Here is a 72,089-nt window from a genome sequence, read left to right as displayed (position 1 = left end):
GGCAATGTGTAAATTAACTACTTGGGAAGTTTAAAAATTTTTAATGGTCTTCAGGAAGCTATTAAAAATGGTGACACTCTTCAGTAAAAAGGTCTGGGGAAAGGGAGGCATTTTTGAAAGACAGTATTTGCACCCTGAAAATAGATCTTTCCAGAATTGGAGATCTGAATAAATATGTCCTAATTAATTTGCAGAGTTTGGTATACATTTCAGGAGGAGAGAACAGAATGGGGAAACAGGTGAACTACAACCCTTTTTTTGACTCGTGGGACCTCAGGCCACATATGTATGTGTGTGTGTGTGTGTGTGTGTGTGTGTGTGTGTGTGTGTGTGTATTGGGGGAGGAAGAAAAGGAACCATGTAAATTTTTTAAAAGAGATAGCTTCTTCTCTCACCCAAGAATATGTGGTTTGGAATTATTTTTAATTTTTTTCAGTGAGGATACAAAATGTTGCCTTCAACCTTTCCCTGGGAAAAATGATGATGGCTCACAAAGGGTTGCTGGAATCATGCACTAGCCTGAACATTGTCTGACTGACTTTTCTGATTTTCACCTTTGCTTTCTCAGAGCAAATAGCAACCCTAGCCTTGCCTGAAGTCTTGTGAGTTCAGGAATTCGAGAACTCCTGGGTCCCTCCATTGCAGTTGCCAGTAGCAAGAGGAGAGACTATTCAGTGGCAAAATGAAGAACTCAAATGTGGGGTTGGTTGGTAAAAACTCCTTGGAGTTGCCCTTGCAGTAAAAGGAAGGTGTCTCTCACAAGAAACCTCAAAGGTGGCTAAGTTGTGTTTTTGTCCCCTGCCTTCCCACTCCTTGACAGAAGGTTTCCATTGTGCTGTTCTAAGGAGAATTGAATGAGTGATGACAGCACAAGGGAAATCGATCCTGGCCCTAAGGACAATGGCATCTTAGCTATCACACCACAGGGATGGGAGGCTCTGCATAGGCTGCAGAAAACTATGTCTTTGTGCTATTCCTATTCATCATCAGGATGGCCACCATGAGCTACAAAGATTTAGCCTTACATTACATAAACTAGATTAGTAAAATCTAGAAATTTTTCCTTCCTAAGGGATTTGTGATCCCCATTCCCTCCATATTCATTCATATTAGTTCTATTTTTGGAAATCATTACATTTACTGTCTATTTCTTTCTTTATCCCTCCACCCCAAACTAAACTCCTAGTCTAGAGGAGTTTCTCACATCATTGAGATCAAGTTCATCCATAATGGCCCTAATAGCATTTAAGTAGAGAAAGATCCTCAGACAAACTTTTTGGACCATGTCCCCAAAGAATGGGATATGGTAGAAATATCATTTACTCAGGAAGGCATGGCTAATTTTCTCCTGAGAATAAAATAAAACAATCCACAAGAATTTGTTACTTTTGGGGACTAAGAATGAAACTTTAGCATAGATTTCTGGTTACCTAAAATTAATATACAGGTAGTGCTTCTCCATCTTGATGGACTCCTCACTATTATTCAAGGAGATAACCTGACTGGGTACATCAATAGAAGAAGCCTAAAGGAGCTATATTGAAATAGTAATCTTGGTCAAATAGCCTTTCCATTATATTGTGAAATAAATTTCTTTTGTGAAATGTTAAAAATGGGGTTTTCTAAGCCTGTGGAATTTTTAATGCAATAGACTAGATAGAGAGAAATCCTAATTAGGAGAAAGAATGCCTGCTCAAGGTACAGAATTGGAGCCAGAGTCTTTCATCTGAAACGCATTCTTTAGAAGAGATACAAGAGATTCCCAAAATTCTTTAGGACTAATTGTAAGGTAAAGACAGAAATTTTCAAAGCTAAATACATGTATTTCCTCTTTCATTTTCTTGGAATGCACACCCTAAAGCAGGATCATTGGACCAAAATGAAAGCACAATTTAGCCACTTTTCTTCAACACTTCCAAAGTGACATCTAAAATGGTTGGACCAATTCTCAGCTTAATCAATAATGCGTTAGGATGATGATTTTCCCACACCTCCTTCAATAGCAATAGTTTCTATATATCATATTTGCCAGTTAGAGGTTTTTGAATTTATTTTATAATTAGTTATTTGGAACATGTTTTTATATGGCAATTTACCGATCATGTTTTTTTTTTTTCTGAGAACTACACAACTAATCTCTTTTGGCTATTTTTCTATTGGCACTTGGATTAATATTTCTATCAGTTTACTAGATACTTTCTATACCACATTTTTTCTTAGGAATATTTTAAATAAACATTTTTGTTCTAGTAACTTCTCTTCTTATCCTATCTTCATTATTTTTTTCGTTCAAAAGTTTTAAATTTTTATAAACTAGAAACTTTTTTTTTCTTTTGTAATCTCCTCTATCCTTTGCTTGGTGAAGAATTCTTCTCTTATCCATGATTTAAAAGTTAGTCTCTCCCATTCCCTATAATTTTATAAAGATGTGACCTATTATATTAAGTTTAAGCATATATTTGAAGCTTATTGTAGCATGTAATGGAAGATTATCTATTTGACTTTGTATTTAAACAGATATAATCACCTCTTTCAAAACAGACTGGTAAAGCAGAACAGTTCAAGTTAAAGAAATCTTTATACAATGATTTAAGGATAATATTAATAGTTGCTATTTATAAAGCACTTTCAAATTTATGAAACACTTTCATATATCTCTCATTTAAACCCCAAACAACCTATTGGCTCAGTATTGCAGCTATTTTAACTTTCACAGATGGGGAAACTGAACCATGTGGAAATGACTTGTCCATAGTAACACAAATAATGACAAAAGAAATATTCAAATCTAAGCTGATGAGCAGCCCTGAAAAGAGTTTGAAAGTCCTCATATCAGAGGTGCTGGTCCTCCTAAGCATCCCTTGTGCCTATACAGGCTAAATATGAAATAATCAACAAAGGGAATAAGCTAGAATTAAGAGGAATTGGGTAAAGCTTCCTGTAGAAAGTGGCACTTTAGCTAGCAAGCCAGGGAAGCCAGACTTTCTAAATTGACAGAAGGGATTGTAGTATCTTTTCAACTAACATTTTAGTTACCAACTATAGTTAACAGCTAGCTAAGCAAGACCCTGCTAATGGGGAAAAGGAATTTCCCATGAGGCAAGTGGCAAGAGTCAGGAAGAAAGAATGGACCACTGGCAGATGTGATATAGGACTAATTTCTATGATTTCACAATATCCCAAATATTTGGTATAATTCTTTTTATTTCTGAGACAGACATCACAAAATTGTGGGCTCAAGAATGGAACATATAGTTAAAAATCCAAGCATCTGCCTGTCAATAATGTCATATTAAAATATATTTATGCAGTTTTAATGAAACCAAACTGCAAGGAGTATTAAGAACAAATCATGATTTTACACAAGAAAGACTTAAGGATTCTAACTGATCTCTTAGGATGAGAATAATAGTCTAAAGTTTTACTTTGCTAGATTCTCCAAAATTAATGATTATTACCCCCATCAAATGTATACCTACTTCCATTTTATCTCCCTTTTCAGATGTTGTCTTTCTCCATTAGAAAGAAAGGCCCTTGAAGACAGGAACTCTCTTTTTTTTCCACCTTGCTTTTGCATCCCCAAGGATTACAATAGTGCCTGGCAAATTAGTAAATGCTTAAATGGTTGTTGACTGGCAGACAAACCACGTCACAAAAATTTTAAGTATACAATGTTGTGTAAAAAGAATTCTAAATTCTGCCATGTTGGGTGTGGCAAACTTGTAGGAAGACAGGAATGGTAGGGTGGACAGGCAGGGATGGGTTGCAGTCTATGCCAGTGGAGGGATAATCACATGGAAAAAGTCATACATCAACTTAAAGGATTAGAAAGGGACAACCATTACAGCAAAATTTGTGATTTCCATGTTTAAGGAAGAGAGATATGTCATATACTTTTGTAAATATGGGAAGGCGGTACTAAAGACTAACTCCTAGGTCTTCACAATTTCGACTCTAGGCTGATGAGCAGCTCTGAAAAGGTTTGGCAGTCTCGTATCTGGAGAAGCTAGTCCTCCTAAGCACCCCAGGTGCCTTTACAAGCATACTGTGGAGTTACTATTGGATAGATAGGTGGCTCAATGGATAAAGAGTTAAGCTTAAAGTCAGAGAGACTTGAATTCAAATCTGACTTCAAACTCTAACTAGCTGTATGACCTTGGAAAAAACATTCAACCCTGTTTACTTCAGTTTCTTCATCCATAAAAATGAACTAGAGAAATAAATGTCAAACTACTCTGGCGTCTTTGCTAATAAAACCTCAAATAGGGTCACAAAGAGTCAGACGAGACTAAAAACGATTGAACAATAACTTGGGAAGGAACTAGAAAAGATGAGAGATAATGGATGGACCATGTAATTAATAGACTATATTCATCATCCTAAATCTCACAAATTTCTAAAATACAATAGAATGAATGAGTCAGTGGCTCAACTGTTCAGAGATAAATGGATGAGCAAGAGCTCATCAGTTTTTGGCACTTATTGCATGTATATGTGAATGACCAAGTGAGGTACTTTATCAACTTTCACAAAATTATAATCCTCTATTTTATGGACTTCATTGGAGCTTTATTCTATTGTCTCACATTCTCCTATTGGCAACCATTTAGCTATACAAGGTGTCCCCAAAGTCTTAGTATAGTCTTATTTTAATATCTTAAATCTATACTGGCTTTTGGAATACCTCGTATTTGTTTAAATAATACGTGATAATTGATATTTCTATGGCACATTAAAGTTTATAAAACCCTCTACAAATATCTTCTGATTTGATCCTCACAACAACAGTATTATTAATAGTAGTATTATGATTTCAGTTTTTCATATGAGGAAACTGAGATAGACACAGTTTGAGTGACATGTCCATGGTTGTATAGCTAATAAGTGCCTAAGGTCAGAGTCTGGACTTATAGCTATTCACTATAATATCTAGCTGCTTCAATATACATGATTAAATATAGTAAATATACCAATGTATGGGCGTGTGTGTGTATGTGTCATGTGTAAAACTAAATACAGAAAACAAACCTAGAAGCAACTGACTTTTTAATTTTATTATTATTTATTTATTTCATCATTTCTTTCTTTTTTTTATTATTGAAGCTTTTTATTTACAAAACATATGCATGGGTAATTTTCAACATTGATCCTTGTAAAACCTTCTGTTCCCACTTTTCCCCTCCTTCTCCCCACCCCTTCCCCTAGATGGCAGCTAGTCCAATACATGTTAAATATGTTAAAATAATTTTTAAATCCAATATAAGCATATATTTACATAGTTATCTTGCTGCACAAGAAAAATTGGATCAAGAAAGAAAAAAAACTGAGAAATAAAACAAAATGCAAACAAACAACAACAGAAATAGTGGAATGCTATGTTATGATCCACACTTAGCTCCCACAGTCCTCTCTATGGGTGTAGATGGCTCTCTTCATCACTGAACAATTGGAACTGGTTTGAATCATCTCATTGTTGAAGAGAGCCATGTCCATCAGAATTGATCATTGTATAATATTATTGTTGCCATGTACAATAATCTCCTGCTTCTGCTCATTTCACTCAGCATCAGTTCATGTAAGTCTCTCCTGGACTTTCTGAAATCATCCTGTTGGCCATTTCTTACAGAACAATAATATTCCATAATATTCATATACCACAACTTATTCAGCCATTCTCCAATTGTATATCCATTCAGTTTCCAGTTTCTAGACACTACAAAGAGGGCTGCCACAAACATTCTTGCACATGCAGGTCCCTTTCCCTTCTTTAAAATCTTGGATATAAGCCCTTTGGGTCAAAGGGTATGCACAGTTTCATAACGTTTAGAGCATAGTTCCAAATTGCTCTCCAGAATGGCTGGATCCATTCATAATTCCACCAACATTGTATCAGTGTCCCAGTCTTCTCACATCCCCTCCAACATTCACCTTTATCTTTTCCTGTCATCCTAGCCAAACTGAGAGGTATGTAGTGGTATCTCAGAATTGTCTTAATTTGCATTTTTCTGATCAATAGTGATTTGGAGCAAATTTTCATATGACTACAAATAGTTTCAATTTCTTCATCTTAAAATTGTTCATATCATTTGACCATTTATTAATTGTAGAATAACTTAAATTCTTATAAATTTGAGTCAGTTCTTTATATATTTTAGGAATGAGCCCTTTCTCATAATCTTTGAAGGTAAAAATGTTTTCCGAGTTTATTGCTTCCCTTCTAATCTTGTCGGCATTAGCTTTGTTTATACAAAAACTTTTTAACTTAATATAATCAAAATTATTTTGTGATCATTAATGATCTCTAGTTCTTCTTTGGTCACAAATTCCTTCCTCCTCCACAGAGCTGAGAGGTAAACTATCCTATGTTCTTCTAATTTTTTTTTTATAATATCATTATTTATGTCTAGATCATGAATGCATTTTGACCTTATCTTGGCATTGAGTGTTGGGTGTGGGTCAATGCCTAGTTTTGCCATACTAGTTTCCATTTTTCCCAGCAGTTTTTGTCAAATAGTGAATTCTTATCCCCAAAACTGAGGTCTTTGGGTTTGTCAAACACTAGATTACTATAGTCATTGACTATTTTGTTCTGTGAACCTAACCTATTCTAATGATCAACTAGTCTATTTCTTAGCCAATACCAAATGGCTTTGATGACCGTTGCTTTATAATATAGTTTTAGATCTGGTGCAGTTAGGGCACTTTCATTTGCTTTTTTTTTTTTTTTAATTAACATTCAGATTTTTTAAGAACTACACATAGAATCCAATAAATTGGAAACCATGTCCTGGAATGTTTGCATAAAAATACAGCAAACTTTCTCCTTCATTTCAAGACAAGGTCGAAGTTGTGATTAACTAGTTATATAGCATGGTCTGAAAAATAAATGGGGGGAATCAACCTGGATCTCAGAAAATGTTGACACCATAATTGCTTTCAAAACTTTCATTTTCAAATAGAATTTAAAATAGTCATCTTAGTCTATGACACTGGAAGGACCTGGACACTCATTATTTCCCCAAATAGTAAGTTTTAGTCATTCACACAGTCATCAGTCTATGGATATTACTTTCATCAAATCCCTTGGATGGGTGGGTGACTTCCTGTCTGTGTTTAGTTTGAACCTGTTCCAGAGAATGTGGCTTGTGGCCAAGCTCCTACTGGTGTTATCATCTTGCTTTATGTTTAACAATTGTGTTGATTTTGCAATTGGGCAGATGACTCCTGAATTTCTTAGGCAACCTTTAAGAAACTAACATATTCCCTGTCTATTTCTCTTTTCCCTCTTACAGCCAGTAAATTCCATCAGTAATCATCTCCAAGTTTGGCCATCTTACTGCCTTTAATAATGGGAATTATGCTTTGGACATTGGAATCCAAGCATCTAAAAAGGAAACTAAGAAGTGAAACCTAAGTAGAAAAAAAAATTTTGTATAAAAAGAAATTTTTATAAATTTGTAATTTTTTATAAAAATTTGTAAAATTTTTATACAAAAAGAAATTTGTATAAAAGAGAAGACATTTCTTTTTCCCCATCACTCTTTTTAATTTTTTTAGATTATACATGTATATCCACTTTTTACATATTGCCATATGAGTCACTTTGAGAGAGAAAAATCAGAACAAAAGGGGAAAACTATGAGGAAAAAAAAACAAGAAAAAAAGGTAAAAACAGAATGCTTTGATCTGCGTTCAGTCTCCTATTTTTCTCTTTTGGCTCAGATGGCATTTTCTATACAACGATTATTGGAATTGCCTGGAATCACTGAATTGCTAAGATGTAAGTCTTGTCATAGTGGTTTCTTACACAATCTTGCTATATCTGTATACAATGTTTTCCTGGTTCTGCTTGCTTCACTCAGCATCAGTTCATATAAGTCTCTCCAGGCTTTTCTGAAATCCTCCTGCTGGTTATTTCTTACAGAACAATAATATTCCATTGCATTAATATACTATAACTTATTCAGCCATTCCCTAACTTATGGGCATCCACTTAGTTTCCACTACAAAAAGGGCTGCCACAAACATTCTTGCACATACAGATCCCTTTCCCTCCTTTAAGCCCAGTATCAAAGGGTATGCACAGTGAAGGTAGCCCTTTGAGCATAGTTCCAAATCCCCGTCACCAATTGATCCATAGAATTCCTCTCTCCCCATCCTACCCCCAATTCCAAACTCCATCTTTGAACTAAAATATTGTTTGTTGTTAAAATCTAAGTGCCTGCCTGGGGTCATTTATCCCTTTATGTAAATCATGTCATATACTTTCCAACATGATAATTAATTTAGAATGATTTTGACGCAGGAGAAAATGAATGTCTAAAATCAAAATGCTGAATATATATTTTCTTTAAATCCAAATAGTTTCTTTAGGCTATTTTTTCCAGTTATTATAACTATGAATTCCTAGTAACTTCTAAAAGACTTCTTCTGAAGATAGAAATACATACATGGGATGTGCTGATCAATGTTTAACAACTGTCACTTTGATGGAAGAAACTATGCACAACATTTTTTTTAAAGTTTAAAGCCATATTATTATTTTCTCTATCATTTTATTATATCCAGACAAACAGCAAAACAATAAATCAAGCTCTGATTTTGTAGGATCTGCTGCTTTCCAAAGTATAAATGTCCTAGCTGATAATTTAACAATTGACTTTCATAAGCTGGTTTGAAATGGCTCCAATATACCACCATAAAAGAAATTACTCTCTTTGTGAAATGGAGGGTGACTATACAGAAACACATAACTGGAGTTCATTTACCCAAGCTCTATAGTTTTACTGATAAAGAAATTGAATCACAGAGAGATGAAATGATTTGCCTCAGATATCAGAATTTCACAGGAGGATATTATATTTAAATTAAGATTTTCTGACCCTAGTAAAACTGCCCCCCCCTTTATTATCTAATGCACAATCACCATAACTGTGGCCATTGCCTCTTAGGTTTTATACTTCCTCAAGACATACAAGGTCCTATGCACATACCTATGGAATGTCCTTCAGTTGAAAATTTATTTCTTATATAATCACTCTATGTGAGAGAGTCCCTGATTACAAAACACAGAAATAATGATAAGGTCCCAAGAAGAGAAAATGCTCATGAGTAAAATCATAAGTCAATCCCTGATTTGTAGTTTTTGTAGATTTTTTTGTGTACAAGTGTTCATAATGAAGATTTAATGATCTACTCACCAAGTCGATTGGAGCTGGTTCTAATATTCCTGACAAAAACAATGATGTTTTGAAACTTGAGGTGGAAAGAAAAATATCTTTTTATCAACCATTTACAAGTTTCATTAAATACCTGCTATGTACCAAGTAAAGAATTAAACAAATCTGTACTTGCTAGGAGCTTATATTCTAAATTTTTAAAGAAAAAAAAAAAGGGAAATCCATGCTGAAAAAAAAGATAGAAACATGGAAGTAGTTATTAAGCTCATCCCCAAAAAGATTACTTGGGTTTTGTTTTGGTTTTTTAGAATTTGCCATAGCATTCTTTTAAAAACTAAGTTCACTAGTGCTATAATTGGAATTCTATTCCATAAATTTTATTTATTTAAAACCAATCCCAGACTTTAGAACCTAAAGGAACAATAGAAATTACCTTGGGCATCCCCTTCACTATACAAGTAAGGAAACTAAGGCCCACAAAGATTTGTTTGTTTGTTTTTACTTAGCTAAATTTATACAAATATCTCTTTTGATGCCAAAGTCAGAGCTTTTGTTTCTCCACTGAAAACACACACACAAAATTCATGTAAATAAATCGTTTGGCAAATAGAATATATAGTAAACTATAGAAGTATAAAAGTAGAACTATATTAGTAGAATTTAGCCTAAGTAAGCATTATATAATTGAAACTATCTAAAAAATCTAAAAATCTTGATATATATCCAAAAAGTGGCTTCTGAAATGAATTCTTTCTAAAAGACCTTCCTAAAGGAAAAAAAATCACATGAGTTTATAGTGGATTTTTTAAAATTTCAAATAAAAAAGGACGGGTTGAGATGGAAGTTCAGAAGAAGTGAGTTCCCCACCCTGAGGAGAAAGCCAAGAACAGCCCTCTGACTCATTAAATCCAAAACATATTCACCTGCCAGTTCCCGGTGCCATAGTGAAGTCCCTCAGAGGAAGTTGGAGGGATAGTGTTTCAATGAAAAGTCACTTAGCAATTTACCTTCCCAAATTTTCCAGGCCTCAGGTAGTGTCAGAAAGTGGTGATTGTGGTAGCTGGCAAGTCCATGACAATAGTTTCATGACTCAGACATACAGGTCTTGTGATTTTATCACCAAGTCAAAGACTGAGCTATTGGGCTCCGGCTTTATCTTAGGAAAACCCAATCCTGGACTGAAGGAGGTATCCAGTGGAAAACAAATGGAGTACTATGGGCTAGGCACTGTGCTAAGTGCTTTACAAATATTCTCTTCCTTGATGCTCACAACAACCCTATAAAGTGGGTGCTATTATTAGCTCCAGGTGAGGAAACTGAGGCAGACAGAAGTTAACTGACTTTCCTCACATATCTAGTGTCTGAAACTGGATTTGAGCTCAAATATTCCTGACTTCAGGCCTAGCACCACAAATGAATAAAAAGGGGGCAAAAAGTTAAGGTTTGATAGAGATAGGATAAAATATGAGGGAAAATATTTTGTGAAGACTTTTTTTATTTTTGTGGAAATCTGAAAAATAAAAAAAAAATTACACCAAAATCATTTCCTAAAATTCTGCAAACAGAAGTTTTTTTTTCTATATAGAAGTGGGTACCCTATTAAGACAATTCTATTTCTGTATACTGAGAAGAAATAAATATACTTTTAAATATAAAAAATACGCATTTTTTCATCTTCCAAATCACTGATATTTTAATGACAGAAAAAAAGAATTCTGTGGCTTCTTTAATTATAGTCTTCTTTTTTACCCTCTCAAATAGTGAATATCTTGGAAGTTCAGGATTCTGTATTAGGGGTCTTCCCTATTATACTGTGAGCTTCTTGATAGCAGGGACTGGTTTTTGTTTTGTTATGTTTTTGATTTCTTTTTATCCTCAGCACTTAGTTCCTGGCTCACAGTGGACATTTAATTAGTACTAGCTATCAGCTAGCTGTAGATATTATAATGATAGTTACTGTCTTGATTTTCAGAGTTTTAAACATGCTCCTGAACTTTTGTCCCTCCCCATTAAAATTTTTTCAATGGATCCCTATTACCTTTAGAATAAAATAAAAAATCCTCAGACTGGCATTTAAAGACTTCTCCCAACCCCATCAGAACAATTCTTATCTATTTTTCCATTCTTATTTTGTATAATACCAACTCACAAACTTTTCAAACTCATCTGCTAGTTGTTTCTCCTACCTTAAAGTTTTTGCACAAAAATTCCCAACGGACTGGTAAAATTTATTCTTTAAAGCACAATCCAGTTGCCACTTTTTGAATATCTACCAAGATTTGGGGTTGCTTGTAAGTTAGGCTAAATACTACTAGTATAGTTCTACATTTATACTTCTATAGTTTACTTTTTGTTGAATGATTTATTTACATGATTTTTTTGTGTGTTTTCAGTGGGGAAATAAAAGCACTGATTTTTTTCAATTGTATCTAACTCTTTGTGACCTCATTTAGGGTTTTTTTTGCTAGAGATACAGGAGTAGTTTGACATTTCCTTCTCCAGTTCATTTTGCAGATGAGGAAACTGAGGCAAACAGGGTTAATTAAGTAAGTTGCCCAGGGTCACACAGCTAGGAAGTATCTGTGGCTGGATTTGAACTTGAGATAAGTTTTTTTGACTGTAGACCCAGCACTGATTCCATTGAGCTACCTTGCTGTCTCTACCACATCATCTAAAAGGTTTTTCCTGATTCGTTAGTTGTTAACTCCTCTCCCCTACTTGAAAATATTTACCTATTAATTAATTATATATATATATATATATATATATATATATATATATATATATATATATATATATATATATATATAAATGTGGGTGTGGGTGTGGGTGTGGGTGTGGGTGTGGGGTGTATATATATATGTATACACACACACACACACACACACACACACACACACACACACATATATATATAATATATATATATGGATATTTATGGGGAACATGTATATATACTGGGGACATGTAACATATGTGCATATATATATGTATCCATATATATTAAGTAAAAGATAACTTTCTAACCACATACAAAGGCATCCCTAGCAACTAGCCCAGTGCTTTGCACATTAAATGGATGTTCTTTGGGGAGGCTTTCTTATATAACCATAGCAACTCAATCAAGAGTATAAACTGAGAGTAAAAAGTCCTGAATCAATTTGAGAGTAATGCAAGGTTTTGAACATTGGATGAAACTATCATGGCAGGAAGCTGATGGCAGGAAATGATATATGATTGGTTGAACGATTTAGATCCATCCTTCTGTGTATAGCATAATGAGCCAATTTATAATTGTGCATTCCAGCAACATTAAGTAATAGAAAATGCAGTGGTGAAGAGGGAAAATTGCCCTTAGAAGATGAAGAAATATTAGATTTCTCTTCCTTGCTATTAATCTTATGAACTTCTAAAGCCAGAAGATCTAGGATGCTCATCTGCAATGTCCCCAAAGCAGCAATGGCAATATTAACATGGGAGCTGACATATACACTAAGGACTATTAGCACACTAAAGAAAAGCAGTTTCAGGATGCTAAAAAGGCACTGAGCCACAGAGCCCAGCAGGGAGCTGTCCATCAGAAGACCTTCAGGAGGACTTCACAAATAGTGGGGGGGGGGGGGGGGGACATCTAGTAATTAGGAATTATATTTTATTCTTTGGTTTCATCCACTCTTAAAATTTGAGTATTTGAGTATCTGTATAAATTTGAGTTTTCCCAGGGACTTTGTGTGTATGAGGGGAGAGTGTATTCCTAATTTAGGATACTGTTTTTATAACAGTTTTTTTAAATAATCCTTGCTATATAGCTGCTTAGTAAATATGTTTTTTCCTAAAAGTTCATTGAGTCTGGCTGATAATTATTGGGGAGCTCTCTCTAGTGGCGACTTATGAGCAACTGTATTAGAAATCTCCACAGGGTGGAGTATCCTGAGAGAATTTTGAGGGGATAAATAGTTAACTTCCTTCTGGAGAGCTAACCTACCAGTGAAAGTGGAGATTGGAATATAGTCCCAGAGGGACTGCTGTTTGGGAACTGAACTGAATTGAATGACTAAACTTCAAAGGATTGGGAGTGGAAAGAATATTGAGGACATAAGCAAAGATGTCAGATTAAAAGGATTGATACCCCCAACAAAGCTGAAGGAAGAGTAACAAAATAAATAAATGTAAGGAGAAACCATGGGGTTATTCTTTCTAAACACAAACAGATCAAAACAGGAAGATAGCCAGAAGAACCTTCCAAAAATCAAAGGCGGCTAGAGCCTGTGACTATACATGGAAGAGAAAAAGGAGTCATTGCTTCAAGTCCAAAGCAAGATCTCAGAGCACTCCAGCATAGACTACAGCTGTGAACCTGGGAAGGAAGTACAGACCAGTGGTGAGCCTATACTACAGTGTACCATAACCACAGAGCAGTGCAAGAAATACAGAAACCAGGTGCTGGATTCTAGAGCAGGATGTGTGGACTAGGATTAAGTCTACCCCTCAGTATTCCTGATCCCAAATCAGGATCATAGCTTCAGCCCATAGATTAATACTGGGGTCTACAGCTCAGTAATCATGATAAGGAGAATGGACAAAAAAGGATTACCCATTTCTGTTCCTCTGAACACAAAGCTTGACCGGGGGCGGGGGGGGGGGGGGGGAGGTGGAAGAAGCTATATGCTGGAACTACAAAAAGGAGAAAGCCTGCATTTCTATTGCCCAGACCTAAAGTAGGGTTAGCTACCTGCCAAGTTCAGACCAAAAAGGAAGTAATCAGGACAGCCCATAGATCATACCATTTAGGGTCCAAGAAAAACTTGCAGGTCCCCATCTAGACTGCCCCTGAGATGTCTGAAGAACAAAACACTCAATACCTAAGGGTTGAAGATCAATCAGGAGATTGGGTTCTCATTATACAATTGTGATATGAATATGAAAAACAACTTGCAGAGTCTGATTCCTAACTATTTCTTTATTTTTCAAATATAGTTGGTCCCAAAATCCAACAAAAGAAGTATTTCCTAGTCTATGGACTTCCCATCACAATTCATCCTGACAGCAGTGGAGAGTTTGAGAATAAGCTACTTAAGGAAGTAGGAGCTTTGGCAGATATGAAAAGATCTGTCCTAATATTTTACCATTCCCAAGGTGAGGTACAACCTGAGAATTTCAATCACACACTAATAAACATACTAAGAGCACTGAGATCTGAACAGAAATCTCAATGGAGTCAATCCGTGGCATTCCTAGCTCACACATTATAATACCACCAGTAATGATGCTTCAGGCTTAAATCATGCTTACTAATTTTGTCTAGCTTTGTCCTTATGCTTTGGAGTCTCAGAAGAGAGATAGAATGCAAATATATTCTGTATCCCTCTTGGTTGAGAGAGAGAGCCTAAGCAAAGCCTACCAACTAATTATGACTTCAACTCAGAGAGAAACAAAGGCTAATATGATTCCTGAGTTCATTAACAGAACCATCAAGAAGGGGACAAGATTTTGGCATTTAGGGACATGGAGGTTAGCAGTTTGATGATATTCTATACCAAGTTGTTAAGAGACTAAGCCATTTGGCTATGTATAGGAGAGCCCTAGTATGTGATGTTGTGGTGAAGATTACAATCCTACAGAGCCTCTTTTGAAGATTATAAATCTGTGGCTATATAAGGAGAGAGAACATAGATCCCCATAGGAAATCATCTTTACAATTTTTTTCTGACCAAAGCCAGGCGAGGATTTTGCAGAGATAAAGACAAAGGATTCACTCTTGTTCTTTTGACAATAAAAAAAAAAAAAAAAACTTCCCAATTTATAAAAAAAAAAAATTATTGCCTGTAAATTTTTTAGAAGTATTAAGATTTCTCTGATAATAAAAATGGAAAAGTAGGCCTGATGTCACAGAAATTTATTTTCTATTTTCTCACTATGGTCACAGCATAAAGAAATGTATGCCAAATTATCTTTTAACATTTTGTCCACATGAAAACTTAAAATGGATGAGCAGAATAAGACAATCAGTTAAACTCAGATATGAAAGATTTTTAGAATAATAAATTGGCCTTGCTTTGCCATAGCAATAAAATGATTTTAAAAAATCATCTTCCAAAAGCTGCTGCTATGAGTATTTATAACCATAAAATGTCCTGATCTAAAGTATTCATTTCTCTTTTGCTATTGTTGTCTATTACATTGGGTTTGATGAGCATTCCCACATTCTAAAATGTACTGAAATCAAAAGTCAGCATAAACATATTATATTTACAGATATAGTAAAATGTATGTTTTCCCTGTAAAGAAAAAAATCAAATAAAAAGAAAATACTGCTTTTAAAAAGAGCCTACTATGTACCAAGAATATAAAGAAAAACAAATTAGAATAATAATTTTCCCAGCTCTCAAGAAGCTCCCATTTTAATGGAGAAGACAACTTGCAACCATGTTCAAACAAGAGATAGAGTAAAATGGGAATAATTTCAGAAGGAAAATGTTAAGATCAATAGCTGGCAATTCCGGCTGGTACAAGAGAAATTTCCCCACTCTTCCCCACCTCAAATCAACTTTGCAATTCAATATAGGAAACCAATACAAGACGCAACTAAGATTCTTTGGAGAAGAAATTCATTATTAAAATGGCTCCCAGATAAATATCACAAAAGTTATTATTTAATAGCTACCTACTTTGACAATTTTTTCTTGATAAACAGTAAGTTTAATTGGTTTTATGCTGCTAAAGGACCTTGGGCAAGTCACTTAACCTTTTTTGTTTCAGTTTCCTCATCTGTAAAATGTGCTGGAAAAGGAAATGGAAAAGCACTCCAGTATCTTTGCCAAGAAAACCCATGAGAGACAGAAATAGAGAGGAGAGACTGCGATAGAAAGAGGGTGGAGAGAAAAAAAAAGAGGGAGGGAGGGAAATTGAGAGATACATTTTTGTACCTCTAGGTTTTATCTTGGTTACTGTATCTAATTAGAAGCACTGGAATGCAAACACTGGAAGCTTAACTCCAAAACTAATATTTAGTCTCATAATTCACTACTCACAGGTTTGTTATTGTTATTGTTGTTGAGGAGGAGGTGGAGGAGGAGGATAATAGTAATGACAGGTCCTTGATGGTTTCACAAAGCACTTTGCATACATTATCCCATTGGAGTCTCATAGCAAGCCCGTGATGTAGGTACTATTATTATCATCCTCAGTTCCATAAGAGGAAGTGGAAGATGACTCGGGTCCATGGAAACCCAACCAGGAGGCATCAGAACCAGGATGAGAATTTAGATGTCTCCACATTCAGTCCTCTTGCCACTACATGTGGATTGGTATAAATTTCACAGAATTATGCTAGCTTCTCCTAAGTAGAACAGCAATTTACTCATCTGCTTCCTTTTGCACCAGCTAGGTGACCAAGTGGATACCATTGGACATGGAGCCAGGAAGATCTGAATTCAAATCTGGTCTAATATCTAGCTTATTATCTGTATAACATTGGTCAAGTCATTCATTTCACCATTGTTACCTTCAGTTTCCTCATCCCAGAGTTGTTGAAAAATGCAAATGAGATAAAAATCTGTAATGTGCTTTCTCAACCTTAAAGTACAATGTAAATTCTAGCTATTATCATCATCATCATTATTATTTTATGTATTCATTCAGCACAAATCCCTCTTAAAATAACTACATAGCAAACGTAATTCTGTTTTTGTTTTGTGGCAAGAAGGTAAAGAGCCTCAGAATGAGAGGTGCTTTCAGGACAAAGATGTTCAAGCTTTGAGAAGATTTCTTTGTTCCAGGATACACAAGAAAGAGTGGTCCCTCATGAATAAAGTGGCCTTTTCTGCACCAGTTTTTGAACCCTTTGATCTCTCTTGGGTTGCCCAGTACTTGAAGTCCAGTGAGTTTGCAATCTGAAGGAAATTAACTTTCTTTTCCCTTTTTTTTTTTTTTTTTTTTTTTGGTGTTGGTACATTCAGCATGAGTCATCAGTTCCATTCCCCCTCCTACAGATGCTCTGAAATCCAGAGGAGGAAATATGGAAGCCAGCTACTTATATGACAAACAGAATTTGACATATCATAGTCTTAATATCTACCTCCTGCCTCCCTCTTCCACACTCAGACCACTCCTGGCCAATAAGAGGTAACATGTCCCTTTGTTGAAATCCAGCATTCCAATTGCACATGTTAGAAATTCCCCAAATATAATCTAATAATATTTTATCTCCAGAACTAGGAGTGTAATGGATTTTGTTCTGGTATTTGAAATGGACTAATGATACTGAATATTGAAATGAGAGTTTTTCCACATAACATAGCGGATAAAAAGCTGGTCTTACAGTCATCTCTAACATATATTGGTTATGTGACCCCAAGCAAGTCATTTCACATCATATAACCCTTTGAGACCATAAGTCATAAAGTAGCTAATGACCTGCCTTAATAGAGTTTCATGGCTAAGAGTTTCTTGAACCAATAAAATCTGTATTCTGGTCCAAAATATATAAAAAGCAATATATGTCTGCACTGCTCTGGTGCCTTACCGTGGTGGTATTTTTAAAATCGATTTCCAGGAAGTCCAAATTCTCATCTTGCAGTTTTTAACTTTTTCATTCTCCTGGAACTCTTTGTCAGTCTAATAAAGCCTATGAACCCCTTCTTGGGACAATGGTCGTTAATACATAAAATAAAATACGGGGCAGCTAGGTGGCGCAGTGGATAGAGCACCAGCCCTGAATTCAGGAGGACCTGAGTTCAAATCTGATCTCAGACACTTAACACTTCCTAGCTGTGTGACCCTGGGCAAGTCACTTAACCCCAGCCTCAAAAAAAAAAAAAATTTAAATAAAATACAAAAAATATAAAAATAGGATTAAAAAGAAAGCCAATTATATATTATAGAGATATTCTTTATTAAAAGTCTGAATCACTACTTTCACTCTCCTAAAAAAAGATACTTTGGCACCTACAGTAGGAGACATTTGAATTACCTACTTGTAGTAACAAAGTGGGGCAACAGAATTATGTATTATATATAATTCTTTATATAGATACAGATGTTGAAAGATTTGTTGGGGTTTTTTTTCCATCCAAATTCATGGGCCCCCTTGAAATCTATCACTCTTGTATTAGGTATTTCTGTTTCAGAATGTCAAGCTGAAGAAGTTTTGAGAATAGTCTTGGGGAATGGATAGTGATTTTTGCCTGAGGTCCAGGCTAGAGTATCTCAGTGCAGAGAAAGAAGCTCTTCAACAAAGAGTTGAGCACCAGCTAAGGTTTGTTTTTTTTTTTTTTTTAGCCAGTTATCTTAAGCAACCATTTATTATGAAACTACATAGAAGGGCAGTGATCTGTACTGATAAGGGAAGCATCAAACCAAAGAGCTTACAAATGCTTTGCAGTGTGGAAGGGGTCTTAGAAAGGCAAGAAGTAGAAAGAGAGAATTGTGTATTTGAACAGGACTGAGAAGGAAAGATTTCCTGCCCAACTTCTGAACCTTTTATTCTATTCCTTCTCTTCTTAAAAATTGGCAATTTAGTAAATATTACCTCATAGTATTGCCTCCAAGGTCTCCATTTTCATGCTGTATTTTGCATAAGAATAATGGAAAATAAACTGGGACTTTATCAAGCTCCCACAATTCTATCCCTCAAATAGCTTCTGAAATCTTGTCTCTTCCATGCTTTTGCCAATAAAAATGAGATGATAAATTCAGACTCCACCAGCTAGCTTAGGGGTTATCTGGTAAAATTTGTTCTTAAGATTTCTCCAACATGGCTAACAAAAGGTTATCCTGCCTCAACTTAAAGGTTTCCAATCAGTATGCATGTGATTGACTTAACATAGCTTATTTTCTATGAACTTGTGTGATCAGATGGAACCTTTTAAGACTTAAGTTAAACCTACCTCCCATTCTTTCTCTCTGTCTCAGACTCTGTCTCTATCCCTCCCTGTCTATCTCTCTCAGCATCTATATATCTTTTTTTCTCTATCTCTATCTCTCTCTCTGTTTCTTTCTGTGTCTCTCTGTGTCTCTGTCTCTGACTCTCCCTCTCTCTCTTCTTTTTCCCTCTCTCTTTTTTTCCCTCCTATTCCCATATACTGACACAGAAAAAGAGTTAACTTTGTCCCAGGTTTATTGATCTGTGACCCCTGTGAGCCCTCTATTAAAGAAGAATATTAAAATGGCCTTAGGTATTTAGCAAAGTACTCAAACGACTGTGGAGGATATATTGTCAGTCTGCTTTAACCAAAAGTGGATACCACTTTTTCCCTAAGATTTTTGAATATGTTTTTCCAAAAGAGATTAATTATTAGAATCCTCAGGCTCTGAGTAATGCATTTTACCAGATGCTGAACCATTACTGGTACAGTTTGTATCCAGAGATGTATTAGTAAATATTTAACAGCCAGGCTCTAAGGAAAAAAAAATATGAACTGCACACCTTTACATTAACTACGTATTATTTAATTATTAGGAAATTATTTATAATGAATCAATTTGTTGTTGGTTTATTTAATAATATATAATCAATAATTTATTTAATATGCATTATTGTTGATCATTTTCTTAATAGTAGACAATTAGTAAAACAATATATTAAAATCTGATTTGTAACATTTATCGATTTCTGAGATGCAAATGCTTACATTGAACATTTAACGATCAGCTTTTCTGGGCCTTTACAAACCAGCTGCTGCACACACCTGCTTTTATTAGCCTATGCTGACACTGCCCGTTTTAAATTAATTAAGTGCCTTCACAGAAAGCAGAAAGCAGAGAAACAGATTAACTTGGGCAGTGTGAGGTTTCTCAGTGGCCAGCAGAGGGAAGCAATGAGCTAAATGAATGGATGCTACAGATATTCCACCAGGTTAAAATCAATTAACACATTGAGTACATTTGACAATATATGATAACTCACACACCAGTAATCCCTCATCTCGCCATTGAAAGGAGGATGACAAATTTCCTTATTTTTTCTGTTTGGTCATTATAATTGCCATGTTCAGTTTAATATTATTCTTTTCTAATTTACATTGTTTTAGCCATTTCTATTGCTTTTCTGCAGTTATATTAGTTCATGTGATGTTTTCCATGTTTTTTCATATTTTTCTTTGCTTACAGATCAATAATATTCCATTAAATTTACATTGTTATTTTTCTATTGAATATTTCCCCCAATTACATGTAAATATGTACACATGGATATAATGTTTGTATATGTATGTGTATGTATTTTAAATTCGAGTTCCAAATTCTATCCTGCCTTTCCTGAGATGCTAAGCAATCTTATATAGGACATATATGTTGTGCTATAATTTGTTTAGCCAATCCACAAATGACAGATTCCCATTATGTTTCCAATTTCTTGTCAACTCAAAAAGTGATAATATGCAAAGAAAGCTAGGAGTGGCTCAATTGGCAAAGCACTGGACTTGAAGTAAGGAAGAATTAAACTCAGATCCCATCTTAGATACAGATGTATTTATTGTCTGTGTAGTCTCAGAAAAATCCCTTCATACCCTCCCAGTCTCAGTTTCCTCCTCTGTAAAATGGGTATATTAATAATAGCACATATTTATTAAGATTGCCATTTGGATCAACTGAAATAATATTTGCAAAGGACTTTCCAAACTTCAAAGCACTATATGAATATAACTGTTTTATTATTTTTGTTGATGATGATGATGGTGGTGGTGATGATGATGATGATAATGATAGGATACATACATAGGATTTTCTTTCCTGGAACTCTCTGGGATATATGTCTAACTGGAGGATGTAGAGAAAAAAAAAAAGACAAATAGACTCTTTTTAAAAATGTAGTTCCAATTTTTTTCCGTAATGGTTAAACCAATTGATAGCTTATGATACCTGTTTTTCTCTAGCCTTTTAAAATATTGACTATAATCTTTGTCAATTTGTTGACTATGAGATTAAAAACCTCAGAGTTTTAAGCTATCTTTGAATTAGAGGGAGGGTCAAGTATGAGAAATTCATCTTAAGTAAAACAAACTTTAAAGAACTCAAAAATATTTATAGTTGTTTTTTGATGTGGTAAAAAGTAAGGGTAGAGATATGAGGATAGAATGTTATTTATAACGTGACATGGAAGGAATATGGATTAGCTGGGCAACTGGAACTGGCTAAAGGTCCTGAATTCTCATCATTCAGCAGTTCATAATGGGAAGTAAAAAGCTGGTTGGGAATACATAATCACAGGAGTGCAAACTTGGTATGTCAGAAAGACGGTGCTATAGGGTGGCTATAATAAATCAGAAGAGCAAACTAGATAAGCAAGAATTAGAAATGTTCAAATACAATAACCTAGTATTAAACAAACCAAAGAGCATACTTTTTTCCTCCAAAAAATTCTGGGAAAATTGTAAAGCAGTTTTGCAAAGTATCAGCTTGATCTTTTATCTTTTAATATAAAGCACAAAAAGATGTTATATTCATATGGAACTTTTACAGAGTCAGCTCATATCAATATGAGAGCTGATTATTAAATTTTCAATATGAACCTTTATATCTCAGAAATAAAAAATGCTAAAAATTGAGGTTTGATATATTATTACTTTGTTGATTGATTAGACTTTAAAAAGTGTCAGAGAAAATGTTAATAATGCAAATGGAGTCTAAAATGTTTTGTTTTAACAACCTTTTTTTTTCCAGACAGCCAGTTGTTATTATATTATTAACTATTTACCTCTGGATCTATATATATATATATATATGAAAAAATATATATATATTTTATATATAAATATATAAAATATATATATATATGAAAAGTCACATTATAAAAAAAGAAAAGAATGAGAGTTTAAAAATTTAAGTGCCTCATATGTTCCAGACACTCTAATATATATATATATATATATATGTGTATATATATTTGACATTGTCTCACCTTATCCTTACAAACAACCCTGGAGATAGGCAATATTAATGATCCACTTTTTACATTTGAGGAAATTGAGGCAGATAGAGCTTAAATGACTTGCCCAAGTGAAATGAAAGGAATACTTTTTCACAGCTATGACTGAACAGAAAACCAAACAAGGCTTAGAAATGACAAAAGATGAATAAATAATTTTATTACACAAAATTTACTAGATTTTTTATTTATTTTCTATTTATAACTCTTCTTTGTCTCAGTACATGGCCTGTATGTATAAAGGAACTATGTAACTTTTAAATATATTTTTATCTTCATTTAGAAAATTCCATAAGCCTTTCAAAATTAACTTCAGCAACTCGTTCAAATTTTGTAGTTTTATTTTGTTTCTACTTATTTCTGCTAGATTTACACTGCTTAGAAATTGGAATATTAAAGTCTCCTACAATCATTATATTAATAATTTTTATTTCTCTTCAGTTTTGTTATCTTTTCCTTTAGAAATTAAAATACCAAAGAATTGGAAATTGAGTGGATGCCCATCAATTGGGAAATAAGTTATGGTATATGAATGAAATGGAATATTATTGCCCTATAAGAAATGACAAACAGGCTGATTTCAGAAATTCTTAGAAGGACTTACAGAAAAGCTTGAAAATGATCATTGAAGTGAGCAGAACCAAGAGAACATTATACACAGTAACAAAATAATCAATCAACTGTGATAGAATTTTCAACAATGATTCAAAGCAATTTCAATAGACTTGTGATGGAAAGAGTCATCCACATCCAGAGAGAGAACTGTGGATACTGGATGTCCATCAAAGCATAATATCTTAATCTTTGTTTTTGTTGTTTGCTTGTGTTTTTTCCTTTCTTTTGTTTTTACTTTTGATCTGATTTTTCTTGCACAGCATGATAAATATGGAAATGCATTTAGAAAGACTGCACATGTTTAACCTATATCAGATTAGTTGCTGACTAGGAGATGAGAGAGTGGGGAAGAAAGGAAAGAAAAAAAAGGGAAGAAAAAAAGATCTGAACACAAGGTTTTGCAAAGGTAAATGTTAAAAATTATCTTTGTATATATTTGGGGGAAAATAAAATACTATTTAAATGGTACTATTTTATTAAAAAGAAAGAAATTAAGATTCCATGCTTTTTAGTGAACATGTAACCTGTAATTATATTTTTCCATTGTCTATGATACCTTTAAATATAATGATGCTTTTCTTGTAAATTTTCATAATGTCTTAATAATATGATTATAACTCCTGCATTTTGAGGATCACCTGAAACACTATAAATGTCTTTCCAACTTCTTCCCATCCTGATTGTTCCTCTTTCAACACTCTCTAGCTTATCAATGTTCTTCCTAAACCATAGTGCCCAGAATTGACCAAGGCTTTTTCTGCTTCCTGTTACTATTTACCTGCCCTGTTCTAAGTTTCTCTAATTTATATGAATTGGTAATTTCTTATAAATGCTTTAAGGCAACAAAGTCTTTCCAGTTTGATATTTCTTTGGTAAGTGATTCAAGAAGTATAAAAAAGAGAGAATATTTGGAAGGGAGGGAATCAACATGTATGATTTTTAGCTTATTTCCCAAGAAACTTCAGTAAATTTCACCTTTAGAGAGATCAGGGCCTTTCTTGATTCAATGAGATATCACATCCATTTAAAAAGTTCATTCACTAGTATATTTTGTGATATAATCTTTTTACCTTTTTTCCATTTCAGTTTGCTATTTATTTGATAAATGAGTTTTCTTGCTATTCATTATTTGTGATATCTTTTGTATAATCAGCACTTGGTGGGAGAGAGTCAAACCTATGGACATAAACTTGAATACCTCATTTAAAAGATAGCTACCCAGAAAGTAGCTTTTTGCCATAAACCAATTGTGCTTCTAGACCAGCATTATTTAGGAAGACAGAGAGATAAAATTCTAATCTAATACTACTGTTAAGACTAGAAAACACAGTGGTCTGTCTCGTGACCTCTTCTTCTGCTCCCCTTAAGATAGTAATTGCCATTTCCCTATAGGCAAGATTCCACAGATATTTATCAATGTATCTTCTTTAGCAGCATTTAGACAACCCACATAAGTATATATAACATGCATGGGCAGCTCACATTTTATAAATATGGTTTTTGACGTTAAAAAGTTTCTTTACCTGTCTTTTAGAGAGTTCTTAACATGGGGAGTTTTGTGCTTTGTCAATGGTCTTTTCTGAATCTTTTGATAAAATTATATGGTTTGGAATATGTCTACTATTAAGATTTGACTATTCTGGTATTCATAGTATAAATTCAAATTTGTCATAGAGAATTTTTGGTATATTGTTATGGGCTTTTTTTTTTTTACCAGTATTGTATTTACAATTTTAACTCAATGATCATATTTTTTCTGTTCTTGCCTTGTTGGATTCAGAGATAGAACTACTTTTGTTTCATAAAAAGATTGTGGTAGAATTTTTTTCGATTTTTAACTCAATATACATTTTCATTTTCCTCCTGTTTTTAATGCTTTTCACTGATGCTTTATTTGCACATTCCCCAAATTTTTTCTCTTAAACATTTGTCTTTTAACTTTGTATTCATATTCCCCAGTAGCTTAAATTTAGTCTTATTTCCTTGTGCTATAACTATTTCCATTTCTATAATTTTTTTTCGTATATCTTCTTTCTCTCTTGCACAGGTCTCCAGGACTGGATAGCATCCTTTCCTTCCATCTGCTCCCATTGGAGAATTAGTGATGATCAATTCCCTGTTCTGGAAGGAAAGGTACCTTGCTATAGTGATGCTCATCTCAAATAGAAATGGATCCCTGAAGCCAGCAAATTAGCCAAGAAAACCGAAAACTAGCATTATCTATGTTGTGTTTTTAATTTCATTTGTTGTACTTTTCTCAATTCGAAGAGAATTTTGAGGTCTAGAAGTGTGTGACCTCTGCTTTACTACATCCAGCCATACCTATTATTTACACTGAAATCTCAGATAAATCTGCTGAATTTAGCAAATATATGAGCCAATAGTCCTTCCTCTGTATTTCATGGTAAAAAGATAGATCCATCTGATCAGTTGATGTAAATTCATAATCATTTGTAAAGTTGATGTAAATTTCATAGAAATCAACATAATAGCTATCAAATAGTATTGATTAATTAATAATACTATCAAATAGTTTTGATAGCAATTTAATGGACAAAGGATTATAAAAGAACATAAGAGTTATTCTTTAGGGAGCTGTAAAGAAATAGAAAAGATTGTTTTATATAGCATTTAGAAAGAAAGGGCATTGCTGATGTAGGTTCAAGATTCCACAAGGGAGTACCTAAGTGTATTGACTGGACTGGACCTGTGCTTTCAGTGGGTTAGGGAACTGCTGAATGAGGAAAATCAATCTATTAATGCCAGCAGCATTCTCTACCCCAGTGGGCTTGGAATTGCCTAGAGGAAGGGGAAACTAAGTGAATGGCCAGGGTTACATAGGTAGTATGTATCAGAGATATGATTTGAACTCAGGCTTAAGAACTTTTATATTTTGTATGTTAGATTTAACATGTATTTCAACATATTTAACATGTATTGGACTACCTGCCAACTAAGGGAGGGAGTGGGGGAAAGGAGGAGAAAATTTGGAACAAAAATTTTGCAAGGGTCAATGTTGGAAAAATTACCCATGCATATGCTTTATAAATAAAAAAAAGAAGAACTTTTATATTTTAGTTTAACTGAAGCAAGGCATATGGTTAGCAATTGTTTTGTTAGCTGGTAAATAAACTTGAAAGAATCAAATCCTGTGCAAATCCTATAAACTGATGATTAGGTTGCTATAATACTTGTATCTTGAGTTTCAATTTTTTCCTTTGGTTTCTATTTTCTAGGAATTCATTTGTTTCATTAAACATAGGGAATATATACATTATAGTGGGAGGACTGGTCAATGAGGAGCCAGTCTTTGGGAGCAAGTTATTATTTGCTCTTCTTGTTAGGTTGTAAAGAACATGGTCAGCTCCTCTCCACCTACTGCTGATCCAGCATTTGCAACTGCAGAAGCCAATTTCAACCATGATAAATTAGTGCTGGGTGATAATGAAAAGCCATCCAATTGGCTTTAGAGTCAGAAAGATTGATAACTTGGTGAGAAGCTGAGTTGGAGCAAAGCATACAAACAAAAGCTTTGAGCAGATGCTCTCTCAATTACTTTTTAAGTGACTTCAAGGAAGGAGGATTACTTTGAGCTTCTGTTTGGGACTAGGGAAGTGGAGAATTCAGGGAAGAAATGAATACTTGCCCTCACCTAATTTATGACAATTATTTCTTTGGGGTTCATTCTTTCTTGAAATTTGGTGACTATTATAAGAGGGGAACATCCAGGTGACCAATGAGTTCTGAAAATCCACCAGATCTATCAAAGATCCACCAGTCTACCAGAATGATAGAGATTTATGACAGAGAAAACAGCTGCAATTCGGAAGTGGAAAGACCATCACCTGAATATAGCAATCCCTTCAGGGATTGTGATTCCTCATTATGCTAGCTATATATTCCATAAAGCTATCAATCCGCATAGTCTTGCACAGACATATTTCATGGAGAGAAAAAAGAACTTCTAAAGCCAAGGATCAAAGGTACCTTACAGATACACTCCATTCCCATTGTATTTTAAGTTGAAGCCTGTTCTCTCCTGGGACCTTAAGTATATAAGATTAGAATGAGCTGTTTGTGTGGGGGACAATGTTTCCTGAGTATGATCTTCTGCTTAGTAAATACCTTACTAAATCATCTTAGCAAATACTTTTTTTTTTAATTTAAATTTAAATCAAAGGGTTGACTAATATGAGGAAGAATGCACTAGATAGGGGCTTGTGAGAAATAATATTACTTTTAAAATCATAAGAGGAAAATAGTCTAGGATAATGGTGTGAATGGAATTGGGTGGATGAACCTGAAGGTTCCTCCTTCATTTCTATAGATATCCTACCTACAGCCCATCAGAGTGAAAGTGTGGTGAGACTTACTTTCAAGAGCCTAAGGCTTGACCATTGTTCTACGGGCTGTGCGAACCAGCCACCGCAGAGAGAACTGGGTGGAGTGAGCTTTTCCCAAATATTCCTTGCTATTAACAGCACACTTTCAATGTTATCAGTAATTGGATTACTGGGAATACACAGCTGCTTGAACTGCTAATCCAGAGCCTGAACTGAACTGGACTCATAGCCATATAGACTGTTGTTTGCCTCCTATCTCTGAATATCTCTGTGATCATTTGATATAAGTACCTACTGAACCCAAGATGGATCAGGTAGCCTTTAACACAGTTCATTAGTACTATTTGACATTAGAACATTATCTTTCCAATGATTATCTTCTAGTGACTTCTAATGACTGATATGATAGATAGGAAGCTAGCATTAGAGTTAGAAAAATCCAAGGACAATTCTCATTTTTAACAATTATTGTGTGATTTGCGTTGAGTTATTTAATGTCTCAGAGGCCTAGGCCAGTAGTATCTTTTTTATTAAAGCTTTTTATTTACAAAACATATGCATGGGTAATTTTTCAACACTGATCCTTGCAAAACCTTGTGTTCCAAGCTTTCCCCTCCTTCTCCTCATCCTCTCCCCTAGATTAGGCCAGTTGTATCAAAAAGAAGTGGGAGTGAAGAGATCAGAAAAAGGGGAAAGGAACTATGTGTACAAAAATATCTTTGTATACAATAATAGCAATATTTTTAGTGAAGCTTTTTATTTTCAAAACATATGCAAGGATAATTTTGCACCATTGACCCTTGCAAAACCTTGTGTTCCAATTTTCTCCCCCTTCCCCCCAAGCCCTCCCCTAGATGGCAAGTAATTCAATATCATATAGTTTTTGACTTTCCCTTAGCATAGAGATTCCCAAATATTTTATATAATCTATATGGAATTTCTCTTTGTATCTCTTGCTGCTGGATTTTGTTAGTAATATATAAAAATGCTGATTATTTATGGTAAAAATATAGTACAAAAATATTTAAAGCAGTTCCTTTTGTGATGAAAAAGAATTGGAATTGAGGGGATGCCCATTAAGTACGGAATGGCTATACAAAGTTTGGGAAAATGAAAGTGAAAGAATAATAATTGTGCAATAAGCAATGATGCATAGCTGTATTTCAGAAAAAACCTGGAAAGACTTACATGAACTGATGTAAAGTGAAGTAAGCAGAACCAGGGGAACATTGTACACAATAAAAGCAACATTGTGTATGATTGATTTAGCTCTTCTCCATACATTTGTCCAAGACATTTCCAAAAGTCCTAAGATAAAAAATGTTATCCACATCCAGAGAAAGAACTGATGGACTCTTAATGCAGATAATATTATTTTCATTTCATTTTTTTCATAATTTTTTTCTGTTTCTTCTTTCACAACATTATTAAAATGGAAATGTTTTACATGATTACATATATATAACTTATATCAAATTAGATATAATTTATCTTAGAAAAGAGAGATGGGAGGGAGGGAAGTAGAAAATTTGAAATTTAAAATTTTATTTTTAAAAGTTTAAAAAATAAAAAAATTTAAGAAATGGGAGCTGCTAAACCTTGGGGGCCATATGTTGACTTAGAAAACCACATATGTTTATATATTTGTTTTGTATTAATGTATCAACATATTAAAATCAGATAGGAATTGCATTTTAATCTGGTTCAGGCCATGTGGAGAATATTATGGTCACAGGTCATTTATTTGTTACTTCTTGGCCAGGCAACTTTCTTAAATTTCAATTTCTATAGACTATGCTTTTGGTGCTACTCTTTTGCATTAAAATGGAAATCCACTTTAAGCACATTTTGTATTTGTTCTATGGACTGTTTTTGAAGGATATGAATTGACTGATATTAATTTGAGAACTTCAAAAGGAACATGATTATTAGCTAAGAAAATACAACAAAAAAGTCATTGCCATTCCAATTTTCAGGTAAGCTCCCTACATCAATTAAATTACTTGCTGAAATAAAAGGAAATATGTAGTCCTTGGAATACCTGGCTATCCTGATTCTCTTCCCTCTCCTATGGCAGCCAGACTTGCTCTGAGAGGGTTGGGGAGGGTAATCAGATTTAGGGTAGTTTTCCATATCCCTTGACCGATTTTGGATGTTATCTAGAAAACACTAAAAAGATCAACATACAAATCTCCTCTCTTTCCTTCCACCTCCACCCCCAATTGGATAAGATTCAATTCCTAACAGGTTAGGGCAAAAGAAAGTATGTTCATTTTGAAGTATCCACACCTCCCCCAAAGGGAGAATTTCCTGTCAGAAGTAGTGAATGCATTTACCTGAGCAAATACAATTTTATTGTAACACCATCTCCCCCCACCAAATTCCACTATCCCAAGATACAGTCATGAATTTCCTCTGATTATACAGGGTAGAGCTTGTCCTTTCCTCCAAGTTCAGGGCAGTGAATCAGCCTTTTGGCACCATTACTCCTTTCAGAGGCTTACTCACATGTGAAAGCTTCCCTAGCAGCTGCCACTGAATTTTGGAAAAAGAAAGGAAGGAACTGATGCAATTAGTCACCAGAGTAACAAGAAAAAGTGAGGAGGTAACAGGTCAAGAAATTCTAAGCACTATTACTTTAAAGGAAAAAAGGGCACAGGAGCAAATTTAACTATTAAGATCACTGAGGCATTGACGAGAAAGTAAAGTTGAGAACCCTACAATTCATCTCATGAGAACAAAAATCTCTTAACCTCCTCTTCCTTCTCTTGTCCCAAGGATTGATCAGCTCCTTTAATAAATACTTTTGTTTTGCTGTTCAGCCATGCCCCACTCTTCATGACCCAGTAGATTATATTGTCTTTGGGGTTTTCTTGGAAAAAATAGGGATAGAGGTTTGAAATTTGAAAGGATTAAAACAGAGATTAAGTGATTTGCCCAGGGTCGCATAGCTAACGTGTTTGAGGTCAGATTTGAACTCAGGTTTCCTGACTCTAGACCCAATGATCTCTCCACTTCTATTATTTTCTATAATCTATGGTTTTAATTGCTATTCTGTTGCATTAAAACGGAAATCCAGATGATTGGCTAAGGAAATACAACAAAAAAGTCATTATCATTCCAACTTTCAGATGAACTCATTGACATTTGATTTATGTTTAAATGTCATTTCATAAATGGCAAGTAAAAGTCTTGACTAACAAACTAAAATATGGCACCAGTGCTGCCTATTAAAGTCCGTACTTCTGTATAGTATTGCTGACCCTCTTTTCCCATGTGCTTGAATCACTGGGATGTACTGTACCCCTGAGGTAGCCTCCATATATTTCCATGTGTATGAATACAAGTTCAGATATTAATCAAGTTCCAAAACTATTATGAACCTTTTTTTAACTTTGACGCAAATGGAATTAAGTCTAACTCAAGACATACAAATTATAAGTTATTAGAACTAAAAAGAATTTACTGTGTGACCTATGCAACTTTTCCTGATTGTTCCCAAAAATTAACAATCTCAGGTAGTTAGGGTAGAGAGAATATAAATGCAAACATCATTGATTTAGGAGGGAAAGGTGTAGGACTGGCAAAAGTCCTTTAGTGATGATAATTTGCTTGGAAGTTGGTGGGTAAAGCTTCATAACCAAAATGGTGTGAGCAGTGGAGCAAATGGATGCCATTAGGAAGAACCCATTCCCAAATGAGGCTTTCTGAATTTTGCTGCTTTCTCATACTACCCTGAAAGAAGAAAAGGCTACAAAGCATGTAGGGGAGAATTAATGGCTGTATATAAAAATAGCTCAATAATCAAGCATTTATTTATGTGTCTAGTATGGCCCTAGTAATACTTGCCATAAAATATGCAAAAGAAGTTTGAGATATCGATCCTACCTTGCAATTTGTTTGGGGAAGGAGCTTGTAAGCTGGGTCCCTGGACAGATTTCAGGGGAGGAGGTGTGCTTGAACTTGGATGAAAAAAAATTGCTTCTTTATTTTTGCTAATTGAGCACTTGCTTTGATTGCTTAATAACATTCTTGTGAGATGGAATTCATGGGATTCCGCAGACTATGGGAAGAAAGGAAGGAAGGGGGGGGAGATTTTGAGATAAAGATAGGTAAATAAGTAGAGGATAGATAGAGAGGCAGGCAGGCAGACAGACAGACAGATAGATTCCCCATCAGATAGATGGACAGATAGATAGACAGACAGGCAAATATATTTGTTGTTCATTTGTTTCATCCATATAATCATGTTCGACTCTTCATTGATTCCATTTGGGTTTTACTTGGTAAAAATATTGAAGCGATTTGCTATTTCCTTCTCCAGCTCATTTTTACAGATGAGGAAACTGAGGCAAACAGATTAAGTGACTTGCTCAGGGTCACACAGCTAGTGTCTGAGATCATATTCGAACTCTGGTCTTCTAGGACCAGCACTCTATCCATCACACAACCTCGCTGCCACATATATATACATATATATGTTTGTGTGTATGTCTATATACATATTTACATTTACATTTTGAAAAAGAGAAACAAAGACAGAGAGAGGGGGAGAGAGAAAAAAAGAGGGAGATTTCATGTGAACAGAGCCATGGGTTCTTATGACACTGAATATATAATATCTGTTTGTTTGGGGTTCATCTTTTAAGATATCTTCTAATCCTGAAATCTTGAGATTTGGGGGAGCAGACTCCAGTAACAGTAATCCTCACGATTATAAGAGAATAATAGTATTCTGACCCAGTTCCCCTATCACAGATTTAAAACTATTAAAAAATCGGATGATAAGCTTTTCATAGTAAGAGGTCTAGTACATAAAAATACAACATTTTATCATGCTATGTCTAGTGCCATTGTCCAATTAATTTTTAATAATAAGGACAATCATATTTTATCAATATAATAATAATAATGACAAAATTCTCTTTTCCTCAAATAATGAGACTCATTTAATTCTTACTCTTTCTCAGATGTTATGACTCTGGATCGATTAGGAAGAGGAAGTAGGCAAGATGCCAAGCCTAGGCAGACAAATTTACAGTTTTCCTCTGCTACAGGATAGGACAAGACAAGAATGATTTAATTATGATGAAACAGCCACCCCTGGAGCAATGGCAGGGACGGCAAATGCCAATGGCAGCTGATCATTTATTCTCATGACTCACCTGGGTGATGAGAAGGCGGGCACCTGCCACACACTGGTGGGCTTGAGATCCACCCATTGCCCAGTCTCCTAGGAAAAGATTAGGTCTCTCAGCTCTTTGGCTGATCTTGAAAGACAGCTAGAAATTCTAGTGTGGGGTACAATTTGATAAGTAATTATTCTTCTGTGTGACCATGTTGAAAATATAATCATTTACAATGAATATATTATTCCTCCTGTTTGTCCACTGCTAACAGAACTTCCCAGAAATCCAGCCCAGCCTTAATCTCCTACTGAATGTATTCTCTCCAGGTGAGGTGTCCAGTATGACAAATACCTGAGTAAGATCTTACATAGTGGACCACCTTTCATGAATTAAAGAGCAAAAGCTCAAATTTCTCTTCCTTTCTCTATTTATTCCAATTTCCTTCTTCCCTTGGAATGTTGAGATGGACTTGGGTGCCCTTTCACAAGCATGAAAAGAATTCAGTGTCCCCAAAGGGCATCGACAGGTCCAATATAATTCAGCTTAACAGCATTAAACCAAGTCAGGTATGTGCAAATTTGCCTGCTCTCTCAAGTTACCGGGACATCTGTGTTTCACAAAGGATTTTTCAGAAAGGGCATAAAGGTCATAATTACTGCTGCTGTTCCAGGTAACCAAATAAAAAGAAACAAACCCATCACCTTGGAAATAGGAGTGGGAAAGGTAAAATTTGTACAGCTGTAAGAAGTGGGGCTTTGTGGTCTTTAATGACCAATCAACAGGATGGGCAATTGAAAAGGCTTTGTTACTTTTCTGAATACCAATGACCTTTGTGCTAAAAATCCATACCTACTGAGACAAGAGCCTGGACCAGCAAAAAAGTGTGAGGAAATGTTCACTTTGCTGTTGTGTATAACAAGAGTGGAACACAAATTAAGCCTCAGAAATACATTATCAGACATTCACTCATTAGGGGAGTTCAGACTGGGTTTTATCACTTTCTTCACCATCAGATGACAGCTCTGGATCCTCCACATTCCTACCCCCATCTTGTCCACATGCAAATACAACTGGCAAATCCTCCACCAAGGAATTTTGCCCATTCTGACATAAACAAATACAATCTGAAATCGGGGTTTTTGGTTATTTATGATTCCCCAGAGTAAAAGCTCTATATTATCATGTCTTATAGCTATACAAAAACTATAGGGATAGCCTTGCAAATTTAACTTAACTTTAACTTTATCAATTAAATTTCTGGAGCTGCCATAATTCCCATTCACACTGGTCCTCAGAATGGGCCTGAGTACTTCTCATCTTGGGGTTCTAAAGGCCACCCTGGAGACTTTTGGTATGGCTTTCTAGTTTTATCCCTCATGAGTCCCCACCGGTGTATCCCTCATTCATTACTGAGTTGAGCCAGCCATCCAGAAGTAATTAACTTTATAGTTAGGGATGCTGTTTGAGTGATAAAATAAGAAGTTGGTATGAAATATCTCCTTCTCCTCCCAAAATCTAGGTTAATGTCAAAATATACTACAAATCTATACAAAATGCAGGGGAGTATTGGTTCGAACTTAGAACAAATAGAGCAAAGTGGAAACTCATAATTCATACTTGGATGGAATCTTTTTCTTCCTTTTGAAGATGCTCCGAGGTAGGATATAGAGTCTGTGTGTCTATGTGTCTAACTCCCTACTGGGACCCAAAGGTTGGAGTCATTATAAAGACCTGAATTTCCATTCCTTTCTCACCCAAATAAGTCACTCCCTGAAGTTAACTTTCCTCACTTGGTTAACCTTATCTCTCTTGTGGCAAACTCATTATTTGTTTTGGTCATCTCTTGTAAGATGGTCTTATAAGGTGGATGGGGGACGGAGTACATCTCACTCTACCCAGCCTCTCTTGCTGCTTTCTAGCTAAAGGAACAAGGGTTTGATTTCTCAAAGTCTTAACTTTCAAAGCTGTTTTTTAAGGTCCCTGCTGGCACCTTTCTCTGATATCCATAGATCCAAAGGTATATCTAATACATGATGTCTTAAGATTTCATCTAAATGCTTGAAGCAATCCCTTTAAAACCTTATTATTCATTCATTTCATACCATGTCCCCATTTGAGGTTTTCTTGACAGAGACACTGTAAGTCATTTTCCATTTCCTTTTCCATCTCATTTTACAGATGAGGAAACTAAGGCAAACAGGATTAAGTGACTAGCCTAGGATCACACAGCTAGTAAGTATCTGAGGCCAGATTTGAACTCCAGAAAATGAATCTTCTTGACTATAAGCACAGTATTCTGTACACTATGACTGCCTTTCTAAAACCTAGCTTACCTTCTTTTTTTAGTTTGATTGATTGATTTAGAAAAGGTAGCTAGAAATTGTTTCATCTCTAGTTTCCACACTTGATTGATTCTGCAATTCAATCAAAAATCAATTTTAAAAAATGCATATTAGAGATACAGCATCTTGGCAATTACAATTACACTAATTGGGATTAGAGCTTCAGGAATGTTCCTTTTGCATTTCTACAGCTAAAGAGGTGTCTATTCAGGGAACTTAGAGTCTGGGTAAGTAATTAAGTGCCTTGGAAAGAAATAGTAAAAAAAAAAAACCTCAGGCGTTCTACTGTTAAAGAGAAATGTTATGCCTGTAAGGTAGTTTGATTTTTTTGGTTTGTTTTTTTCCCTTTTTTCATTCTCCCATCTTTGGTTTCCCATTAATAGAATGCATACTCCTTAAGTCAGTGGGTTGTTTTGTTTTTGCATCCCCAGAACTGAATAGGAAGAGAGCAGATCAAAGATACTTTTCATAAACTGTAAAATTGTTTAGTGACCCAAAGCTTTTTCCTGCTAAAAGAGCCACCATTTTTACACTGATGTCTGTCCTGTGTGGCTGCAAATCATAGACCAGAACCCAATTATCTCCAAAGAACTGAAATTAAATATCATTTGATGGGTTAAGTAGAATCTTATGGTGCATTTGAATAGATTTCAATAAATGCATTACAAGTAAGAGATTTATAAAGAATAATGCAAAGGAAGTTATCAAGAAATGCATAGAATATAGAATGCTCCTAAGTCAAGAGAAATAAAGGTGTGCATGGATAGCTGGCACTCCCTGTAGGTTGCATAGCATCAGTGGGCATTTAATAAATGTTGGTTGGTGCTGATGGTAAGCATGAATCCATAAAGATATTTTTATCACAGAATTAAAGTCAGGAGGGACTGCATCAGTCATCCTGTCTAACCTATGCCTAAAAGGAATAGCAATATAAAAAGCAATATAAAATACCCAAAAAGTGCTCATCCAGTCCATCATTGGAAGACCTCCAATAAAGGGAAATGCACAGCCTCATGAAGTAGCCCATTAGACCTTCCAACAGCTCTAATTCTTGGGTAGATTTTTTTTTCCTGACAATTTAAAACACCTTCCCTTAAAAAAAAAAAAAAAAAAAAAACAGATAAAATGTGATTTTAAAAAAAATGCTTATTATGTACGATACTACTCATGGCACTTATCATCGATGAAAAAGGTAAAAAAATCTCAGTCATTTGTCAATCAGAAAAAAATAAACAACATCTTGCAATTCGGCTCTCTTTTTATAAGCACTTTCTTGGGGAAAAACCATCTTTGTGTGAACAAAGAAATTGGCATCTCTTGAGAGAACAGGACTTTGGAAATTGTTTGTTTTGGTACAGTTTGCCAAATGAATACTTCAGGGTGAAATATTTGCATTTTTATCCAGTACTTGAGTTTAATGTGCTGCAATTTTTTTTTTGCAATATAATTTATATCTCTCATATTTTTGCAAATATATAAAATATATGCATATATGTTTGTGTGTATATATCCACAAATATATATGTATACATGAATATATGTACATAAATGTATATGTGTGTCAATATGTATATAATTCATACTATGTCTTGTTTCATTAACTCAGAAATTCCAGGCAGACTGCAGATGTTAAAAAAGCAAATCTCTGAGATATTTTAAATGATCTCTGATTTCCTGAAATATTCCTTTTAGTTCAATGGCTGTACTTACAATTCTGTTTAAAAAGTTCAAGTGATATTTGTACTAGCAAATTCAATGGTAATTGAGTGGCCTCCACCCTCATTCTCTTTGAGTGTTCTCTGTGACATTTGAAAGTCTTGGCCTTATTTAACATGTATGGGTCTACCTGCCATCTAGGGGAGAGGGTGGGAGGAAGGAGGGGAAAATTTGGAACAGAAGGTTTTGCAAGGATCAGTGTTGAAAAATTACCCATGCATATGTTTTGTAAATGAAAAGCTTTAATAAAAAACAAAAAAGAAAGTCTTGGCCATAGCCTTGAAATGTCTCCTCCCTTTGGTTTCCATGACCTTTTTCTTAACTGATCTTTTTTAGCGGGGAAGAGGAAGTTACAATCTGCCTCCAGATTTAGAGGTTCCTTCTCAAGTTCAATGATCAGCCATATCAGATAGCATACATGGTCATAGGGAACACAAAGTCTCTTTCCTCGAGCAGCTTCATTCTGTTGGTGGAGAACATGTAAATAAACAAACAGATTATATTGACAAAATAAATATGAGGCAATTTAGGGAGAGAAAATGCAACAATTTGGAAAGATAAAGATTTCCTGCAATCAGGGCAAACATCAGGAGACAAGAAATGAGTTCTGTGTGTCTGGAGCAATAATACTTAACCCAACTCTCTGGGACCAGCAGCCTGGAAATGGCCGTGGAAATTGTTCTTCCCACAGTGGCCAGGTAGCTTCTCTTGCCTTTTAAGGTAGAGGAGCTCGGTCTAACTGACACACCTCATTCTATCCAGGCTGGTCATCCCTTTTGAGTTTTAAAGTGCCTCCCTATCCTTGGAACAGCCTCTTGGTCAACATTCTCTGAAAGTTCACCTTTTCCAAGTAGGAAAAGAGCAGATACTGAAAGACTCCTTGCTTACCTGCTATTCTATATGAGCTAACCCAGGGAACTGAGACTCTAGATCCCTAGACAATGAAATATGGCAGGTCAGTGTGGAAAACAGCACTATCAGAAGCCCAGGCAAGGAGTCTGAGCCACAAACAGGGCATCAGCTGCTAATGAACTTGACATCAGTCTAGGAGATTATTGCGTCGTTTCTGATAGGCTAAGGGAAAAAAATCAAGGACATTGCCTGCCTAGGCTTTGGATAACTGAGTGTAACTGCCTGGACATAGGTTGTGACCAAAAAAATCAGAGAAGAAAAAGGTCATGGAAACCAAGGGAGGAGATATTTCAAGGCTATGGCTGAGATTTTCACATGTTATAGAGAGCACTCAAAGAAAATGAAGGTTGAGTCCATTAGATCACCACTGAATTTGACAGTACAAATATCATTGTGGACCATTTAGACTGAATTGTAAGTATAACTAATGAACTAGAGGATGTTTCAGGAGGTTAAAGAAAAGTTACATGCAAAAAAAAAAAAAAAAAAAAAAAAGGAAATGAGAAGGACTTGTTCCTGATATTGTTATATTATAAACTGATACGTTAACTGCCTTTTACTCTTATCTATAAAAGAATTTTAGGGCCTTGGAGAATTATATAGGCTATATGTATTTCCCTTAATATATTACATATATATATAATATGTTACTATATACTATCACATATATCATATTAATATACCATGTATTTTATTAAAACATTACATGTTATATTATTCCTTTTATATGTGTATATGTATATATAAATGTGTATATTTTCTCTATATGTGTGTATATATACATATATATAGTGTGTGTATGTATTTTCTCTATATGTGTATATATGTATATATATAGTGTGTATATTTTCTTTATATGTGTTCATTTGTATGTATATATATATGTGTATTTTCTATATATATGTATATATGTGTATGTATAATATATAATGTGTGTGTGTATTTTCTCCTTTGTGACTACTCTTCATTGCGGGAGAGCCTTTCTTGGTCTTCCCCTTACCCACCTTTTCCTTCCTCCTACCACTGCTACTGCCTTCCTTGATGAGCTAGGGCTTGCCTCTCATTACCTCATATATATAAATATAAATACACACAAAATATCTATTGATCTTGAACAATATACATGTAATCAAGTAAGCAAAATTAGAGATAGACAGACAGATAGAGATATGGGAGAGAAAACATACATACATACATATAGAGATGATGGGTACCTACATACATGCATACATACATATATACATAGGTTATATTGTTTGTTCTACTCAAATGAGAGTTCTTTGTAGTTAAGAGCTATGTTTTTTACCTTTCTTTGTTTCACAGTGTTCAGTATAGTGACTGGGATGTGTTAAATGTTCAATAAGTACTTGTTGATGATGATGGAATATAATGTCAACAGCCTAGACAGTGGATGATTTGTGAAGCGTTCTAAGCCTGCAAGACATGATAAGCTACAAAATCTACAACCTACCCAATTGAGAATGTTTTCCTCTGATATTGATTTTTCTGAAGTATCGTTCCAATTCTTTCCAACAAGAGTAATGTTCTTCATAGTCTCAAGATGTATGGGGCAAATTTTGAGAATGTGCTTCTTTATACAAATTTGTTCTCTTATATTCCCAAGGACCATGAATTCTGTTTATTTTTAAAATATCTAGTTGGAAATTTTTCAAATTAAGTGGATCCTAAGCACAGCAAGAACCAAAGAAAATGCACTCCCTCAGGCTTAGGAATAGATCTATGATTTCATCAGTGACCAGGGCAAATGCACTGTCTATGGTATAATTGAAAAGCCCAGAGACTATGGACAAAACCTGGTTTCTGCTAGGCCCAAAAGCAATTTCTATTAAATTTCTACAATCCAACACAGCATCGATGCCTATTTGTGTGAGGTACATAGTCATTAAATGATTTAAACCAAGTCAAATTAATAAGAGGAAAAGCTCTTTCTAATTCCAGTTCTAGTACTCTCTTTATTACCTCATATTGCCTCCAAATGCTCAGGGTTATTATTCATTAAATAAACCTTCTTTTATTCTGGCAGCAGCTCAAAGATATAAATGAGCATACTGTGGTACCTGTGAAACATGGGGAATTATACACTGAAGGATAAAGCTCTGATTCTTTGGCATGTCAAGGATCATGAACAAAAAAAAAATCTTAAAAGAAAAAATTAGTTTGTCCGGCTCCTTTTGCTGAAACAACCAAGCAGAGCCACTTCTGCATCTGATAACTACTTACTTAAATGGAAAGTAGCAGCCAGATAGCAATGGGTCAGATATTCTCTTTTTGGTGGCTTAAACTGTCCCAAATGATAAACTCTCAGTGACAGAAAATTTTCATCCTTTTCAATACAGTGCACCACAGAATAGTCCAACATTTGTATAGAAAATAACTTTTTTTATAGATCACAATACATAGGTTTTTTCCCTATAAAGTCCTATTCTGATTATTTTTTCTGGAGTTAACATTGGACTCTTGAAGGCTAGGTTAGGAGAATGCTTATGCTTATTTATCTATCTATCTATCTATCTATCCATCTATCTATCTATCATCTATCTATCTATCTATCCATCTATCTATCATCTATCTATCTATCTATCTATCTATCTATCTATCTATCTATCCACCTGCCTATCCATCTATCTGTGTGTCTGTCAGTTTATCTCCCATCTCTATCTGTCCATCTATCCATCTTTTCTACCTATCTTTTTTTTCCTGAGGCTGGGGTTAAGTGACTTGCCCAGAATCACACAGCTAGGAAGAGTTAAGTGTCTGAGACCAGATTTGAACTCAGGTCCTCCTGACTTCAGGGCTGGTGCTCTATCCACTGTGCCATGTAGCTGCCCCTACCTACCTAAATTTCTATCTATCCATCTGCTATGTTTATCTATCTCTCTGTGTCTATTCACTTATCTACCATCTCTTATCTATTTGTCTATTTATATATGTCTGTCTATCCATTTATCTGTATGCCTATTTAATCTATCTACCATCTCTTATCTATCTATCTACCTATCTAATGTGTCTAGCTAGAATATCTATCTATCTATCCAAGCTGGTCAAGGGCTCTATGTATATCATCTTAGAACAAACCTGGAGAACTTCAGGATCACCTATCAGCAAAGTCAGCAAGATGATAAATCTATTTTGTTACATCAGTTCTTGTGAAGACTGTCTACTAAGTCATAGAAAAGTCACACTCTATGTTACTGAGTGAATCCCCAGTGTGCATCAAGGAAGCACTGACATATTTAGTCTTGAACTGAACATTATATGTTCAATATTCTTAAACTTGAAGCTTTGAGTCACAGAAATGTTGGCCACACAGACTCTTGAATCAAATACCAAATTGGGTTGTCACTAGCTATTAACACAAGGTACCATTTTCCCTTTTTATTTTCCCACCACTATCTTTTTCCTGTCTCACAAGAAGAAAGTCATTCTCTTGCCAGGCAAGTGATTCCATTCCATCCCATCTTCTTCAGCAGGTTGCTCTCTATTATTCCCATTCTCTCTCTCTCATCTTCTTTTCCTCCCTGTCTACTAGCTACTTCCCAGTTGCCTACAAATGTGTCCATGTCTCCACTATCCTCAGAAAACTCTCATTTAATCTATCATTCACCATTAATTATCATCCCATGTCTCTCTTCCCTTTCGAAGGAGTTGAATACAATAAAAGCCATTATTTCCTTTTCCCCCATTCTCTTCTTAATTCTGTACATTTTTAGATTCCAACCTCATCATTCAAGCAAACCTGTCGTTCCAAAGTTACTTGTGACCTCCTAATTGCCAAATCTATTGCCCTTTTCCCTCAGTCTTCATCCTTCTTGGCTTCTCTACAGACTTTGGCAGTGTTATTCCCCCACTTTTCTTTGATAAGCTCTTTCTAGGTCTCCCATGGCACTGCTCTCTCCTGGTTTTCCCATACTGTCTGACACTGCTCAATGTCCTTTGCTGGAGCTTCATTCAGCTCACCAATCATAGGACTCTGTACTGGGCTCTGTTCCCTTCTTGTTCTATACTATTTCATTTGATGATCTCATCAGATTTTTGGAATCTATTATCATCTTTATGTAGATAATTCTCAGATGCATTTATGCAGCCTTAATCTCCAGTGATATGAAACAAATAGGGTGGCTGTGAATGCAGCACTTCACAAAAATGAGAAAATTCATCATTAATTACAATTGTTCTCATTTCATTTGTAACCAACAAGATAGCATTTCATAAATTTCATAAAAAACATGGACAGCATATTTAATGATGGAAATGCCATTTTTAGTCCCCCCCCCACTGAAACTCTGGAACAAAAGTGGAGATGTTGCACATTTCAAAATAAATATCCTACAGACAGCTAAAAGACAATACCTTCCCCTTCGCCAAACCTTCTCTTCTCCCTATTATTAGTAAGGCAATCACCATCTTCCCAATCACTCAAGCTCAAAATCTGGGGGTCATCCTAGTCTTCTCACTCTCATCCCCCCATATTCAATCATTTCCCAAGGTCTATTGGTTCTACTTTTGTAAGATCTCTCAAATATTTTCCTCTTTTCTCCTTTGACTCATCACCTCAACCCAGAACTATTGTAATAGCCTGCTAGTGGGTCTTTTGGCCTGAAATCTCTAGCTACTCCAATCTACCATCTATTTAGCCATCAAAGTGATGTTCCTAAATTTCAAGTTTGACATGGAACTACTCATCAATACTCATCGTCAACTACTCAATCAATAAATTTTTGTCTTTTTCACTTCCAGGAGGAAACATAAAATCTTCTGTTTTGTTTATAAGCCCTTCACAACCTGGCCCTTTTCCCCTTTCAGGTCTTCTTACATCTGATTTGCCTCCACATACTCTGAGACCCACTGATACCAGTCTCCTGTGGATCTTGCACAAGACACTCCATCTGTCAACTCTGGGCATTTTCACTGGCTGTCCCCCATGTCTGGGATGCCATCCTTCTTCATCTCTGTCTCTTGACTTCTCTCAAGCCTTAGCCAAAAATTTTCCTTTCTGTAAGAAACCCTTCCTGATCTCTCTTCCCTCTGTGCCTTCTCTTTGTTGATTTTTCCAGTTTATTCTTATTTGTATATACATATTTGCATGTTTATCTCCCCCATTAGACTGTGAGCTCCTTGAGAGCTTGTGTCTAGCACACAGTAAGTACTTAATAAATATTGATTGTTATGGTCATTGTTGTTCCTTCTGGAATAAACTGCTGCTTGAACACTAAAGCCTTACCTGTAAAACCCAAGACATACGTTCAGAAGGAAATGATAGGGTGCCTTTAGCCAATTTTTTGCTGTTCAGTTTTTTAACTGAGAATATATCATTATAAGGAGAGCATCAGGACTATCATTCCATAGTTGCCTGGCAACTCAGCTCTGGTGATTGAATTCAGTGACATGAGCTGATAAAGAAGTCAACATGCTTTTTTGTTGGTTTTGAGAGAAGGGAGCTATCTGACTTGAGTATGAAATTGTCATTGAATGTGTTAAAAACATAAAGAGAGCAACATAGAAATTGGATTATAGGTTGCTAGAGTTCAGGGGCCAAGCCTTGTATTTCTTTTTATTACCTAGAACATTAATATATCATTCCTGAATGAAAGATCTATTAAATGCAAGGTCACCTGTAGCATCAACACATTTTAGTGGCTTCCAGCTCAATGGCAGGAGACAGGCATTTCAAAAAAAATATTTTTTTCTTTTTTCAAAATTGATTATAGAATTCCTGCCAAAGGAACGCTGTAAAAGCTCATTTGCTATAAAGCATTGTGCTATCCTTTCGAGGACAACTTGACCACTATTTATTGTGAGTCTTAAGACTTTAACTGACAGACGTAAGAACATCATGTTCTTGAAGTACTTAAGGTAGTGATGTCATCTCCACTTTTGTTCCAGAGCTCTGGTGGGTAGGGCACTTAAAAATGGCATTTCTCTCAAAATTTCCACATTCCATCATTAATTATGATGTCCATGAAGACTATGTTTTTTTATGAAATGCTATCTTGTTGGTTACAAATGAAATGAGAACAATTAATGTTTGTAATTAATGATGAATTTTCTCATTTTTGTGAAGTGCTACATTCACAACTATTTGTCAATATAAATATTTCCTCCCCTTTGTAATGAAGAAACTGAGGTTTCTAGTGGTTATTACCCATAGTTACACTAAACATCTTGAATTCAGGTCCTTTGGTTACTGTTCAGGTACTTGAACCATTACAATAATTATTGTTTCCCATGAAGAACTGATGAAGTTAGTGATGAAAAAAATACAGATATCTTTTTGTGATTCCCTTAATATATATGGCATAAAGATTAGCATATCATTTAAATTGTTCTAGAATGTGAAAAGAAATATTGGGAGATGACAAAACAGTAGTTATAGGATCAGTCAAGAAGTATGTATTAAATATCCACTATGATGCTACTAGGTGATACAACAGGTAAGAGTCCTGGTCTTGGAGTGAGGAAGATTTGACTTTAAATTCGACACCTTCTAGATTTGTGACCCTCTGAACATCCCTTCACTCCCTTAACCTTTTTCCTCATCTTTAAAATGGGGATAATAGTATCATCACTATTATTTATTAATCTATTAATACTTTATTATTAATTTGATAATTCTTGATTGAATTTTACTAATTTTTGATTGACTAGTAGAATAAATGATTAATAATTGTTCATGTTAAAAAGACTAATAATATTGTGAATAATCCTCTGTTGAAGTTTTTGGAAGGATAAAATGAGCTAGCATATGGCTTTGTGTAAATTTTTATTGTTGTTATTATTATTTTTATTGTGTTTATTATGATAATGATGATGATGATGATATTCCAGGGACTATGCTATCATTATTGTAGAGCTTCAAGCTCTGGTCCTTTATTTTACAATTGAGGCAAGTGATGGGACTGAAGTCACACAGATGACTATTAGAAAGGCTGATGCTCCAAATTTTGGTTGGGCTGCCAAGGTGGGCACCATTTTCAGAGAGCTATACCATCCCACCTTCCTTTGGATATTGATGACGCCATAAATTTTATCCTGCCCCCAAACTTGGGAACTGAGACTATGGAGAAAGACAGAAAGGAAGCCATCCTGAGAATGTGTGACTAAAGGCAGGGGAGAAGGGGAAGAAGACTGTCTGAAAGCCATCCCTCGGGACACTCAAAGTGGAGATAATAATTACTTTTTCTGGCTTGTAAATGTTCTTTTAGACACTTATGGCAAAGGAAGGGCAATGGTGCCCCCTAGTGTCAAAAATTAGGGGACCTAAATGCAGCTACAGGTTTATCCCCAAGGGGTAAATCCAGCTCCATGGGATGGAGAAAGGACCAGTCAAAATTGAAATAAGATTTACATTTATTTTTCATCATTTTATCCCATTGATTAGAATAACAGTCACTTAACTTCTGACCTATCCTTAGAGAACTGTTGTCATTGAACGATCATAGACTTTAGTTTCTTTTCCAGGCAAAGGTGAATTCAAGAGATAAATTCAATTAACTAAATAACTTTATCCCAGTCTGATCATTATCCTAATCCCATGAAGGCTTAGGGGTAATATATTCTGGAGAGAGCAGAGTTCCTGCCAAACATTCACCCAAGGTACCTCAAAGAAAGAGATTGAGCCTTTGGTGGAGAGAGGAAGGTTTAGTACCAGGAATAATGTCAGAACTGAGAGGTAAAGAAAGAATGATATAATTGATGGACATAGCCAGGTGGGGCCAAGGGCTTTAGACTAATTTGTTATTGTTGTTGCTATAATGATCATTGTTTTCATTCTCATTATTTATCTATCACAGACCCCTCTCCCAAGTCAGATGGCACTACTGATCAGTGAGGGAGCTTTGACTTGCTCCATTTCTAAATTCTAATTTAGAAATGGAGCAAGTTAAAGCTTCTGTCTTTAAGCACTCTAGTCCTGCCTCCAGGGATTCACAATATTGATGTATTGATGCTGGACTTAGTATAAGTACCCACTAAATTGGCTTAGCCCTATGAAGCTCAAAATTCTCAGACTCAAGAGATCTGCCATCTTCTGCCTCCTGAGGAGCTGAGACTATAAGTAGGCAAGATCATACTGGATAAATTATTTTAAAATATGGAGCTCAAAGAAGTGAGGAGCATGGTGCTCAAAATTCTTCCTCTTAATAATAGCGCTCACCTAACAGGGTCCTGAAAGTCAAATAGAATGATATATATAAAATGCTTTGAAAATCTTTAAGTACTTTCTTAATGTTAATTGTTATTATGAGAAGATTTTATTTCACAGCTTTCTTTTTTGCTTCATTCTCAGTTCTAAATAATAGTGTAGACAGGAAGATTATCTCAACAGGAAAAACATCACAGACATCCTTTGTGGTCAATTGCAAAAAAATTCCCATCCAGGATTTTATCTTTGTTTGATCATTTTTCAGTCATGCCTGACTCTGTGACCCAATTTGAGGTTTTCTTGGCAAAGATACTGGAGCGGTTTGCCATTTCCTTCTCCAGATAATTTTACAGATGAGGAAACTAAGGCAAACAGGGTTAAAGGACTTGCTTAAGTTCTGACACCAGATTTGAATTCAGGAAAATGACTTTCTCACTTCAGGTCCAACACTATCCACCGTGCCACCTATGAGAAGTTTACATGAAGCTCTTGCTTCTGTCTGGGGAAGACCTTCCTGATCTAGCTGTTTCCTATTATATTTTTGGAGGAGTTGAGAAATGGTGTTTTATTTTGGCATTACATCATTCTAAATTGATAGTTTTAAATTTATGATCAATATTTGATGTTGCTTTGTTGAGTCATGTCTGACTCTTCTTAACTCAGGAAAAACATCACAGACATCCTTTATGGTCAAGAAAAAGTCCTGTCCAGGATTGTATCTTTGTTGTTTGATCATTTTTCAGTCATGTCTGCCTCTTCATAAGCCAATTTGGAGTTTTCTTGGCAAAGATACTGAAGGGTTTGCCATTCCCTTCTCCAGCTTATTTTCTAGATGAGGAAACTGAGGCAAATAAGATTAAGTGACATACCCAGAGTCACACAGTTAGTAAGGGTCTGAGGCTGTATTTGAACTCAGGAAGATGAATCTTCTTGACTCTAGGCTGAGCACTCTAACTGTCTTGTCACCTCAAAAAGCAGTAAGCGCCTACTATATGCCAGGCACTGTATTAAGTAGTGGAGATACAAAAAAAGGCTTACCATAAAGAAAAAAATAATCTAATGGGGGAGACAACATGCAAAAAAAATGTACAAAAGGAAAAATTGAACAGAGTTTAGCACAGTGCCTGATACACAGAATCTGCTAAATAAATACATAAGGATCAATTGATTGAATGAAATCATCAACAAAGGAAAAGCAATAATATTAAATTCCCTAAGGGCTTAAGGAAAGATTTCTTGCCAAAGGTCATATTTTAGCAAAAAAATTAAATATTAGTAAAATCTTTTCAGGACTTATGAATCTAATTTAGGAAATTCTGCCATATTCTGAGATTTTATACAATCATCACAATGTTATCCCCAAAAGTACATGGGAAATATCCTGTAGAAAGATGAAGAAGAGATAAGAATATGTATTAGCTAGTAGAAGAATAACATCTCTGTAGAGATAGAAGAGGGCACTCTAAAATGTGAATTAAAATTTAAAACTATAACTTGAATCACAATTGGAGACATCAATGACTGTGGTAACTCATGTCCTTTCATTTGGCTGGCAAGTTCACCAATGAGAAGGCAAGATGATTGCTTATATAAAAATTATGTAAAAGCCCCATTCACTTTAAAATAAGATTGTTTGAAAAAAGTCTTTCCTTCAAACTAACTCTCCTTCAGGGTAGCTGGATAGTGCTGCAGGGGATGGAGTGTCAGGTATGGAGTCAGACACTTATTGTTGTGTGACCCTAGGCAAGTCACATAATCCTTGCCTACCTCAATTTACTATTTATAAAATGAGCTGGAGAAGGAAATGGCAAACCACTGAAGTATCTTTGCCAAGAAAACCCCAAATGGGGTCACAGAGTTGGACATTACTGAAAAATAACTAAAAAACAACAAATCCTCAGTCAAATATGATCTCTCTTCCCACATGCTCCTCTCTATTGAAAAAAGGTCAAGTACACAATTATGCTGATAAAACTTAATTTCTATAGAATCTCCGTAAATATAATAGCTGGATAGCCCAGATTTATGCCAAGTTCAAATATATAAAACTATTATCCTTACATGTTTTACCATCAAGAGACTACTTAAGTTTCACTGATCCATTATAAACGGCAACCTAATGCAGTATCATTTTCTCCAATCTCTTACTTAATTCTCTGTGTCAGCTCACTTCTCCCAATCAAAAAAAAAAAAATCTTATTTCTCCAAGACAAAAATGAATGTTCGGTCATACTTCTAAAGTGTAATTGGATTCAGTTGTATTTTTTTTCTTAACTCTGGGACTTATAAGCAAATACCTTCCTGCTCTCTCACTGAATTTTTTTTTAATTCCTCTTTGTCTGTAATATGGCATTAAACAAAATAAGCCTATTACAAATCTTCAAGTCCTCTGCTCAACAGAGAGCATTTCAATTTAACAACCACTTTATTTACAACCTTCCAGGATAATCCTCAGGACACATCATTGCACAGCTATCATATTTGTCGTTGAGTTGTTTCAATCATGTCCAACATTCTTTGACTCTATTTGGGCTTTTCTTGGAAAAGATACCGGAGAGGTTCACTATTTCCTTCTCCAGGTTAATTTACAGATGAGGAAACTGAGTCAAACAGGGTTAAATGACTTGCTCAGGCTCACACAACAGTATTTGAACCCAAGCCTTCCAGACTCCACACACAGTGTTTTATTCACTGTACCGCCTAGTTACTCTTGTTCCAAGCAATTTTATTTCTAAACAAATATTTTTAAACAAAAATTTCTTTAAGAAAAAAACAACTCATATTGCAAAATTTTTTAAAATGTTCAAAGTTTACATAAAACCTCAGAAGAACCTCCAGAACTAATCTAATTTTTTAAGCCTCACCCAGTGATCATCATAAGTAAACAACTGTTTGAGTAATTAATAGTAGAAATATCTTCCAGCATGATTCAAGGACCATTTGAGAAGGCCCACAGATACCACTGAATTCCAGGCAAGGTATCTCCATTTCAAAGATTAATCAGGCTATTTCATAAAATGAAATGACTCTCCAGAAAAAATGTATATTGCTTTTTCATTTTAGTAGTTGAGTGAAAAGCTTAAAAATTGTTCTTGTGACTTTTTATGACTTCTGACCTATTTTTTCATACTAAATGTCATCATATAACTCTTTGTGAAATAGGAGAATGCCAGAACAACATCTCCTTTTTACTAACTTTTACCTTATTTCCATTTCTATCTAAAATTCTTTTTTAGATTCATAGGTTACATACAAAGTCTCCCTCTGGGGATTACTTTTATATAGTCTGTATTTCAGAGGTGGTAAGATATGATGAATAGTGGTATTAGCCTCAAATTCGAGGAGAACTGGACTCAAATCTTGTCTCTGACAATTACTGGACAAATAACCTCAAGCAACTTACTCTCTTAATTTCTCAATGTCCCAGGCAATTCTCTGAGACTAAGTTTCATACCAGGATTGTTTTTTGCAAGTGATATTAGAGATCTAATCCTAAAAGAATAACATTTAACTTACTTTGCACACATTTTGTTTTGTTTGGTTGAGGTTTGGAGTTGGGTTTTTTTAGTTTGAAGTTTTTAGCTTGAGGACCTATAGTTTTATGGTTTTTTTTTTTATTTTTAAAGTTTCTTATTTTCAAAACATATGCATAAGTAGTTTTCAACATTCACCACTGCAAAATCTTGTGCTCCAATTTTTTCCCTTCCTTCCTTCCCATCTTCTCCCCTAGATGGCAAGTAATCCAATATATGTCAAGCATGTGCAATTCTTCTATATATAGTTCCACAATTATTATGCTGCACAAGAAAAATCAGATTAAAACGGGAAAAAATGAAAAAGAAAATGCAAGTAAACAATGACAAAGTGAAATACTATTCTGGAATCCACACTCAGTCCCCACAGTTCTATATCTGCTTGCAGATGGCTCTCTGCATCACAAGATTGTTGGATTTACAGCCTGCATCACCTCGCTGTTGAAAAGAGCCATGTCCATCAGAATTGAGCATAGTATAATCTTGTCATGCACAATAATCTCCTGGTTCTGCTCATTTCACTCAGCATCAGTTCATGTAAGTCTCTCCAGGTCTTTCTGAAATCATCCTTTTGGTCATTTCTTACAGAACAATAATATTCCATTACATTAATACATTCAGCCATTCTCCAACGGATGGGTATCCACTCAGTTTCCCTTGATATTTGAAAAATATAGACTGAGCAAATATAATAAAAATGACAATACTACCTAAATTAATCTACTTAGTGTCATACCAATCAAACTTCCAAGAAATTATTTTGCAGATCTAGAAAAAATAGTAACAAAGTTCATCTGGAAGAGCAAAAGGTCAAGAATTTCAAGGGAATTAATGAAAAAGTTATTATTTAAAAAAGATAAATTAAATAGACAACATTCTAAGAGTAGAAGATGACACATAAAAGATATAGAAACTCAGAAATGCATAAAATATATGAATATTATTGTATAATATCCATATATTTTATCTTTGAATAACACAAGTATACACAATTTCTTCTGCTCTGGTACAAAGGATCAAAAAATTTTACACAGGTCTCAGAAGTACCATGTCTTTAACTCCTTGGACATGGAAGAATAAATGTTTATTAGATTGGAATGCTTACTAAATCTGTCCATATTCTCTGGAACTTTTTTTTTTCTTCAAGCTTCATTAGCTTCATCTCTTTCCAGTAATTTCAAAGAGTTAAATTCTTTGTTAGGTTAATTTCATGCAATTCTCTGCTCAGATATTTTAATAAAATTGACCTTTCCAGAGGACCAATGGTGAAGGAGATTTTCTTCCTCTAGGTAAAGATGTGATGATGAATTTTGTATATAAGTTGCCATTTGGTTTTGCTTAACTTATGTTAATTATTAAGCATAAAAAATACCAAAAAATGGTTTGTTTCACCATAGAGGGATATTCTTGATATCATCCAAATTCATTTATTTTAAACAAAGAAACAAGGCCTGGGATTTTACATGCTGGCTCTAAAACAGCTAGAATATTGTTTTAAAAATTCTTTTAAGGCTAACTGTTACAGCAGATTATATTCAAATAGCAAGTTCCTTTTCTGAGATAAAAAAAAATGGTTTCTTAAAAATTAGGTCATAGACAAAATTCAAAGATTCAAGGTTCAAAATGGTTCAAGTAGGTCTGTGAGCAGCTTTACCAGCAGTTAAAATAATTACTGTCTCTCTCCAATCAGTCGCTAAGATTTTTTTCTATTCATCCTCCACAATACCACTCACATCCTTTGCCTCTTTTCCACTGACACAACTACCACCTTAAGTCAGATCATTTGATTTACCTGCTTCCATCTTTCCCCTCTCCCATTCATCCTTTACATCTCTGCCAAAAGAATTCTCTTAAGCTCAAATTTTACAAGATCACACCCCTACTAGACAAAAAAATTAATAAGCAAACAAAAACACTTGCAATAGTTCTCTTTAAAATGAAAAACAAATGCCTAATATATATATATATATGTGTGTGTGTGTGTGTGTGTCCCTTTACAACACAGATATAACCTTTCTTTCAAGCTTATTTCTACATTTTCATACTGCAAATATCCCATATTCCAATGAAACTATATTTATTAATTGGTTATTCCTTTACTCAATCCCTTCTCTTCTTTCAAGAGCCATTAATGCATCTTCTGCATTAAATTATTCCTGATTAACCCAATTGAAAGCAAGTTTTGCTCTTGAATTTTTGCTCTTGAAAAGGGTATTTTTGTCTGGATTTCTCCTCTCTGCATCTCATTTTCTCCCTTATATCATAGCTATTTTATGTGCATATTATTCAACGGGAAAGTTCCCTATATACAGGAACAGCTTTGTATTCCCATTGTATCCACTTAATATATTTGTGTAGAGTTAAATTAAAGATTTATGAAATGAGGGCTTGAAAAACAGTCTCTTCTGTGTGAGAATTTAGTACTGCCCATCAAAATTCAGTTCAATTCAACAAAAATTGATTAACAAGATATGGAATAGAAAGAGAATGAAGGAGAATAATATAAGGTAGGTGGGGAGCAGATGGTGAAGTTATTTGAATGCCAGGCTGAGAATTTTGTATTTTATCCAAGAAGCAAAAGAGAGTCATAAAATATTTTAATGGGGGGGGGGAAGAAATGAAATCATTCTTTGTTTTAAGAATATCAATTTGACAGATATGGGGGGGATGAATGGGAAAAAAGAGAGAATTGAGCCAAGAAAACCAATTAGGAGATTATTATAATACTTCAGGCAAATGATGATAGAAACTATATTAGCTAAAAGAAAGGGAATAGACTTAAGACAAACAGTGAAGCTGGGATCCATAAAACTTGACAACTAGTTGGACTCAGAAGTTAAAGGATAAAGCTGAGTTAAGGATGATTCTAAAGCAGTGAATTTAGATGTACTGGAAGAATAGCAGTTCCATCAATAGAAATTGGGGCATTTGGAGCATGTACTGGAGCAAGAACAAGTGTTTTTCTTTGCTTATTAATTTTTGATTAGCAGGGGAGTGAATTGGTAAAAATCTGAACTTAAGAAAATTCTTTTGACAGATTGTGAAGAATGATTTGGAGAGGAAAGAGAAAGGAAGTAAAGTCAAGTAATTTTCAGGAAAAATAGGAGTTTGATTTTAGACATGTGGAATTTGTGATCTCACAAACACAATCATTGTTTTGCTTCCATCCTCTATGGGAAAATGTTGTAGAGAAAAAAATTGGAAAAGAAGAGAACTTAACATAAATAAGGAGAAATCCAGTGGTCATAATTAGGAAGTAAAATTTTGAGAGAAATTAAGGAAAAATGGAAAAAGAATCTCCAAGTCCAGATTCTACTTTTGGTTTCTGCAAAGAAAAAAAAAAAGGTTAAAGAAGATGGGATAGGGTCAAAAAAGATCAAGAAAGATGAAGGAAGATAAGAAATAAAGATTTGAAAAGGAAAACTTTCATGATTATGAGAAAAGAGAACAAATTGAACTCTCTCAAAAAAGGAATCAGGAAGATAGAGAGATAAAAAATATATTTCATAGAGAAGGAAGAGGACGACAAGGAGGAGAAAAAAAAGGAAGAAAAAGAAGAATTTTGTTTTGTACTTTCATCTGTTGCTGATAAGAAAAGAGAAAGGAAAAACAGAAGTGGAGAGAAGAACAGAAGATGGAGAGGAAAAGAGAGGAAAAAAGTGAAGGGAGAGCAGAGGGATAATAATAGCACTTGCCTCCAGAGTTGTGCAAATAAAATGAGATTATGTGTGTGTAAGGTTACACTTTGCAACCTTAAATTATGAATGTTCTTAGCTAATTAGAAATATAAAATATTTCAGTGTCAGAAGAATTAAAACTATAAACTATAAAAGGTTAAAAAAGGTTCTATTCAAATGGATTTGCAGACAAATTCTATTAAACTTTTATAGAACAATTAATATTAATACTAATACTAATATCAGTATTATAAAAAGTAAAACTGAGAAAAAATATTTTCCCAAACTTCTTTAATGAGACAAATATAGTAATACCTAAACCAGTGAAGGATAAAACAATGAAGAGCTAATCAACGATTGATTCAGAAATTTTGAATAAAATCCTTTTAAATGGACTATAATAATTCTTCAAAAAATCATTAATTATGGGCAACTTGGATCTGTGCCAGATCCAGTGATAATCCAAATTTAGGGAAAGAACAATATAATCACATTAAAAAACAAAACACCTCAAACCACATGATTGCTTAAATAACTGTAGAAAAATCTTTTGAGTGAGTACAATAATCAGTTATGGGGTTTTTCCAAAACACCTACAAAGTGTAGACCCAGAGGAATATTAAAAATATATCTGGATGTGATGGCATTTATGATACTTGCTATTGTAGGATCCTAAAGCTGGTGGGTCTCTTGAATTTAGAAATTCTGATGTTGAGTAAGACTAATAGGATCTACATACTAAATCCAGCAGCAAGATAATAATCAAGGATCAGGGTGGGTGTCATCAAGACACCTAAGAAGGAGTGAACTGGCCCCAAATTGAAAAAAATGGGATAAGTTAAAGCTTCCATGTCAATAAATATTTAAACTGAGCTCATGAAGTAGCTAGTGCCCTTTAATTTGGATGAGATAGGGAGACCCAGTCTCAAAAAAAAAAAAAAATTTATATAAAAAATCAATATCCAATATTATAAGAAATGAGAATTACTAAAATATTTCCCCACCAACACAAAAAATATCTATTTGCTTGACTCTTACTTGATATAATTCTTTTTTTCTTTTTTTTTAATTAAAGCTTTTTTATTTACAAAACATACACATGCATAATTTTTTCAACATTCACCCAATACTTGTTAAATATGTTCAAATATATGTTAAATCCAATATATGTATACATATTTATATAATTATCTTGCTGCACATTACTTGATATATTTCCAAAAATACTAGCAATAACAATGACAAGAGAAAAAAGTTAAACGTGCAAAAGGAAGCAAAGCTAAAAACAAATTGACAAAAATAACAAAAGATGGAAATAATTGTGGAAAGAGTTGTGGAACACAGTGCATTATTAATAGAGTTTTCTTTGCACAGTTATAGAATATTTTATTCATTGATTTTCCTGATTGCTTTTCTCTTTTTCTTTCAAAAAATTTCTTTATTATATTGTATAACTCTTTGGAATGGGGAGAGGAAAGGATGCACAGGAAAAATTAGGCAATGTAAAAGGTATTTCAGGCAACTAGGTGGCACAATAGATAGAATACTAAAACTGGAGTCAGAAAGACCTAAGCTCAAATCTGTGTTTGACACTTAGCTGTGTGAACCTGGCCAAGTCACTCACCCCTGTTTGCCTCAGTTTTCTCATCTGTAAAAATGAGCTGGAGAAGGAAATGGCAAACTCCCTTGTCTTTGCCAAGAAGGTCCCAAATGGGGTCAGAAAGAGTTGGATATCACTGAAACATCTCAAAAACAAATTATCATTATTATTGTGTGTTTTGGTAGGGAGAGAGTTAAAATATTTATCTGAAAAGTTCATGATATGAAAATGACTTAGAGACTTACATTATCTCTTTCTGAGAATCTTAACAATCCATTTCAATCTATTGGTGCATTTTTGCATTTTGAATCTTGAATTTCACTTGATTTTGTAATGAAGCAGAGAGGAATATAGAAGGAAGTTACTGATGGGTTGTTTTAAATCTGTTCATTCAAAAGATTCTTTTTTAAGCCAAGTAATTTTGTTTCTTTTTTCCCCTTCAGATTATTGCAGAATGGGAGCTCTTCCTTGAGGAAGAAGTCTAATAATATTTTACATTTCATCTCAAGAAATAGGTCAGAATTTTATAGAGCTAAAGCATTCTAAAATTTAGAGAAGGTAAGAGTGCATGTGTAGACTCTACCACTGCTATGATCACAGAACCAAAGACTTAACTCTTCTTCCTTCACACACACAAAATTATATTGCAGCTTCAAGGTCACCCGGGTTTCCTCTTTTCTGAAATATACCACATGTATGTAGAATGGTACTCTGACACATGCCCAGAGTATTTATTTGATGTGTTCATGTGAAGGACTAGAAAAAAGGAGCAAGTCTCCAGATGTAAGATGTTAGGGAACTGCTTCCTCGAGAATCATGATATGGAAGGGATGTATCTTGGAGAAATAAACTATGGAATAATCTGTAACTAGTTCCAGGCAGGTAAACATGTGCTGAAGAGCAGGTTATGGATATATCAGTATGGATAAAGTAATTTTCAATAACATCTTTATTTTTTTTAATTTAAAAAACTTTTTATTAAAGCTTTTTGTTTTCAAAATATATGTATGCATAGTTTTTTAGCATTGACCCTTGTAAAACTGTATTCCAAATTTCCCCCTGTTTCTCCCATCCCCTCCCCTAGATGGCAAATAATCCAATATATGTTAAACATGTTAAAAATATACGCTAAATCGGGGGCAGCTAGGTGTCTCAGTGGATAGAGCACCGGCCTTGAATTCAGGAGGACCCAAGTTCAAATCTGGTCTCAGACACTTAACACTTCCTAGCTGTGTGACCCTGGGCAAGTCACTTAACCCCAGCCTCAGGAAAAATAAAAACAAAAAAACAAAAAAAGATATATGCTAAATCCAATATAGGCATACATATTTATAAAATTATTTTGCTGCAAAAAAAAAAATCAAATCAAAAAGGAAAAAAATGAGAAAGAAAACAAAAGCAAGCAAACAACAACAGAGAGAGTGAGAATGTTATATTGTGTTCCTCACTCAGTTCCCACAGGCCTCTCTCTGGGTGTATGTGACTCTCTTCATCATTGAACAATTGGAACTAGTTTGAATCATCTCATTGTTGAAGAGAGCCACACCCATCAGAAATTATCTTCATATAATCTTGTTATTGCCTTGTACAATGATCTCCTGATTCTCTTCATTTCACTCAGCATCAGTTCATGTAAGTCTCTCCAGGCCTTTCTGAAATCATCTTGCTGGTCGTTTCTTACAGGACAATAATATTCCATAATATTCATATACCACAATTTATTCAGCTATTCTCCAATTGAAGGGAATCCATTCAGTTTCTAGTTTCTTGCCACTACAAAAAGGGTTCCCACAAACATTTTTGCATATGTGGGTCCATTTCCCTCCTTTAAGAATTCTTTGGGATATAATCCCAGTAGGAACACTGATGTATCAAAGGATATGCACAGTTTGATAGTCCTTTGGGCATAGTTCCAAATTGCTCTCCAAAATGGCTGGATCAGTTCACAACTCCACCAACAATGTAGTAGTGTCCACATCCCCTCCAACATTTGACATTACCTTTTCCTGTTATCTTAGCCAATCTGAGAGGTATGTTGGAGCACTTCATAGTTGTCTTAATTTGCATTTCTCTGATCAATAGTGATTCAGAGCACCAATAGTGATTTAGAGCATCATGATATTAAAAAAAATGCATTTACTATTTCTGCTTTTCTGCATTTGATTTTCAGGTTTTGTGCCCTAATACCTTAACAATTTTTGTATATGTTCCATGTACTGCCAAGAAAAAAGTATATTTCTTTTTGTCTCCATTCAATTTTCCCCAAAGACCTATCATATCTAACTTTTCTAGAATTCTATTTTATATTCTTAAGTTCTTTCTTATTTATTTTGTGGTTTGATTTATCTAGTTCTGAGAAAACAAAGCTGTGATCCCTCACTAGTATAATTTTGCTGTCTAATTCTTCTTTCAGCTCTCTTAACTTCTCTAGGAATTGGGATATTATACAACTTGGTGCATATATGTTTAGTACTGACATTACTTCATTATCTATGTACCTTTTTAGTAGGATATAGTTTCCTTTCCTATACCTTTTAATTAGATCTATTTTCACTTTTGCTTGATCTGAGATCAGGATTGCTATCCCTGCTTTTGTTTTGTTTTGGTTTTGTTTTTTTTGTTGTTGTTGTTGTTGTTTTTTTTTTTTACTTCAGCTGAAACATAATAAACTCTGGTCCAGCCTTTTACCTTTACTCTGAATATATTGCTCTGTTTTAATTGTGTTTCTTGTAAACAATAAATTGTAGGATTCTGGCTTTTAATCCAGACTATTATCTGTTTCCATTTTATGGGAGAATTCATCCCATTAACATTCATAATTAAAATAACTAATTCTGTATTTCCTGACATCTTACTTTCCCTCAATTATATTTTTCTCTTTCCTTCCTCTCCCAATATTTTGCTTCTATCACCCCCTCCTTCAAATGTTATTAATTCAAAAGGTCCAGAGAGCTCCTTGGCATTTCAGCTAGCACAAAATCAATGTATAAAAGGTATAAAACTTTTCTTAATATCCTAGTCTTCCAGAGTCTGGATTCTACAGCTAAAATGTTGATGGCCAAGGAAAAAGGAAAGACTCTGGAGAATGACCTTCAGTACTCCAACTAGGAAAAAGCTGAAATGCAAACTCATATCATGACATTTGGACAATAACTTAGTAGGACCAATAGAAACTTAACTAAAATGTAAGCCTAATCTCCCTCTCTCTCTCATTCCTACCCTCAGACTCAGATAATGTAAAAAGGATTATACTGCTGAGGTATTGGGGAAAATATATATTTTCTTATTATATCTATGGAGCTAATACATATATTTTACATGATATTAGGTTAAATAAAACTTGAATGCTAGTTATAGGCCTCTAACAAATGGGAGGAACACAACCATTTGGGACTCAATTCAATGACAATTGAAAAAAAGTCACTCACAAACCTTTTTAAGTACCTTGGAACTCTGAAGAGGATATTCCCAGCTTAGTCTTGAAAGAATGGGTTAATAATATACACACTCTTAGAATTTTAAAGATGCTAGTATAATATCTGGGTTGGAATGTGTTATTGATTTATAAGAGAAATTGTGGTAAGAAGTAACCTCAGAGCTAGGAAGACTTGATGTTTAAGTTTTACCTCTTATATTTACTGACTCTGTGATCCTGGATAAGTCACTTTATAAATAATTATTTTAATGGCATATTATTTTTCCAATTACATGTAAAGATTGTTTCTACTTTCATTTTTGTAAAACTTTGAGTTCCAATTTTTCTCCCTCCTTCTCTTTTCTCATCCTTTCCCAACAATGCTTTAGTGTACCAGTTTTCCCATATCCCCTCCAACATTTATCATTATCTTTTCCTGTCATCTTAATCAAACTGATAGGTATGAGGTGGTACCTCAGAATTGTTTTAATTTGCATTTCTCTGAGCTATAGTGATTTAGAGAATTTTTTCATATGACTATAGATGGTTTTAATTTCATCTGAAAATTGCATGTTCGTATTTTTTTTAACAATTATCAATTGGGAAATAACTTGTATTCTTATAAATTTGACCCCATTCTCTATATATTTTATGTTAGGCCTTTATCAGAAATACTAAAAATTGTTTTCCAACATTCTGCTTTCCTTCTAGTCTTGGTTGCATTGGTTTTGATTGTGCTAAAAATTAATTTATTATAATCAAAATTATCTGTTTTCCATTTTATAATGTTCTCTAGTCCTTCTTTGGCCATAAATTCCTCCCTCTTCCACAAATCTGACAAGTAGAATATCCCTTGCTCTACTAATTTTCTTGTAGTGTGACACTATGTCTAAATCATAAACTCATTTCAATCTTATCTTGGTATAGGGTGTGAGATACTAGTCAATGCCTAGTTTCTGCCACACTATTTTCCACTTTTCTAGTTTTGTTTGTGCAAAAGCTTTTTAATTTAATGTAATCAAAGTTATCCATTTTGAATTTCATAATGTTCTCTATTTCTTGTTTGGTCATAAATTCCTCTCTTATGCAGAGATCTCATAAGTAAATTATCCCTTATTCTATTAATTTGCTTATAGTATCACAGGTCAAGTCACTTAACAACTAAGTGCCATACTTTTCCCCTAAGAAAATTTTATGCTACCCCTGAGATTTATAAAATAAATATACAAATCAAAAATCTACTGATACTAAATCATAATTTCAAAACCCCCACATTCACTTACTTGACCCCATATGAAATTACAACCCAGGGTTTAAGAAGCTTTGTTCTAGGCAATTCTCTAAACCATTAGAGAAGCTACCAACTTGCATCATTGGAAGAATTTCTCTACCTAGGAGCTCTTTTTCCCCAATTAACTTATAAGTGTCTGTTATACAAATACAAAGAGTATTTGATTTCCTACTCCTCTCCCTTGCTATTAAATTTGAGAGGTTGGAAACAAAAATTGTTCCAAAGAAGATTATCTGAAAAATGCTCAGTGATAGAAAGAGAAGAATTCTGTACTTGGCCATTCTGACAGTTTCTGTATAAATGCAATTCACTAAATTTTGCAGGGAGCTATATTGAGAGACAAAGTACTCTATCAACAATCAAAATATTCATTCTGGGTTCATTTTTAAGATAAAAAACCAGATTTTTACTTGATACATACAAATTGTAAGCATAGAGACATACATAGAGATATAAATGCCTTTCTTCACCCCCACCCTGAAATAAAAAATTGCAGGCAGGAATTTAAGGAATAATTGAGATAACTGAGTTTCACCAAAACTCCTCTCCCTTCCTCCAAAACAGTAAACCAAATTGATAAACAAGGTATCCCTGGGTAACAGAAAGAAATCAATCTCTGACAAGGGTCCATTTCTTTCTTAAGGGTGAAAATATTATGTTAACCCAGCACCATGGTCCCGAATAACTGGAATTTTTAAGAAATCAGGTATGATATCAACTTAGCGATACATTAGTAACCTGGGGAAATAATGATGCAAGAGTCAGATGAAGTCTATCTTATCGCTGTCAATCAAAGTCCCATAATGCACTTATTATTAGAAAAGGATAGGAGGATAAAAGGGAGAAGGAGATAGAGAGAGACATAAAGACAGAGGGACAGAGAGACTGAGAGACTGAAAGAGAAACAGAGAAATACAGAGTCACAGAGAGACAAAGATAGAGACAGAGAGAGACAGAGAGAAAGAGAGAATACACTTGTCTGAATATTGTTTTCTCCTAGGTAGAAAGTTCACTTAGTGCAGTTTATTTTTGTATTCATTTCTCCAGTGCCCAGGGCAAAGCCTGACAAATGGTTGATTAATTGGCAATGCTATGTTAGAGTCCGGTTCAAGTGTGTCTGATTGTGGCAGCTCAAACCAAGTTTCTAAATTTGTAATCTTGTATTTCTTTTAAGCTATTTCAATTTTGCTTTGCTCATAGAGTATAAACTTTCTCTGAGGAGGACACGCCATGTTGGATGGTCCTGTGCCCGTGTCTTTTTCTGAGCTCTTTCCCTGTGTGTTCTCCATAACACAGTCTTTGGCGAGCATATATTTGGCATTCAGACACTATAACCAGTCCAATAAAGGTGCTCTCTCTGCAGTAGAGTTGGAATACTTGGCAATTTAGTTCAAGAAAGGACCTGAATGGCTGGCATATTATCCCATCAGGTGATCTTCAGAATCTTCAACTTGTTCTGACATAACAGTAGGTTGTTGAATTGTATTAAATTGAAAATAATCAACGTCCACAAGCTTAGCGGAAGGCTTCACAGCTGACTAGATAGTATGGTAAATAAAGCATCTAGTTACCTTGAATAGACAGAATCCATGGCCCCAAAGTGGCTTTCAGCCTTCTGCTAAAATTCAGAGCTGACTGGGGACCCACATGTCAATCCTGACCAACTCTCCTCATGCAAAAGACATAGGAAAGCAGAGTGAACATGCTCTACAATCAAAATGATGTGACCATAATACAATAAGGTTAATATTTGCACACTATGAATCTTTTATCAGATTTTGAAGTCAATAAATGGATTAAATGATTTTTTATAGATATTTAAGTCTCTTTCATCCACTCTCTTGCATGGTAAAGAATCAAAAACCTCTTCAAACTTGGTTTTGAGACAACATTTGCTTCTACCCCTTTGCCTCGCCGTTCAGCATGCACAAACCAACATAGAAAATTCCACTTATAAGGACTCCCCTCCTATTCTGGCTGTAAACCCTCAATGGAAACCAACTAGGTAATTGGATTGTTTAGGCTTAAAAATGCAAGAGAGGGAGATCTCTAAGAGAGACTCTTTCCTTTGAGTAATATCTTTTTCTCTCCTCCACCATCAGCTTTATTCTCACAGAAACAATATTCTGCTATTAGTCATGGCTACTCCCAGGGTTCTTTAAGCAAAGGAGATCTCTAAACATTCTGACCTTCCAAAGTTGGCAAGACTCAGCCTTTGGTCAAGGAAGGGGAAAACACGGAGGCTGTAATCCTCTCATCCCCACCACGTGATGATGATGATAACAAGAACTAGTATTCATATAGTCCTTTAAAATTTGCAAAGCCTTATACATATGTTGGAACAGCTTGGTGGGCAGTGGATAGTGTCAAGTTTGACCCTGGGCAAGTCACTTACCCCAATTTGCCTCAGTTTCCTTCTCTGTCAAATGAGCTAGAGACAAAAATGGCAAATCACTCCCATATCTTTGTCAAAAATAAATCCCAAATGGGGTCACTGAGAGTTAGACAGGACTTAAATGACTGAACAACAACTTAGATATGTTGCCCACATTTGAACTTTATAACAACCCTTTGAAGTAAGTGCTATTATTATTCCCATTTTACAGATGAGGAAACAGCAAAGTGACTTTGCCCAAGGTCACATAGTTATCAAGTGTCTCAGGGAAGAATTTTAGCTTAGATCTTCTTGACTCCAAATCCTTCCTAATTATTGTACAAGCTAGCTGATTCTTAGGGGTATGACTGGCCCTGTTCTCTGCCAGGCACATGATAGGTTCCAAATTCCAACAATATGCAACAGAGCATAGGTTATTTCAGTGCTATAAATTCAAAGAGATGACCTCACTTGAGGGGCAGGGCATTTTGATTAATTGGCTCAATAAAACCCCATCTTTACATGGATATACTTTTAAAATGTGTACTTATATTTGTACATATTGTCTCCCCTAGTAGAATGCAAGCTCCATTGTGTTAGGGGAGAAACTGCTTCATTTTTTGTTTTGTATTTGCAAAGCTTAACACAATTAGGAATTTAATATGTTGTTATTAATTGGCTTGTTGATTGATTATATCAAGTATTTATAATACTATTGGAATTAAGATCATCTTTGTAGGTTCTTTCTTACTGAGGGAGTGGGAAAGGATAAAAGAGAAGAGACGATAGGTAGAAGAAAGACAGTTTTATAGGTGAAGATTAAGTATTTGTTTGGAGTTGGGAGGATCAGTATATAAATTACTGGTAATGTTAATACTTGAGCAAGGGAAACCATGTACTGTTTTAACCAATGGAAAATACTCCCTATTAAGAATAATTGTAGGGTACTGTGTTATAAAAAATGATAAGCTCATTAATTTCAGAAAAACCTGGAAAGACTTACAAAAAAATAATGAAGAGTGAAATGTACAAAAGCAAAAGAATATTATATACATTAATTAATTAAATTAATCATCATAATAATATAGTATATGGAATATAAATATAATAATAAAAATAAAATTATTACTTAAACAGTAATATCTAAGAATAACTTTAAATAATTAAGTTATTTTGACAGGTATAGATATACAGATCAACTACAAAGGACCTATGAAGAAAGATGCTATCTGCATCTAGAAAAAGAACCGATGGAAAAAAGTATCTACATTTTACATATATGTGTATGTATACATACACATATATGTCTGTACGTGTGTGTGTATGTGTGTGTCTAATGGTAGCCTCCTCTAAGATGAGGTAAGGAGGAAGAGAGGGAAAAAATTAAAAGTACACAACAGAGAAAGAAAGAAAACTTAAACAGAAACACCAAAAAGCAAGGTAGCTTTGAAAACAATATGTAGTGGATAGAGCACCAGCCTTGAATTCAGGAGGACCCGAGTTCAAATCTGGTCTCAGACACTTAACATGTCCTGGCTGTGTGACCCTGGGCAAGTCACTTAACCCCAGCCTCAAAAAAAAAAAAAGAAAAGAAAAGAAAAAGAAAAAGAAAACAATATGTAGTATTTATTGCATAGTTTTTCAAAGAAAGGAAACAATATGAAATGGAAATTCATGGTTTTATGTTAATACTTTTTATCTTGTACTAAGTACATGAAAATGTTCTTTTTTGTCTTTTTGTATTTAAGTTCAAAATGAACTGATTTTTTAAAAATAAAAATGAATAACTGTTGAAAAAGCACAAAGGAAGGGAAAGTTTTAAAATCAGGCAGAAAATTCTTTACATCTCTGTCAGTCACTGTGAATATTGTATGGGTGGTCAGCTCTGGACAGATTGCTTTTTACTTTTTTTAAATACTGATCTCAAAAACTTTTATGATGAATAAGAAGTCTTAGTTCATTTTATTGCCACTGAGTCAGGGAAAGGGGGGAAAGATAAAAGCATCCTTTGTAGGACCTAATCTCTTCATCCAATTCCACTTGGATTTATAGAACGGATCTGAACTTATAGAATCACAGATGTTTAGGATTTGAAATTGCCTCAGTCATCAGCCATCTAGTCCAACCTATGCAAAAGAAAATTCCACTACAACATACACAACAAGGGGTTATCCAGTCACAGCATGAACACTCCAAGGAAAGAGTTCTTACCATCCCTTGAGGCAGTTTCCTTTATTTTGGTTCAGTTCTAAGCTTTAGCAAGTTCCCCTTTGATCTCTAGCCTAAACGGGCCTCTTTCCACCCAGTGCTCCTGGGTACTCTTTCTGGGGCCAGACCAATCAAGTCTAATGCATCCTTCCTAGCACTTTCTATACTTGAAGACAGTGGATGTATGTCCTCCCTACTTCTTTGTTTTTTAGGTGAAATAACCCGTTGTGCTCATTGTTTTTATAACTTTACTTCAGTAATGAGGGAAGCTAGCTCTTTTTCTTAATTATCTTATTTTTATTATACATATTATTATGTATATACATAAAAACAATTTTAACTTGCATTTGTTTTTGTTTTTTTATTCATTTTTCCAAATTATCCCCTCCCTCCCTCCACTCCCTCCCCGCGATGGCAGTTAATCCCATACATTTTACATGTGTTACAATATAACCTAGGTACAATACATGTGTGTAAATACCATTTTCTTGTTGCACATTAATTATTAGCTTCCGAAGGTATAAGTAACCTGGGTAGATAGACAGTAGTGCTAACAATTTACATTCACTTCCCAGTGTTCCTTCTCTGGGTGTAGTTGTTTCTGTCCATCATTGATCAACTGGAAGTGAGTTGGATCTTCTTTATGTTGAAGATTTCCACTTCCATCAGAATACATCCTCATACAGTATTGTTGTTGAAGTGTACAGTGATCTTCTGGTTCTGCTCATTTCACTCAGCATCAGTTGATTTAAGTCTCTCCAGGCCTCTCTGTATTCCTCCTGCTGGTCATTTCTTACAGAGCAATAATATTCCATAATCTTCATATACCATAATTTACCCAACCATTCTCCAACTGATGGACATCCATTCATCTTCCAGTTTCTAGCTACAACAATAAGAGCTGCCACAAACATTTTGGCACATACAGGTCCCTTTCCCCTCCTCAGTATCTCTTTGGGATATAAGCCCAGTAGTAGCATTGCTGGGTCAAAGGGTATGCACAGTTTGACAACTTTTTGGGCATAATTCCAGATTACTCTCCAGAATAGCTGGATTCTTTCCCAACTCCACCAACAATGTATTAGTGTCCCAGTTTCCCCACATCCCCTCCAACATTCATCATTATTTGTTCCTGTCATCTTAGCCAATCTGACAGGTGTGTAGTGGTATCTCAGAGTTGTCTTAATTTGCATTTCTCTGATCAGTAGTGATTTGGAACACTCTTTTATATGAGTGGAAATAGTTTCAATTTCATCATCTGAGAATTGTCTGTTCATATCCTTTGACCATTTATTTATCAATTGGAGAATGGTTTGATTTCTTATAAATTAGGGTCAGTTCTCTATATATTTTGGAAATGAGACCTTTGTCAGAACCTTTACTTTGAAAAATATTTTCCCAATTTGTTACTTCCCTTCTAATCTTGTTTGCATTAGTATTGTTTGTACAGAAACTTTTTAGTTTGATGTAATCAAAATCTTCTATTTTGTGATCAATAATGATCTCTAGTTCTCCTCTGGTCATAAATTCCTTCCTCCTCCACAGGTCTGAGAGGTAGATTATCCTCTGTTCCTCCAATCTATTTATTATCTCCCTCTTTATGCCTAAATCATGGACCCATTTTGATCTTATCTTGGTATATGGTGTTAAGTGTGGATCCATATCTAATTTCTGCCATACTAATTTCCAGTTTTCCCAACAGTTTTTTCCGAATAATGAATTTTTATCCCTAATGTTGGTATCTTTGGGTTTGTCAAAGACTAGATTTCTATAGATGTACCCTTTTTTGTCCTTTGTATCTAATCTGTTCCACTGATCTACCGGTCTATTTCTTAGCCAATACCAAATGGTTTTGGTGACTGCTGCTATATAATATAGCTTTAGATCAGGTACACTTAGACCACCTTCCTCTGAGTTTTTTTTCATTAGTTCCCTTGCAATTCTCGACCTTTTATTCTTCCATATGAATTTTGTTGTTATTTTTTCTAGGTCATTAAAATAGTTTCTTGGGAGTCTGATTGGTATAGCACTAAATAAATAGATTATTAACTTGCATTTGTTAAAATGTTGAGTTCCAAATTTCCTTCCTCCTTCATTGAGAAGGAAAGCAATTTGATATAGGTTTCACATGTGCAATCATGCAAAATGTATTTTCATATTAGTCATTCTATGAAAGAAAACAGAACAAAGAAAAATAGAAGAAAAATAAAGAAATCATTTAAAAGTATGCTTTGATCTGCATTCAGATTCTTATCAGTTCTTTTTTTGCAGGTGGATAGCAGTTTTCATCATGTCAGAAATTAGCTTTTAGTCTAAATCTAGTTCCCTAATTAGCAAAAGTCATAATTTCACTAGCAATATTCCAGAATTTTATAAATTAATTTGCAAAGTAGTTCAGTTACATTGTACATTGAGATACAGTCACATTGAGATGTCGAGTCTTCAAAATCCTTCCCTCGAGTACTATAGGGAACCTCTATTTCATCCTGCTTCAATTAAAATAAACTTTGCCCCTTGACTTGGAGATGGATCAGAGCCTGCAATTTTTTGTGACACCAGTCTGTAACCCCAACTTTTGGGGGTCTCCTTTGAACCCCAACATGATTATCACAGAGAATTGGTGAACCAAGGTGTTTATCAGTATTCTCCAAGACATCACCCAGCGCTACCCAAGCTGTTCTTGAATGAACTTCCAGAAAGAAGCAGAAGTGTCCATGCTGGTCCAGACAGAGCCTCAAAGGGACCCTCCATTCTGGACTATGTGAACAGGAGCTAAGGACAGCTATTACATCACTAGCTAATGAACACAAGTAGAGAACATGGAACCAAACCGAATGTAGCGGAGAAAGCGGGAAAGCAGATGAGGTTGAAGGGGTGGGTAGAGTGCTGGGCCTAAAGTCAAGAGATCTTCCTGAGTGCAAATCCGGCCTCGGACACTTCCTGGCTGGGGACTCTGAGCTGCTTGCCTCAGCTCCTCATCGGTAAAATGAGCTAGAAAAGGAAATGGCAAAGCGCTGCAGGGTCTTTGCCGAGACAGCCCCGCTAAGGGTTGTGAAGGAGCAGACATGGCTGAACAAGATGAGACTGGACACACATGAAACAGCAGGACTAACAGAGCAAGGAGGAGCTGTGAGACTGGACACTGAGCTTTCAGGACTCTACTTTCCTACTGGTGTCCCCCTCAGAGAGCAAGCTAATTTTTTTTTTTTTTTTTTTTATCAGATTGAGTCTCATTGCTTCCTCATGATGTCTATGAGGAGAGGAGAGAAAAGCCAGTCTTTGGTCTCTTTTACAGCGCCATGGACCCTGATTGCTCATTTTTGTTATTCATTATTTTTATCAAGGACTTTGCCTTTTTCACTTTTTTTATTTGAACTTGTTTAAACTAGATGTTCATCAACCTGAATATTCTGGACAAGAATGAAAAGGAATCTTTCTCTGTCTCTTTGTCTCTGTTTCTCTCTGTTTCTGTTTTTGTCTCTCTGTGTGTCTGTGTATGTCTGTGTATATCTTTCTCTGTCTCTGTCTCTTCTCCCTCTCCCTGCCCCCCTCTCCTCTCTCTCTTTTCCCTTTCCCCCTCTCTTTCTTCTCTCTTTTTCACTCTTTCTATGTCTCTGTCTTTCTCTCCATTTCTCTCTGTCTCTGTCTCCCTTCTTCCATCTCCCTCTCTCTGTCTCTGTTTCTCTCTCTGCCTCTCTCTGTTTCTTTCTCTCACTCTATCTCTCTGTGTCTGTCTGTCTCTGTCTCTATCTCTGTCTCTGTCTCTCTTCTCTCTTTTTTTTACTCTCTCTGTCTCTGTCTCTCTGTCTCCCTCCCTCCATCTCCCTCTTGCTATCTCTCCCTTTGTCTCTGTGTCTCCATGTCTCTCTCTCTCTCTCTCTCTGATTCTCTCTCTCTCTCTTTGACTCTGTCTCTGTCTCTCTGTGTGTGTTTCTCTCTCACTGTCTCTCTCTCTCTCTCTGTCTCTCTCTCTCTGTCTCTCTGTCTCTCTCTCTGTCTCTCTCTCTCTCTCTCTGTCTCTCTCTCTGTCTCTCTCTCTCTCTCTCTCTCTCTCTCTCTCTCTCTCTCTCTCTCTCTCTCTCTCTTTGTGTTTGTCTGTCTCTGTCTCTCTCTTTTTTACTCTCTGTCTCTCTCTGTCTCCCTCCCTCCATCTCCCACTCTCTGTCTCTCTTTTTCTCTCTCTCTCTGTCTCTCTCTCTCTCTGTCTCTCTCTTTCTCTCTCTGTCTTTGTTTCTCTCTCTCTCATTTTCACTCTCTGTCTCTCCCTGTCTCCCTCCCTCCATCTCCCACTCTCTGTCTCTGTTTTTGTCTGTCTCTCTATCTATCTCTGTCTCTCTCTCCCTCTCTCCAGATTGTTGGGGAAGTGGGGGTGGAGGGGGATGGGAACCCATTTGATAAAAGAGCGTGTAGGGTTTTCATAACCTTCCAGACTGTGCAAGTCCCAGTCATACCCCAGGAGTAGAGAGAAAGCTATAAAAACAATGAGCTGGAAGTCCCAGCACACTAAGGGGAGGGAAGGAGAGGAGTCTGAAGTTACTTTGGGACCGCTCTGTGGCTGCTTTGCCTAATCACCTGGATTGTGTTTGTTTGTTTTGGGGGGGTTGGGGTCCACAGAATGGAGGCTTGGGGCAGGAAAAGAGTGGCCACATGTGTCCTTTGGCCGAATAGGCTGATTTTGTCTGGTGCTAAAAGCATCCCTGAATCTTCTTGATCCCTCCTCAACAAATACATATTGAAATAAATTTAACTTTGAAAGCACTTTGAAAGCTTCATGACACCACAGGAATAGATTTGTTTTTGTACAGAAATTAGCCTTTTATAAATAATGAATATACAAAAACATTTCTTTTTCCAAAAAAAGAAAGCATTCCTAGAAAGTCTAAATGTATTGCTTCAGAAGAATGTGATCATAGGGCATATTTATTAATACTGGGACTTTAGAGACTGTTTGATGTAGTATAAAGAGATTTGGGTTCAGGATTTGAAAGACTTAGAATTCCCACCTTTGACCCATACCGGCTCATTGATACTGGATAGGTTATACAACTTCCAAATTCCCCCACTCTCTCTAACAGTTGTCTCCAAATTTTTCATGGACTGATAATTCAGTAAATAAATAAAATGTAATTAACTAATAACTAGAACTTGCATCTTAAATATATGTCTATCAATTAGATATGCGCTAAAAGTCTGTATATTATAAACACAAAAATAAACAATTTTAAAGATAAAATAAAGACATTTTGAAACTACTTCATTAAAATATATTTTTGCTTTAAATTATTAAGGACAATAATAATTTAAATAAGAATGATATGATGCTCTGCTTTATTGTTCTTAAAATTTTTAATCAAACACTATGTAATAAGCAATTTGATTGATTGAACATGGCTGACATTACTGGAAAAAATTATCTCCCAAAGATATATAAATCCACTTTGAAGAAGAGCACCATTGGCTATACTTAATAAATCATGTCACTTATTTTTCCACCATATACAACAATTCATAAAAGTTTTGTTGAAATTCAACCAGTAAATTTCCATCTTCCCTGATACAATATACAAATTTTTATAAACTAATCCAAAGATGTTGCATTTTTATTTTTGTGTTTTGATGACCTTATTGTTGAGTCATTTCCTTTGTGTTTGACTCAAAGGTTTTCTTAATAAAGATACTGTAATGGTTTGCCATTTCCTTCTCCAGCTCATTTTGCAGATGAGAAAACTAAAGCAGGTAAAAGGATTTTCCCAGACTCAAGTAGTTTAGTAAGTATCTGATGCCAGATTTGAACTCAATAAAATGTCTTCCTGATTCCAGGACCAGTACGCCACTGAGTCACCTAGCTAAAATAGAATGAGTAAAACATGCCATATGGTTGTGTTGGAGCAAAGAGATTTGTGATGTGGCTAATTTCATTTCTCTCCAAATGGTTAATCACTGTTCTCAGGCTTTGTCCCCCATCCCCTTTTCCTTGGTCCTCATTTTGGAGACCATAACTCTAAGATAACTTACACAGCAAGTGCCAGCCTGAAACAGAGGAGAGGGTGTCCTTCCTAGGTACTCTCTACACCACCAAAATCCTAGGTGAAATCAGAGGTATGTTAATAAAATAGTGAGAGTATTGCTTTATTCTTCTTAGAAGAATAGGACGAATGGAACAAGATGTATTAGTCTAGGGACTAATGAAAATGTAAGGCAGAGACTTGTATGAGATTTAGTGGAAAGGGAAATAGAAAATGTTCAGGAGGAAGAGACTCAGCTACATGTTGAGAAGAGATATTTTCTTGATTAAAGCTAAAAATATGAGTTGGGAACTGATGCTAAATGGAAAAAGGCATTTAAAGGAAACTCTCCTTGTTTTAGAGTCTTAAACTTTTAGAACTGTAATTATGAACACAGAATCCACTGAATTGTCATGTATTCATGGGATATATGGCACAGGAGAGCCAAGAGATTGAAAATAATCTTTCTAACTCAGGATAAGGTTGCTGAAATGTTAAAGTGTTAAGAGTTACTAGGGTACATTATAATTTGTGAAAATTATGCCTAATAATTATGAAAATGAAGAGAAAACACAATATAGAGCAAGTGATCATTATCATCATAATAACTGATAGATTATTTTATGAGAAGTAGGAGGAGAAATTGTGGTTTGGATACTTGTTTGTTGAAAACAGAGGCATAATTTTAAATATTGAAAGGTTTCTTTTTTTTAAGTCATAATACCTTCTAATTAAATTTGTGATTACATAAGCAGGCCATGCAATTTTGATATCATAAGGTTCACTAATGAAAGAGAATGAGCTATTTTGAGGTCATTCAGTTTTAATAAAAAATACTTTACCTTTCATTGCATTTTCCAATCTTTTTGACTTGGTTCCAGCATTTATTATTGTTATCTGGAATCATTGGATTCTATAGCTTGGTTGTGATTAATGGGAATTTGAATAATCTGAGATTCATTTGTATGTGAATTACAAAATGATATATCACATTATATGTGAGCCAAAATTCAATTAATACTTTGTGTGTGTGAGAGGTTTTAGCACACTGCTTTATCATCAGTCTGCACTTGCCTCTAGTAATAAGCAGATAGCATGACCTGCTCTGTATCTACAACTGTATTGTGTTGTTTTGTTTGTTTTTTAAAGAGCCAGCCTTTAACAAAATGGACTGAAGAAAGAATACTTCAGATACAAACCCTGCCAGCACACAAAAAAAGGAACATGTTATTATATCAAAACAAATATTTGGTGAAATTGAGTGGCATGAAAACATGGTCTTAATATTAAGGAGGACAAATATTAAGAATGTCCAAATCTACAATGGGAAATAATATCAAACACATATATAAGGTTTTTTCAAAAAGCAAAATTTCATCAGCTTTCATGGTTTGCAAATAATATAAGAAATAGAACTTTGTGTCTTTAGGCTGAATGGATTAAGGACTACAATCGATACATTTCTTGTAGAGCAGTCATTCAGATAAAAGCTTATTTTAGGCTGTGAAAGAAAATGGAAGTGAAATGGATAGGGAAGAAATTTTAACTGAAAGCCTCAGTTGAATCAATCATTTTAAAAATGAAATTCAGTTCCATAATGTTGAAAGTGATGAGAGAAGGGGCTAGTCACAACTGCTAAATGTCCTTGTATTATGAAGAAAATAATGGGCAGATAGGTGATGCAGTAAATAGAGTGCTAGCCCTGGAATCAGGAAAAACTGAGTTCAAACCTAGCTTCAGACACTAATTAACTGTATGACCCTTTTTTGCCTCAGTTCTTCATCTATAAAATGAGCTGGAAAAAATGGCAAATCACTTCAATATCTTCACCAAGAAAACTCCAAATGAGGAAACAAATGTTCAGATATTACTGAACAACAATGAAACAAAGTTGATGCACTAATCTACAAAATTTTAATGTGAATAAAAGGCTAATTCTGAAAAAAAAAGTCAAAGAATTTAAATTTCAAAAAAGGAAAAAAACCAGTCTGAATTTAAAGTGTTTAAGGAACAAATAATAATAGAAATCAGGAGGTAACCAAGAAGGAGATTTTTAATTAAAATCAATGCTTTTTTTGTTCAGTTATGTCCAGACAAGATTAAATAACTTGCAAATAGGTTAAGTGAAGTAAAGGAAAGATTAGAAGAAATTTAACACTACTATAAGCCCATTGGATCCAAGTTAGGAGCAATAGAACATGTTCTTCCCATCTAAGAATACAAGAGAGAGGAGGCCCTGACTTTAACCCAAAATCCTAAACCGGGAATTGAGGTTACTAATATAAATAAATGGAAGACAGGGTCATACAACTAATAGGTATATCTGAAGCTAGATTTGAACTCAAATTTTCCTGACCCTACTCAGAGCTCTATCTATTGCATCATTTCTTGTGTTCTGGAAGTATAACCATCAATCTTCCAGTATGGGGCAGTTTAAAAAGTTTAAAAATGATGAACCTGTTTTAAAAGGCCAGGTTTTCAAATTACTTTAGCCCAGCTGTCAAAAAAAATATCTCTAGGACAACAATATCTCATTTAAGGCATACTGATTTTAGATAATGACTCAAGTAATTTAACTACTTTTGGTTCCTTGTTAGAGAATGTGAGCCCACTGAGATGTGGATAAAAGTCTGCATATGAATGCAAGTTTAAAAAAATACAGTT

The sequence above is a fragment of the Sminthopsis crassicaudata genome, chromosome 6 (assembly GCF_048593235.1).
Source record: "Sminthopsis crassicaudata isolate SCR6 chromosome 6, ASM4859323v1, whole genome shotgun sequence".
Lineage (NCBI taxonomy): Eukaryota > Metazoa > Chordata > Mammalia > Dasyuromorphia > Dasyuridae > Sminthopsis > Sminthopsis crassicaudata.
Note: the sequence above shows the minus strand (reverse complement) of the source record.